At 46.8% G+C, this 66,422-nt stretch overlaps 1 pseudogene; it reads right to left on the minus strand.

Moving 5' to 3' along the window:
• Positions 1–3,056: 3,056 nt before the first annotated feature.
• LOC105087326 (uncharacterized) lies at positions 3,057–42,559 on the minus strand (annotated as a pseudogene).
• Between the last annotated feature and the right edge of the window lie 23,863 nt (positions 42,560–66,422).

A 66,422-nucleotide genomic window follows, 5' to 3' on the forward strand; every position in this document is an offset into this window, starting at 1 on the left:
TCTTTAAAACCCACCAAAGTGTTCATGGTGATTTATCTCTGAGTGATGAGACTTTCAATATATTTACTTCCTCCTTCATATCTTTCTGAATGTTGCCTAGTGAATATGTATTACTTCTAAAGTGAAAAATATATATGTAGCTATTTTCTTTTGTGAAAATTAACAGATTTTATATCATCTCATTTTAAAATGTGTGTGTATGTGTGTTTGCATAGAATAATGTCTGGAAGGATACTCGCTGAGAAGTTGGCAGTGGTGCCTCCGGCTGTAGGCCTCCTGGCAGTTTTCATTATGTTACTTTCTATTTTGGGGTAGTCTAATTATTTGGCATTAATTATCTATGTACAACGTGTGATGGTCAATTTTGTGTGTGTCTGGGTAGGCCACAGTCCCCAGGTTTTCAATCAGACGCTAATACAGGTGCTGCTGTGAAGGTGTTTTAAAGCTATGATTAATGCCTATGATCATTTGTCTTTAAGTGAAGGAGATTATACTAAATATGGGTGGGCCTGATCCAATCAGTTGAAGGGTTTTAAGAGCTGAGCTGAAGTTTCCCTGAAGAAATTCCATCTGTGACCTGCAGCTTCAGCTTGTGTCTGAGAGTTCCTGCCCGCCCTTCCTGGTGGCCTACTGGATGGCTTTCAGACTCGCCCCGCCAGCCCCACAATTACATAAGCCAGTTCCTTGAAACTGGTCAGCATCTCTTCTCTCTCTCTCTCTCTCTCTCTCTTTCTCTCTCTCTCTCTCTCTCTCTCTCTCTCTCTCTCTCTCTCTCTCTCTCTCTATATATATATATATATATATATATATATATATATATATACACACACACACACACACACAAACACATATATATAATTTTTTAACGGGTTCTGTTTCTCCGGTGCATCCCTGACTAATGCGGACTGACACTCTGAAGTAGAGTGCTGCTGTGACAAATACAGTTGACCGTTGAATGATGAAGGGGTTGGGGTGCTGACTCTGCACAGTCAAAAATCTGGGTCTAGTTTATAGTCAGCCCTCCATTTCTGGGGTTCCTCCATATCCATGGTTCCATGTCATGGATTCAGCCACCCTCAGCTTGTGCAGTACTGTTGTGTGCAGTTAGTGGGAAAAAATCTGCATGTAACTGGATCTGGGCAGTTAAAACCCATGTTGTTTAACTGTACCTAAAAATGTGGGTGTGACTTTGGAATTGGATAATGGGTAGAGGCTGGTAGAATTGGGGGGCACATCATAGGAAAAGCCTAGATTGCCTTGAACAGAATGGACTCTTGGTAGAAATATGGATGTTACAGACTCTGCCAGTAAGGGCTCAGGAGAAAGGAAGGAGCATAGTAGAGAAGGCTGGTGTCGTCTCAGAGTAGACACATATCTTAAACAGAAGGGAATGTGCATGTTAAAGGCGCTGCTAGTGAGAGCGCAGGAGGAAATGAAAACCCGTTATTGGAACTTGGAAAGGAGATCCATCTCATACAGTGGCAGGGAGCCTCGCTGAATTGGATCCTATGGTTAGGTAGAAAGCCCAACTTGTTAGCAATGAGCTTGAATATTTAGCTGAAGAGCTTTCCAAATAAAGCGTTGAAGATGCAGCCTGGTATCTTCTTGCCACTTACGTAAAATGTGAGAGGAAAGACATAAAGTAGGGAAAGAAATGTTAAGCAAAAAAGAACCAACGCTTGATGATCGGGGAAATTCTCAGCCTATCCACATTGCAAAACTGCTAACACTGAGAGATTCATGGTTAGGAAATTGTGCTCTGGAGAAAAAGCCAAGTTTACGGCTGGGCAACCCTTTGCCAGTGCTGAAGCATTAAAGATGTGATTTACGGATCCACTTAATCATCTCAGCTGAAGACAGGAATAGATGCAGGATGGGCCAGGAGTGATCTGTGGAGGACCCGCCTGTCTAACGGCGTGAGTCCCTGTGAAAGACATAGGAGACTTACAAAGTTTCTGAACGCGTTATGCCAGCAGAAACACTGCTAACTTGCACTGGAAGGGTGAGTTAAAGGAAAGCTGTTAGGCTCCCAAAATGCTACAGGTAGAAGAACGACTCAGCTGCGGACAAGCGAGAGGAAGAATAATTCTTTGGGCTTCGGGCCCAGAGATCAAGAGGCAGAAGCCAGGGCTCTGGGCTCAGAGGGCAGACTCTCCAACCACGGAGGGTCGCTCCCAGGCCCTGAAACCTGATGGAATTTCCCCTGCTGGCTTTGGGAATGGCTTGGAAGCAGCGACCTTTATTCCTCCCGTTTTTCTCCCTTTGGAACGGGAGTAACTGCTACTACTGCCCTGCGCCTGCACCGCCGCTGTATTTTGGGATCGGAGAACTTGTTTGCTAGTTTCACAAGAGCACAGACAGTGAGGAATTTTGCCCCATGATGAGTGATACTTGGTCTCACCTGTGCCTGACCTAGATGGTGAGATTTTGGACTTTTGAGCAGCTTAGACCTTGGACTTAAGTTGATGCTGTAATGGGTCAAAACTCTGGGGATGTTGAGATGGGGTGACTGTATTCTGCACGCATGGCAGACATGAATCTTTGAGGCCAAAAGGCAAACTGCGGTACACTGAAAAAAAAAAAGATCCCTTCAAAGATACCCGTTTCCTAACTTACTTTATGGGGCAGAGGGGGGCGGGGGAAAGGTCTTTGCAGATGTGATTAAGTTAAAGATCTCGCGATGGGAAGACTACCGTGGATTATGCAGGTGGGCCCTAATGCAATTCTTATAAGAGGGCGGCAGAGGGGGGAGTTTTACACACAGAGAAAAGGCAATGAGATGAAATCAGCTCAGAGGAGAGATTGGAAGACACTTGGGTTTTGAAGACGGAGAAACGGGCCATGAGCCAAAGAACACAGGCAGAAGCGAGAAGCTGAAAAAGGCAAGGGATGTAGCTTTAGAAATTGGGAAAGGCAAGAAAATGGAGTCTCTCGTCGAGTCTCTGGGAGAAGCCCAGTCCTGCAGACAGGGCCAAACAAACTCAAACATCTTGCCTCCAAAACTGTGAGAGGATAAGTCTGTGTGTGTGTGTTTTGTTTTTAAGAGAAGGAAGCCTTTATTTCCTTGTTTCACAAGTAAAGCTGGCTGAGTTGGTTGGTTTTTGGTGATTAGTCAACAAGACCAAGTCCCATGTCCTGGCCTGACTCCTCCAACTCTTCCTTTGATCCAGCCTCGACTGGGGCTGCAGCCACGGGGCAAATGGACCAGCCAAGAAGGCCTTGACCTTTTCAGCAGGTGGGACGGCGTGATCAGCCTCCACAGACAAAGCCAGGCCCGCTTGTACCTACTGATGGTAGAATGAGGTTCGGATGCAGCAGCTGGGTAACCAGTCTGGCAACATGGCGGGCACCCTCCGGGAAGCGAGAATGCACTCTCCTCTGATGTCCAGCACTTTGGGGCTGTCACTGTCAAACACCTGCTGGACCATCAGCCCAAAGGAGAAGGGGGGATGCTCAGCGTGTTCAGCGATGTGGCTTCGCTGGCTCCCACTTTGTCCCCAGTCTTAATCAGCTGCAAAACACTCAGGATTTCAGTGGTGCCCCTGGAGATTTTCACAGTGATGCCTAAAGCCTGGAAGAAGGAGATCTTCTCGGGCCCCAGACCAGTGTTCTGGGTGGGCACAGTGACTTCACACAGGGCTGTGGCACCAGCATGGCTGCCAGTCAGATGTCGTGGATCCCAGTAAGGTCCTCCTTGGTGAACACAAAGCCCACGTTCCCCAAGATGTGTGGCAACAATTTCTCCAGAGCTGGGTTGTTGTCCAGGTCCCCTGATGGCCTTGTGCCTCGCTGGGTCCTTGCCCATCAGCCCCACGGCCTCCCACAAGGGACATGCAGACCTGCTGCATCTGCCTGGTCCACATCGCCTCTCCCACAATGAAGCACTTGGATAATCATCCGGACGTTGGATGATCTTTAGGAAGTCATTGGACTTCCGGGTCGCCTGCCTTCCCTGGGCATCACGGCGATGTGTCAGAGATTGCCACTCAGGGTTTAAAGAGGAGGTCGCTCATGTGAGGTCGCCTGGCGAGAGCTAAATATGTGTGTTTTTAAGTCACCAAGTTTGTGGTGATCTGTTACAGCAGCAATGGGAAACTAATGCACCATGTGATCAGAAGGTAACACAGCAGTATTAACTTGACACACACGCTGTATCTAAATCCCACAGAGGCTGAGTTCTAATATTGTATTTGGAAAGTTTATATCGGTATTCCTGAGAGGGTTGGTCTGTACTTTTCCTTTATGCACTATCTTCATCAGGTTTTGGTGTCAGGTTGTGCCAGTCTCTTAAAAAGAAATGAGAAGTCTTTCTACTTTTTCTAAGTTCTAAAACAGCTTAAAGAGCAGTGGAAACCATAGAACGCCTTGCTGCGGCGTTCCAATGAGAGCTAGCTCTTGCCAACATTCTTAATTTCTTCCACAGTCTTTTTAAATTTTAATAATCACAGCAGTGCCTCAGGCAAGCTGTTTACGCACATCTTTTTAAAACCCCCACACAATATCTCCATGGGGTAGTTTCTAAATGTTTGTGTTGCGTTAAGGGAAACTGAGGATGAAAGGGGGGAAGTGATTTGTTCAGGTTACAGAGCTCAGACCTGAAATGAGGAGAGTCTGGCTCCAAGCACCACACTTTTTAACCTTTGCTTTAGTAATGTCTCCCAGTTTCAAACTTCTTGCCTACTTTTAGTAATCTATATTTTCTTAGAAAAACCTCTCATTGCACTTACGTTACTAAATCTATAGCATAACATAGAAAATCGTCTCTCAGTTCTTTAAATTTCATCTGTATTTGCGGCTGCCTCTCCTTTCTTACTCTAAATTTTGCAGAGCTATGCTTGTTGTCTTTCTCCTTGACTACTTTATAGATCATCTATTTTTGTGCAGTTTATTAGCTCTTTTTTTAAAATTTAAGTACAGTTGATTCACAGTGTTGTGTTACTTTCTGGTGTACAGCATAGTGTTTGTTATACACACATATATTCTTTTTCATTATAGGTTACTAGATACTGAATGTAGTTCTCCCTGCTATGTAGTAGATCTTGTTGTTTATCTATTTTATATATAGTAGTGTGTATCTGCTAATCCTAAATTCTTAATTTATCCCTCCCCCCTTTCCACTTTGGTAACCACGTTTGTTTTCTATGTGAGTCTATTTCTGTTTTGTAAATAAGTTCACTTGTGTCATTTTTTAGATTCCACATATAAGTGATATCGTATGATATTTGTCTTTATCTGACTCCACTTAGTGTGATAATCTCTAGGTCCATACATGTTGCTGCAAGTGGCATGATTTCACTCTTTTTTATGGCCGAGTAGTATTCCACTGTGTACATGTATGAATATATAGCAGATCTTCTTTTCAATAAATCTATTTTATTGCCCTCTCTTTCTCCACCAGCTATCAGACTTAATTTTTCTGTTTTCAAATCAGTAATTAAGGTTTTAAAATGTTTTCTTTTATCCTATTTGCCCTAAGTGTGCTCTGTTGTTTTTCTCTGGTTTCTTCACTCACTAAATGTTTATTGGCTGCTAAATATGTGCCAGACACATTCAGTTGCGTCCTCAACTCATTTTCATCTTTTCTAATTTGGTAATTGATGAATTTAGGTCTATACATTTCCTTCCAAGTGCAGCTTTGGCTACATCCTGAAATTTTCATAATGTAGTGTTTGCAATATTAATATTTACCAAACATTCTGTAATTGCAATTTTTGTTCCAAGAAGTTTTGGGCTATTCTCCCTTTATCTGTTTATAGCAGCACTGAATCATAATCAGAGAATATAGTTTATTCTATCTGTACATTTTAGAATGTCTCATAGATCAAGAGATCAAGTTTTGTAAATATTTCACGGACATGAAAATCCTGTGTATTCCCTAGTTGCCAGATCTGGAAATCAACATTAGTATTAATATTAATTGATATAAGAGCATCTTTATTCTTTCAATTATTCAGCTCCTTTGGATTTCTCTATATTTTGCCAGTTTAACAGACAGTAACTGAAAAGGGTATGCTAAATACGGAGCCTTCTTTTATTCAGCAGGATTTGTTGTATATGTGCTAGTTTATCAGCGATGGTACAGGCTGTCAGTCAGGGTATAAAAGTAGAGCTAAGCAGGAACATGAGACTGGCAGGCCCTGCAGAGTATCTCCTCAGTTTGTTTTCCCAGTAGAATCCCTCTGGCTTGTTAATACCCAAACTATATCGAACACATGTATTTGTCAATATGTTTTTGGCTGATGTTTACATAGGAAAAAATTGTATTTACATCCCAAAACCTCAGTTCAACATTTTAACAAAACAACAACATGCAGAAAAGTCTGAACTTAATTTCCAAGTGCAAATGGCAGTTTATCAGAATCACGTGCAGATGTTTTGAAAAGCAGGCTGGGTGTGCACAGGGCTTGTGGGAACTGCATGTACTGCTGCCACCAAGTCACTGGCCTTTGTTGGTTTTGTTTGTTAAGGTATAATTTATATAATTAAAAATATGTTCTTTTAAAAAGTGTACATTTCGGCAGTTTCGGCTAACATAACCACCACTACAATCAAAATACATGTCAATCACTCCCAAATTCCCGTCTACCCTTTGTAGTCAACTCCCCCCACCACCCCTGCCACCCTGGTCACCTCTGATCTATTTTCTGACCCTACAGTTTTGCCTTTTCACAATGACGTTTACATGGAATCGTGCAGCAGGTAGCCTTCCGAGTCTGGCTTCTTTCACTTAGCATGATGAACTTGCAATGCATTTGTGTTGACGTGTGTCTCATAATTCTTCCCATTGCCAATAACAGTCCACTGTATGGATAGACCAGTCCATTTCTCCATCCGCAACTGACAAACACTGAGTTGTTTCCAGATTTTGATTCTTATGGATAAATGCTATAAATTCACATGCAGGTTTTTGTTAGAACATCAATTTTCGTTTCTTTTGGCTAAGTATCTAAGAGAGGGACTGCTGGGTCATGTGACTATTGTATGTTTCTCTTGATAAGAGACTGGCAAACCGTCTTCCAAAGTGACTGAGCCATTTTACATTTCCACCAGCAATGAATGAGGATTCCTGTTGCTCCGTGTACTCATCAGCACTTGGTATTGTCAGCTTTCATTTTTAATGTTAGCTGTTCTAATAGGTGCATTTCCCTCGTGACGAATGAGGACGAGGAACTTTTCAATGAGCTTTTTTGTCATCCATATGTCTTCTTTGAGGAAATCTGTTTCAATTTTTTGCCCATTTTAAGATTGGATTCTTTATATTTTCTAATATTGAAAGTTCTGTATAGATTCCTGAATCAAGTCTTTTATGAGATGTGTAACGTGAGCATATTTTTTTTCCTTTCTGTGGCTAGTCTTTTCATCCTTTTAACAGTGTTTTTGGAAGAGTGGAAGTTCTCGATTTTGACGCTACCCAAGTTAGCAATCTTTTTTCTTTTATAGATTGTGTTTTTGATGTCATATTTGAGAAATCTTTACCTAATTCAAAGTCACAAGCATTTTCTTCTAGAGGTTTTCTAGGTTTAGATTTTTCATTTACGTGTTAGTTAGATCCATTGTGATTTAGATGTTGTAATTTTGACAGAGAAGGATCTCTTAAGCATTTTACAAGCCAAGATGATAGTTGTTACATATACAGGCATTTTGCTATGTTTCAATTAATGTTTTAGGAAATTATCTTAGAGTTTTGGGTTGTTACAGAATGCATTATCCAGATTTAAAAAAATGATCAGTGTTTGGGGGCAGAAGTTATGTTTTTCTGGAACACATTATTGATGTTAAGTGAGACACGCTTGTTTTCGTTGAAATGGAATTGTACCTCGAGCTCTCTTATTTGACGGCAGCACAAACTCTCCTTCTCATAATTATTATTCAAAAGCAGGGTCAGAATAAATAAGAATGGAAGAGACTGTATTCAGGTCCCTCGAATATGAGTTTATTTGCTTCGTTTTAGTCCCACGGAACATCCTTGCTTACAAAACCATGCTACTCCTCTAAAAAATGACTGAAATTTTAATAAGCTGGAGGAAGCAGGTGCCCAGGGGAGGATGGATCTGTTGCACTGTCAGAAAACCCCTCTGCCAGCACACACGCAGATAAAACATGCACGGCAGAAGGAATGAAAAGAATCAGCCAACTACGGAGAATCATACAGATTGTGTCTGCACCTGACAAAACTGCCAGTGGGCAGAGCATTCCATTCTTCTTTGTATTCATTCCCTTTTTTGTTTGAATTTTTTTTTACTGTGAGTAACTCAGCTTGATGTGTTTCTTGCCGGAGATTTTCAATAAATCATCAAGAACTACATATATAATCAGATAGTTCCTCACAACATTTATTCACTCATTCATTCTTCCATTTACCTAATATCTACTGATGCTTCCTCCACGCTTAACATGTAACAGTGAAGGAGGGAGCTGCAGTGCTTTGGTTCAAGGGCACTTAGCAATTTGATGGGCAGTGGACAGAACTCAAACTTGGAGGCTCTTGAGGAATATCCACCACTATCACTACAGGAATTAGGGTCTGTTGACAGGCACATAGTCATGGCAGAGTTGCTGGGGGCTCCAGGTGCTGCATCCAGCATGGGTCATGCTGTGGCTCTGGCAAGTTTGGGCGATGGGCTCCCGAGGATGCTCGGGAGCAGAAGTACATTTTCCCTTGTGTGTTAGTTTCTTGCTGCTGCTGTAACAAATGGCTATAAACTTTGTTGCCTGAAACAACCCAAATACATTACTTTCCAATGCTGGAGGTCAGACATCTGAAATGGGTGTCACTGGGCTAAAATCAATGTGTTGGCAGGATTTTGTTCCTTCTGGAAACTCTAGGGGAGAGTCTGTTTCCTGGCCTTTTCCAGTTTCTACAAGCCATCTGCGCTCCTTGCCGTATCGTCCCCTTTCTCCATCTTCAAAGCTCCTAGCATAGCGTCTTCAGCTCTCTCTCTGACTCTAACACTCTTGCTGCCCTCTTCCACTTCTAAGAACACTTGTGATTACATTGGGTCCATCCAGATAATCCAGGATAATCTCCTCATCTCAAGATCCTTATGTTAATCACACCTGTAAAGTCCCTTTTGCCATGTAAGGAGACATATTTGCAGGTCCTGGTAATAAGGATATGGACATCTCTGGGGGCCATTACTCTGCCTGATATACCTTGGGTTTCCTGGGCCTGTCATTTGGCTCACGCCCTCTAGGTAGGCCTTGCATCTTTCATGATGCCCTGTGCTCAGAAGCCCTGGGCACTATTCTGGGTATCTGAAGTTAGGCAGCAGGAAGTCTGTGGATATGTCATTAAATTGATAATCACTCCTGGTCCAGGAGATCATGTAGGAGCTTATATCAGACCCTGGAACTTCAAGAAAGCTGTTGATATCAGGACATTGGAGTGAAACTGGCAGGACCAGGGGACTCATGACAGCTACATCTGATCGTTAGCTGGAAATAAAAACCTGAACATAAGATAAACAACAATACGGTCCTCTCTTGTATCCCTCCCCTCCAACTCCAGCCTCCCACCTCCAACTCTATAGGTTAGACTCAAAGCATCTTATAGGTGAGAAGTTCCACTCCCTGCTGCTCTGCCCCAGTTGTGGATGCTCAAAGGAAGATATAACTACCTGGACTGGGACCAGCTTGCACCAGGTGGCTGATGGGTCCTTTTGAACCAGAGTCCAGCTTACACATTTGGAATGGATGGATTTTGACCAAAAATCTCCTTGCGTTTTGAAGAGAAGTCAAAACACTCTCTGGTTCAGAGAGGAACTTGAGGTGCTAGATGGCAAGCTTAAGCACAGCTGGTTAATTTCTGTTCCAACATTTCTTCCAAGTGGACACAGGGCCCACCCACCTGGGTCCCCGAGCACCAAACTTCACAGTAGTCTGGGTGGGCGGTACCCGGCTCTGCATCCATGTTGCTTTCTCTCTACAGCTGACTGCTTGGGCTAAGAATAGAAAACCTGCTGCACTCCTGCCACTGCTTCTTCTCAGACCCCTGGCAACACAGCCCTGGTCCCAGCAAACACAGCCAGTGCCCAGTAGCATTTTGAGCCAGTGGCCGCAGCCCAGGCCAGTTCACTAAGGGTCACGCCTCAGAGATCCTGTTGGTGCAGCCTGCTGGCCTGGCCCTAATAGAGGGCCCTGGGTCCTGAATAATATCTACTTGGGTGGATCTCTTGGGCATCCCAGGAGCCCTCCTTGAGTGGGCTGCTGACAGCTTGTGCGAGGAGACCTGCCTCTTGGTTCCCCCATCAGGTGTGGCAGGCAAGCCTCTGTTGGTGTGATCTGATGGGAAATGACCCAGCAGCAGCCTACAAGTCTCCAGACTTGCAAAGAAACCTGGGTAGTAGAGCACAGAGCAGCCAGGGCTCTGAGATTGGAGCCGCTGTGGTCAGTGGGCAAGGCTGGTGTCACAAGTTAGGCAGCTGGGCCCTGGCCTCCCCCTTGTCCTCAGCTGGAGAAGGCCTCTGCATATGGAGGAGTTTATGGTTTCCTCCTCCTTGGAGCCAATAACGAGTGTCTTCAAACCCAAGGATAGATGGTCCTTACCATGCAGCCAACAGGACAGGGTGGATTCGTGGCTCTGTCATTTATGGTGAGCCGCAGTAGACCCTGCGCGGGCTCCAGCTCTGAACTCTGGAAGGGTGAGCTTGAGGCTGGAAAAAATGAGTGGAGGAGATCTTTTTCTGAATTATTAAAATGAATCTGTATTTTCTAAAACGAATCTAAATGCAGAACTTACAGGTACTGAAGCAGTCCAAGAGGCTGGCACATGGATTTTGAAATACCTTTGGGAAAAAATGGACGTAGGTGGCTCAGGGAAAAAGGTCAGTTTCCTCCTGTGGAATCTACTCCGGGTTCTAGGGGACACTGGCCACAAAGCACTGTCATATTCTGGCTGTAGATTAATATTTCCAAGGGATGCGTGAGCTGAGGGCAATCAGCTGGTTGATGGGGGGACTCTCTTCATAGAGGCATTTTAGAAAATAAAGGAAAACAGAACGATAAAATTAGAATGTGACCATTTTGCAACCCTTTATGAAACAGACGAACTAGTAGATCAGAGAATGACACTCAATGGCTGTTAATATCACAAAAAGAATTATGTGTTCCTGGATGGAAGAACACAACACCGTTTGTAAAGTATTCTTGTTTAAAAAAAAAAATCAAATGTGAACTCGATGAAGCTGTTCATCTAACTACCAGTTTAAAGAAAATACACGGGACAGAGGAACATGCTAAACAACACCACAGGGCTGCGACCAGCAGGGTCCAGGCTGCGGGAGATCCTGCAGGTCAAATGGCTCAGTTTCTTCAATAAGTAAGTCTGAAGAGAGAAAAAGGGAAGCTACATAAGAAAAAGACTTCAGTCACATACCAGCAGGAAAGAGGGTGGGAAGGGGTAAATTGGGAGTTCAAGATGTGCAAATATTAACTACTATATATAAAACAGATAAAAAACAAATTTCTGTATAGCGCAGGGAACTATATTCAATTTCTTGTAATAACCTATAATGAAAAAAATATGAAAACAAATATATATGTATATGTATGATGGAACATGATGCTGGACACCAGAAACTGACACATTGTAACCGACTATACTTCACTTATAAAAAAAAAATCCAAATAAAATTTCTAAATACTTCAGCAGCAGCAACAACAACAACAAAAATCATCCCAGTAAAATAAGAAGTGAGGAGTGATGGTGAAAAAGAAGCATAAAACTGAAGCAAGATTGGCTGTGAGCTGGTAGCTGTTGGAGCTGGGTGATGGGTTCATGGTTTACGGGGATCATTTCACTGTTCTCTCTACTTTTGTAAATGTTTGAAATTTTCGAGAAGGAGGAGGAGGAGGAAAAGGAGGCGGGGAGGAAGAAGAGGAGGAGGAGGAGGAAGGAAAGAAAGGAAGGAGGGGGAGGAAGATGAATCAGATAGTAGGGCAGGGAGTCAAGCAGAGGAGACCGGCAGCAGGGATGGGTCAGGGACAGTGAATTGGCAAGAGGATCATGGGGTCAGGCTCCAGAGGTCAATGTCTGTGACCTCCTGTGCTGGCTGGGCGGTGCCAGAGGACCCACAGGCTGGGAGCTCTCCTCCCACCTTCTCCTGGACTCCACCCCAGTAGCTCTGCGTCTGTGTGAACAGGAGGAGCCTGACACCTGCACTTCTGGTTCAAAGTGAGAATTAGCTACCTTTTTGCCTGGAAATTACCAGCATGCTTCCCCCAGGCAGAGAACGTCTTGTTGCTCCTTTGGCAAGGGGCAGAATTTGCAGTGCTATGTGCTCTGAAGAGCCAACAGGAATCCAGAAAGATTCTCAGTGGGACTGAGGGCAGCTCGGGGCCCCTTGATAAAAACCATTTGAAATGCAGGGAATTGAGAGAAAGAAAATCAAAGCCTGAGACTGAGCCAGCAATTAGCCCAGCTCCTGGAATATATTTAAGTTAAGTCAGTCCACCAGGGAATTTTAGTCACGGCTCACTTTCTTTCGCACAGCCCATGGCTGGAATCCTAGCCCTTCAATCAGAGCTCGCCAGAAACACAGCAACAGCCTTTCTCTAAAATGCTTTATCACAGTTTTGCAAAGTCCTCCTGCGTTCCCCGCCCCCACCCGCACCCTGTGGATTTATTTACATACTGATTTATTCTTCTCTCTACAGCGGCAAGCTTCTTTTTAATTTACAAGACACTGGGGGTCGTGCATCTGGACAGTAGAGTCAGGGAGAAGGCCATCCTTCAGATGTGCTGAGCTGCACAGATCAGCCTTGTCAAAAGTCAAGTCTAGGGAGGGACGGTGAGGAGGCAGCCGCTGACCCCCTTGGTCTTCTTGCTGCCAAAGGAAAGGGCTTGCCCTGGAGGAAAGTCCAGGAGAAGAAGGAAATGGGAAAGAAACAGCAGGGAAGGTAATGAAAAAAGCAGCAGGGGTCTCTGGGTATGACCAGGACCCCCGCCAGGCTGAGGACTGGGGTCTCCCTACTGCAGCCCCAAATGGTCCGGTGTCCTCATCAGCAGGGAATCAGCCTCATCTGTTTCCAGGGCCTGCACAGTGCTGGCCCCTCTGACTCCCTACAGAGTGCATCCCAGACAGAGAGGACTCCGTTAAAAGAGGAAAGAAGAAAGGAAGCCAGAAAAAAGGAGAACACACAAGGGAAGGGCCTGGAAGAAACTGAGATGAGGGAGAGAAATCTGTCCCCTGGCAAAGGCCCTAGCCTGCAAGCAGCAGCCTTCCAGCACTTTTTATAGATGACTTTTTTTTTTTTTTTTTTTTTTTTTTTGGTGCTAGCAAAGCAAACACTGGAAAACCCCCTTCTAATTAGCATTCTTATCACTGCATTTCCCCTCTTCTCTCTCGTCTCAGGAGCACTTTTATTTTTAAGGGAAGGAGTAGCTGAGGCACAGAGATGACATCTTCCCAATGATCATAACGGATTTCTCACTAGCATTGTGCTGGGCAAGCCCACGCTGCCCGCCACCGCTTCTGGCCAGCTGGCTAGTCCGACCAGAGAAGCTGAGGGTCCCCGGAACTTGGCTTTCAACTTCCTTTTCAGGGCGGAGGCTCTGAGACTTCAGTGTTTAAAAGGAGATGTTTGTGTTTGCGTGGGATGGATCGGAGGACAGCCTTGTAGGAGAAAGTCAGCGCAAGGCTGGGGCAGCTTTCTGGGCAGGACGTGTGTGTCCCAATTGTGGCCTGAACTTCCAGCTGAGGTTTGGAGTTGGAACCCGAAAGTGTCCACTTCTTAAAGGGCCAGATCTCACACAGCACCAAGGGGACACTCTGATGGACTCAGCTGTCTTGGCTGGGGGCTCTGAGACTAAAAACTCGACCGCCGCAGGCTGCATTCTTGAAGAAGTTTGAAGAAAATGTAGCAGAACGAATCTCACCCGGGAAAAGTTCAAGCTAATGCATCTTGGCAAACGTAATGAAAAACACAGACAGTTGCTTTAAGAGAGGAGCCCAGAAAGAGGTCAAGTTCTGCTGAGAGAGGCAGGGCAGCAATCAGATGGGGGCTTAAGTTGCAGCGTGGCAGCCAGGGGTCAGACAGAGGGTAGGACGGTCTGCATCTGATTTCAGGAAGGGGAACCTCGCCACCTCCCCATAGAGCTCAGTCCCAGGGCCGCGGGATCCGAGGGCCGGGTGGAGAAGCGTTGAGCAGGGCTGGATTTATGAGGCCATGTTCAAGGGCTCAATGCAGCTTGCATTGCTTGGCTGGGCAGAGAGTCGAGGTTTTAAGCTAGTGACCAGCCCAGCCACATGTACGGCACAGTCCGCGGGGAAAGCAGGGGTTATTTACTCTGATTTGAGGTTTCGGAATTAAGAGTTCTCCTTGGAATGCTTAAAGTAAAAATTTCAGCCAATGATCAAAAATTAGTGACACCGAATTCTATCAGCTTGAGAAATACTCTTCGTGGGGAAGTGTTGGAAAATATCATGTTATGAGATACTTCCAATTAGAGAGGGGAGGTTAGTGCCTAATTCACAAATTACACAACCAAGACCGGCTGTAACACAATAGCCACATTTTATCTTGGATTTACAGTCAGCCAACCGGAGAAAATCTGAGATCAGAGGTATGATTTCCACCTAAGCAGACTGAGTAACCAAAACCCCTCCCCAGGCTCCTGCCAAGACAATCACTGGGGCCACAGGATAGAGGAAACCCCCTTTACATGCTTTGCTTTGACTCTCAGTATTTAAAAATTTGCTATTTACCAATAACGTTTTTTTGAAAATTGGTTATTAAAGGGAAAGACTTACACATACATATCTTGTCTTCCCATTAAGAGCTATACTTAGAATAACCAAATTGCCCCTGTTGAGAGGGAAAGATACCCCCCACCCCAACAGAAGAATGCAAGCTAATAAACGGAGAAGGAATGATAAAATTGGAAAGTTACCATTTTGCAGCTCCTATTGGGATAATTGTTTCAGACAAGGATCATCAGTGGGTGCTGAAACCATCCGAAGTTTGAGAGTGAATTACATATTTACAAGGTACCAGTTATCACCCCAAAGTTTACTTGCTAGTTCCAAGCAGGGGGGGACCTTACTTTGCAATGAAGGGATCAAGCCATAACCACTAAACCCAGTGATCAATTACTAACAGTAGGCCAACCTGGCATTACACTTGACTCCCCAGTGCAGTGGAAAATAGATAGACAGCTTTTGACTCCCCCAGAACTTAACTATCAATAACCTACTGTTGACTGGAAGCTGTACAGATCGCATAGACAACTAACACATATTTTGTATGTTATATGTATATCCACATGTATTTTATTCATTCGTTTTTTTTTTCTTAATTTTTTTGAAATCTCTAGGCTACATGGTTCATTTGTGAGTTTTTTTAAGTGGTCACAAATCTCCAAAAAGTGTTCAAATATGTTTATTGAAAAAACCCTGCGTATAAATGGACCCATGCAATTCAGACCCATGTTGTTCAAGTGTCAGCTCCGTCTGCCTCCTGATGTGATGCAGTGCTAAGTACATCTACATCTGCTAAGCGTCTTCTGCGAGGGTTTCCAGATAAAAAGGTTTCACCTGAATCACATCAGGACTTCAGATTTAACTTCCATCCCAGGAGAAAAACAGGGGAGGCGGGAGTATGTTAGGTGTCCCCTCAGGAAAGTAATCGGGCAAATCCAGAAGATGGGGTATTCCACAGTATCTTCACCAAGTCATTGTCGTAGGAAAAAGGAGTGAGGTGCGAGTTCTGGATCAGAAGAGACTTAAAAGAGCTAATTACCAAATGCAGTTTTGATCCTTTAGTCCTGGAGTGAGCTGATCAGCTGCAAAGGGTATTTTTGGGAATAAGGAAGAACTCTGAATACAGACTAGGTATGTATGATATGATTTTTAGGAATTACTGTTAATGTGGTTAGATCGATAATGATACCATGGTTATGGAGGAAAACGTCCTTTCTAGAGATGCATCTCCATGTAGTATTTAAGGATGAAGTGTCATGATTTTTATACTGTAGTACAAAATCCTTGAGAAAAAAAAAGACAAGCAAAACCAAAAAAATTTTTCGAGATTTATAGATACTGACAGGTATATATAGAATAGATAAACAAGTTTATACTGTAGAGCACAGGGAAATATATTCAAGATCTTTTAGTAGCTCACAGAGAAAAAGAATATGAAAATGAATATACGTATATTCATGTATGACTGAAAAATAGTGCTGTACACCAGAAATTGACACAATATTGTAAACTAACTATAACTCAATTTAAAAAATAACAAACAAACCTTGCCACTGACCATAGGAAACAATGAGAACAAATTCTCCCCTGCAAATACTTGCTAAACCCCTGCCACGTGGCAGGTTTGCTACCTGCTGGGAATACAGCAGTGAGCAGGATGAGCACATGGTGCCCACTCTCAGGAAACTTCGAGTTCAGAGGAAAAGGTCAGGAGAGCCCAATATTCATAAAGACAACTGTTACTTAACATTTGTCATGGGTCAGTGTGACCGTGCTTACATGCAGGACCTTAATCCTCCCACCAGCCCTCGGAAATGGGTACGCTTATGCTTCCACACTCGGAGCTCTGGGAGGGATGGCACGAAGCCCAAGGCACGGAGCTGGTGAGAGGCTGAACCAGGTCCTAACTCTTAGATTCGTGCGCTGGTCCCAGCTCCTTCCCAGGTGTGTGGTGGGAGGCCCCCGCTGCTCTGTGATGTCTTAGGGTGGATTAACACTGCCTCTTTTTCTCTACTTCCGCCTCTTTTCTCTTGAATTTTTTGTAAGATGACCCCATCTTGGCTGTCAACCAAGAGAAGTGCTGTTTCATTTACGTAAAGGATACGAAAAGTAAAATGATAAAAACCCCGTGCTTCTCATACCTAAAACTCCTGGAAACTGCCTACCCTCCTCCTTAGTCTCTGCTGGAACGTACATTCTCGACTTCCTCTGGTTAAGACCGCTTTCTCCTCAAACACATTAAGATAAATATATTTAAGACTAATTATTCAGTTATTTAATGCTGTGCTCGGCCTTCTGTTACTTTAATTGCTAGTATTAAGCAAAATTATTTCCTGCATTGAAAAAATGTGCAGCTTTTGGCTACATTATGCTTCTGAGAGCTAGAACTGGACCTTGACCTCCACTTGGCCGTCACTGGTCATCAAATATTTGTTCAGTATCTGCTATGCGCCATGTACTATGCTGTATTTATAACATGCTTTCCCTGGCACTCCGGGCCCCTCAGGGCAGCTTTACAAACAAGGTTTAGGATCCTGGCTCGTCTGCAAGTTGGGAATGGCCTGACTACTGACCGTATATGCCCTTAGGGCTAGCACTCAGTGTCCACAGGGAAGTCCGGTTTCATGAGCCTGTCACCACTGCATGACGCATTGCCACGGGCAGGCAGCTTTATGGCATCATGGTAAATAGTTTCTGCAGCAGAGGCTCCTCTTCTCAGAGGAGGTGTGATGAGTCCCCGGCAGCCTCATCCCTGTGCAGAACGCTCAGCCATTCTCTGGGCGCTTCTGGCAGTGTGGCAGTGAGAGGCTGTGACATGGGACACTGGAAGACCTCCATCCAAGGACCTTTGGTAGTTACATTGGAGACAGATGTGTAGTGTCCCCATCCCGCTGGCCTGGGCTTCTGTCTAAAGTCACCTTGTTGGTGGCTTTTTTTTTCCTCCTCCACTTTTGCCCAGAGAAGCCCTATTGATGCCAGTGGATTTCCATATCCAAGAGGGACTTGAGGAGCTCCAGAGGTTAATGGACTTGTCCCTTGCTACCCAGGAAGTCCAAGGTGGAGCCAGAACAGCACAGCTCCTGCCGCCCATCAGAGTCGTGGTTGCCGCTGGAGGACTCCAAGTGCCCACGTGCCACTAGAGGAACGACTCAGCTGGGCTGCACAGGCTGTGGCATGTGTGAAATTTCACACCTCGGAGACAGCACTTCTGTGTGTGTCCGGGCTGCTTTCCTGCATGTTAGGTTTTTAATAAGTGTGAGTTATTCTATACCAAGAGCTTTGTCATAGATTATTTAATTTCTTTTCCAGAAAACACATTTCTCCGCTCTGCATTTTGTTAATCACCTACCTAGTCACAGAAACAACTGCTGGGGGGGTGGTTCCCTTTGAAAAGTACATTTTCCCCATTGATTGCTGCAATGTTATATGTTTATTTAAAAAAAAAAAAAGACAGACGGGCATAGATAAAAGAATTTTAACTACCTGTAATTCCATCACTCAGACATAACTACCGTTAACATTGTGTGGAATTGGCTTCCAGTCTTTTCTCTATATTCAACATAATTTTTAAAAACAAAATTGGGATCACACTACTGCCTATAACGGCAGCTTATATTCTGTTTTGTTTCTAGAGAACGTCGTATTGTGAGCGTGCTCTTGAGCTGTCAAATAATTTTCAAAACCAGTATTTTCTAACGGCTGTGTGACATTTCAGCAAGTGAATTAGCCATGATCTATTTAACCAACCTCTGATGACCCAGTGGACATTTTCTGGTATTTTGCTGTCATAAAAGGTGATGTGGCTCCTTCCTGGCTCTGTCTCACCTGACGCACGAATATCTTTGGAGCCACCGTGTGAGAAGCCTGGCTACCCCTGACACCTGAGCCACCATGCTGGAGAGATGACAGAGAGGAAGGGGGAGAGAGGTATCTTAGGAGCCCCGGCTGTTCCAGTCCGCACCCGTGGGATCTTCCCAGCCTGGGCTCCTGACGTGTGAAGGAGAAGAGCCTTCAGATTGTTTCATTGCTAATCACAGTCTGATGACTACAGTTGACCCCTGAACAACGCAGGGGGTTAGGGGAGTGGAATCAAAAGCCTGCCTGTAACTTATAGTAGGTCCTCCGTGTTCAGGGTTCCTCCATACCTGCCACTCAACCAACCATAAGTCAGGCGTTGTGTACTGCTGGAAAAAATTTGCGTATAAGTGACCTGCGCAGTTCAAACTTGTGTTGTTCAAGGGTTAACTGTCCGTGAGACATCCTGAGCAGGAACCACGCAATCAGTCCACGGAACCGTAAGAGTTAACAATAGAGTGACTGTTGTTGTTTTAGGCCACTAAGTTTTGAGGTCACTTGTAGCCTAACAATAGGTAACTGGGACACCAGGTGTAGGAGAAAGAGCTTCCAGGCAAAGGGACGGTCTGAGTGCTTTTCCCTCTCAGCCTTCTTTCTGTTCTGTTTTCAACGATCCCTTATGCAGATGGCTCCCGCAGCTGTAACTACGACTCTCCCCTCTGCCAAGCTGCAGTGTACACCCGGGTCTAGCCGGTGGTTGGAGGAAGATCGGTGCCAGAGAGGCAGAGCAGAGGGTGAGGAGCGCAGACCCCACAGCTGGGTCCAAGGCCACAGAGACCAAGGGCAGAGGGTGCGGTCACAGGTGCGGGCAGCTGCCCGCGGTGGAGCCCGGGGCCTGGGGGGCGAGTGGGGCCGGCGATGCTCCGTGCAGCAGTGAGGGTGGGTGAGGCTCACCGCTTGGGGCGTCGGGCTGGGCTCCCTCCAGGCAATCTTTACATGCGCTTCCCCCTCTTTTCCTAAGTGGTAGCTACAAAGCCCCTGATCCCATCCTCACTCTCTCCTGGAGGAAAGGACTGTGTGGTGGTATCAGCAGAGCAGGGCAAAGAGGGTAAGGAGTGGAAAGGCAGCAGAGTGCCAGGGGGAGAGCTGCCCAGCAGGCTGGCCAGGCAGCCCGGCTTCTCAGACCACCAGTCCCACAGCTCCAGTGTCCTCAACAGTTTGAAGAGATGGCGAGAAACCTTCCTCCTTTGGTTGAGAAGGTCCTAGGGAGTTCCCGTACGGAGCACCCAATACGGACTATGACTGGGTCAGATTATGTGAGGCAACGAGAGCTTGTATGAGACTCGGTGCCGACCACGACGAAGGCTGTCCTGAAAAACGCCAGGCCTGGGCAGCTCGAGGTGGGCAAGGGCTGTAGGGACGGCGGGTGGGGGGGCTGTCCCCCGAGGTGGGGGGAGGACAGGTATTTCAATCATTTACACTCGTCAACAGCGTTTAGCTGAGCTCCTGCTGTGCTGCATCCTACCCCAATCTAGGGAAATAATGGAGAAAAAGCACAGCCCTGGCCTCAAGAAATTCAGTTTATTAGGGGAGAGAGACCAATAAGAAGTGGTTTCAGTACAGCGTGAGGCAGGCAGGGACGTGTCAGGTGGGACACCTAACTCCAACCTGGGGATTGGTGAAAACTTCCCGGAGAGAATCTTGATCATTTCTTGAATACAGGAAACCATCTGTGTTCCCCAAACCCAGGCCAGAAATTTCTCAGCACAGAAATTTGGCACCAAAACGCTCCATGTGCCTTTGAATTTTAGGAATTTAAGATGTCCTTGACATTTCAGGGAGCAGCTCACCCCAGCAGTACAGGCCAGGAGGTCTCATAGCGGCGAGACCACTGCGGGTCCCCGGCCGAGCGGCCCACTCTGGGGGTGCGCCCCTCCGCTGACGTATTGGCAGCTCCAGTTCATGGTGGCTGGGCACCTGATTTTCAAGGAAATTGGGCTCACAAACACGTGGGTCACCCTCCATCCCCAGAAATCTGGGGGCAGCCACTGGGTTGAGACCAGAATGAAATAGCCCATTGTCCACACCCCACTCTCCAGCCCAGCCTCCAGCCCCTTCCTGGCTCCCCGCCTGCCCCGAAGGAAGAACAGGAGGAAAATCTTGACGGCTGGCCTGACAGATCGAAGTCCAGAACACTCACTGGGCCGTGTTTTATTGGCGAGCAGGGATACTGATCTTTAAAGGCGCCCACACGGGTTCCACTTTGTCTTTTTCTTCCTGCTTGGCCCTAGGAAGCTCCTGGACTGTGGGGCCCACTGTGCCTGAGCTTCCTGCCTGGATGCTGTGGGCAGACCCAGGACAACCTGGCCACGCCTCTGCCCTGAATATGTAGGTGAGTAAGTCAGATTCGGCGCACTGACTTTTTGGCACACGTACCTGCATTTGCTCCCCCAGATTGAGAGTCAAGAGGAGGGGAAGTGGGGGCTCTTGCATAGACCTCAGCCCCCCGACGCCGTCATCCTTGCGCCAGCTCCTTCATTTGCGTGTCCGCCACTAACAAGGCTACTTTATTAAATGGCACGTTTTAGTTCTTATCCTGCTGCTCTTCCTTACTTGGGATCCAAAGGAGCAGGCTGACTGGCAGGGTCATGCTTTAGCATTCCTGGGTCCCTGGTTGTAATGCCATTATAATACTTACAATTCCACTGAAACCTTAACCCCAGCCTCGAAGGGTAAAGGGAAGGCAGAGCCTTTGCTCGTGGGCACCTTGGACCAAAGCCCAGAGGCCTTGGGAGCCTCCCAGGCTTACTGGCTCAGCTTCAGGAAACAGCAGGAAGCAGACAGGCTGGGGGGTTCGGAGCCGGGGGTGAGAGTACCGCCTCACCCCCCACCTCCAGGGGCAGCGCCAGGTGCCCAGTCTCTCTGGCAGCGTGATGCTTTGTGGCATGAGTCTGGCAGGGTTTTCCGCTGGGAGGCCTGAGCCAGCTGGTCCCTGGGAGGCGGGGGTGTGTGGAGAGGGGGATGAGGGGCAGGAACCATGCGAGTCTTCCTTGCACTGAGCTCTGAGGGGACTACTACTCCTGGGTGAATCCTGGCCAAAAAGGTCGTGGTAGGCCAAAGGATGGTCCCCCCAGAGGTGCCCACGCCTCACCCCTGGGACCTGTGAATACGTTATGGGGCAAAGGGGACTTTTATGTAGTTACAGTTATTATTTTAATGGTTTCTAATTAATTAAGATGTAATTAAGGTTATAGATCTTAAAATGGGACAGTCTTCTGGGTTAGCCAGGTGGGCTCAATGTGACCCCATAAGCCCTTAAAGTGGAAGACCCTTTCCCAGCTGGAGAGGGAGGGAGTGGCGGAAGACACGGCAGGAAAGATGAGGCCCAAGAAGGCTTGAACCTCTGTCACTGGCTTTGAAGATGAAGGGTCCGTGAGCCAAGGAATGTGAGTGGCTTCTAAAAACCAAGAATGACCCCGGGCCGACGGCCATCAGGCCTACAGCCACTTGCAACTGGCTTCTGCCAACAACCTGCACGAGCCTGGATGTCATCCTCCCCCAGAGCCTCTTAACGAGCCCAGCCCTGCTGAAACCTTGGTTGTAGCCTGGTGAGACCCATGTCAATCTCCAGACCTGCAAACTAGGAGATTGTAAGTGGGTGTTGTTTTAAGCTCCTGTGTTTGTGGTGATTGTCATGGCAGCAATAGAAAGTAAATACAGAAGTGGAAGGCTGAGCGGTATTGCAGAATCAGTCCATGACCTTGGTCTTGCAGTGCACTTGGCCATCTGCACTGTCTTCAAGAGCTGGGACATGGGATTCCTAAAACACAAACTGATTCTCACTCGGGTGCTCTACCAGCGTCTTGGGGCTGTGGTTCTGAGCAGTGAACTCTGCCTCTTGCGCAAACACTGTTGTCATGGACGATACCTGGGCCCTTCTGTGTCAGTCCTGGTCCCATTCGCCTTCTGATAGATGGCTTTCTGAGTGAGGAGACCCCACGGTTGCCCTGAGGCCCTCCAAGCAGAAAGAATGGCAGGGGGTAGGTCAGGCTAGGGCAGCCAGGGACAGCATGCTCTATGCCCCAAAAGGAGAGAGTTTTGTGGATCAAAAGTAGTATCCTGTCTTATGAGTGTGGTTCTAGACCCTGAGGACGGACATCTCAGCTGAGCAATCTTTCAGTCCTTCTGCAGACGAGGTCAGATAGAATTATGTCAACTCGGAGCTGTGGGATCAGCCAAGGGTAGGCCTACACCTTCATGAGAGGCCCCCTGGGGACAGTGCCCGGACACAAGTGATCTAGAAGGTGATCTTCCTCTGTTTGGGTCCAGTTAGCCAGAGCATGTCGGTGCAGCTGGGTTTTTACCTGTATTTGTCTCCGTTGGCCTTTTCTCCTTATCAAAACAGAGTAGATTCATCCAATGAACCATGAGAAGTTACCCAGCTTCCCTGGGTAGTGGCCAGCCTTTCCAGGAATTCAAACATCCCCAACTGGCCCAAGTTGTCTAGGTGGCAGGAGTAGCGATGATTTAGGAGGGAAATCAGGGCTCTGTCCTTTCACCAAGTCTTTCTGGTAAATTAATAAATTAGCGGAGGAAAATCCTGACTAGATTCCAGCCTTTCAACTCAAATCCTAGAAGACTCAAACAGCAACCAAACCAATAGGGAGTGGAGTCAAGGAGATTTCACTCCTACTATTTCTAAGCAAATGGCAAACCCTAATAGAACTGCTGTCAATTAAAGATAAGGAAGCAGAGAAAAACTCAGCATGGAACCTATGCAAAAAAGCACCTACAATAAAAGGCTGCAGGAGACAAAGGATGAATGAAGAGAGTTCGTCTGAAATTTTACTCTAGGAAGCAGAAGAATGACAAAACCTTGGACGGGTGAGAGGCAGGAGCTCAGCCGTTTCATGCTCTGCTGGTGGCGACATAAATTGGCCCAGCCTTTCCCGAGTGCATGAGGATGGAAGGAACGTTTTAAATGAGGGTCCCTTTGACCCAGCAATCCCACTTCTTGTAATTTTCCCCAAGACAATAATTACCAAAGTCTACAATGCTCGAAAGACAAGGATTTCCACCTCGGCTTTGTTTATCATAGTAAAAAAAAAAAAAATGGATGTTTCCCTAAATAAATAGTCATCGTGGGCTTCAATCATTGGTTAAAGAAATTCTAGCACATTCATATCGATGATTTATAAATGATGGTGTAGCTCTTTATCTGATGACATGGAAATTTGCCTATGACATGTGTAACTGATACAGAAAAGAGGAAAACAGAACAGCATGGTCCCACTTGTAAAATATTTTAATAAGTACACATAGATGTCTGGAAGGATGTTTACCTTAACAGTTGATTTTTACTCTATTCTTTGCATATTTCTGTATTACTTCAGCATTTATGATGAGCATGAAACTTTAACAGAATAAAGCTAGTTTCAAAATAAAGGGAGAAAAAAAATGTGATGGAAGTCCACTCAATCTGCTGGATGTGATGAGACCCGTGGATGACAAGCTGGAAAATGTCAGTTACTGTGGGGAATCATAAAAAATGACATCGGCATATGTTAAACATTTTAATTCAATTTAAAACACATACATGAACATCCACCCATTCACTGCTTTTTTTTTTTCCTGTGGGTGTCTTTTTAAAATTTATGTATTGAAGTATAGTTGACTTATAGTGTTTCAGGTGTACAGCAAAGTGATTCAGTTATACATACATACATACATATATACTCTTTTTCAGATTCCTTTTTTAAATTGAGGTATAGTCTGTTTATAATGTGTTAATTTCTGGTGTACAGCATAGTGATTCGGTTATGCATGTATATGTATTCCTTTTCATATTCTTTTTCATTATAGGCTATTCCCAGGTATTGAATATAGTTCCCTGTGCTATACAGTAGGGCCTTGTTGTTTACCTATTTTAGATATAGTAGTTAGTACCTGCAAATCCCCAATTCCCTATTTATCCCTCCCTCCCCCGCCTCAGATTCTTTTCCATTATAAGTTACTACAAGATATCGAATACAGTTCCCCGTGCTGTACAGTAGGACCTTGTTATTTTATATATAATAGTGTGTATCTGTTGATCCCAAACTCATAATTTACCCCTACCCACCACCCCATTTCCCCTTTAGTAACCATTAGTTTGTTTTCTTTGTCTGTCGGTCTATTTCCGTTTTGTAAATAAGTTCACTTGTATCATTTTTTTAGATTCCACATCTAAGTGATATCATATGATATTTGTCTCTCTCTCTGTCTGACTTGCTTCACTTAGAGGTAATCTCTAGGTCCATCCATGTGGCTGCAAATGGCATTATTTCATTTTTTATGGCTGAGTAGCATTCCATTCTGTGTGATTATATATACCACGCCTTCTTTTCCAGTCATCTGTTGATGGGCATTTAGGCTGCTTGCATGCCTTGGCTGTTGTGAACAGTGCTGCTGTGAACATTAGGCTACATGTATCTTTTCAAAGTAGGGCTTTTGTCTTTTCCGGATATGTGCCCAGGAGTGGGATTGCTAGGCCATATGGTAAGTCTATTTTCAGTTTTTTAAGGAAACTGCTTTCTGTTTTCCACAGTGCCTGCACCAATTTGCATTCCCACCAGCAGCGTGGAAGGGTTCCATCATTCACTGTTTCTTGATATAAGGATAAGACATTTTCTTTTTATGTGTTGTAAAACTACAATCTGAATGCAGAAGTCTTACAGCTTTTTCCCTATAATGCTCGCCTGTATTTAACTTGATACTGTTTTTAACGCACTTTCATCAAGTCGGTACTCATTCCTGTTTCTCCTCTGCCATGCTCTAGATTAAGAACAAAAAAAGTCGAAAACTTGCTTTTTCAACCTGCTCTCTAGCAGGGGCTGGCCATGTGGCAAAATTCTGCTCAGTAAGGCACCAGCCGTCTCCTGAGGGTTTCTGGCACCACTGTAGCTTTCAGCCTTCCATTTAGCTGTCCAGTCAGCTACCAACTTTTTGTTCGTTTACTCCTGTTCTGATTTCTTTACTCCTGTCCTTACATCACTGGACCCGCCACACCCACTGGGCATCCCTGGCCTCGCCAGACATCACGGTAGATATGGAGGGAGTCCTTGAGCCCACTGCATTACCGGGGAACCGGCCTTGCGCCTGCAGCGCACTGCCATAGCTTGCGTGCATGACAGCCGCCTCTCCTGAACGCCACCGCCTCCGCCATGTGTTGCTGCCGCCAACATCAACACCACGGCCAATACCCCAGGCCCCAGGGGGTCAAAGCTGTAGAGTGGTTTATAGCAAAATGGGGGGAGGGTATCTCCACCCCTTGATACATCACACTTAGAGGATCCACAGGCTGCTTATACCCTCTGGCTCTCTGAGTATTTGGCAAAAGATTCCTTTCCGTTTGGAGTCACACTCTGCTGCTGTGACCTGAGCCGCGGGAGACTGACTGGGGCAGGTCTGAGTGGCAGGCACCCAGCTTTATGTGGAATTTTCCCTCCTCCCTGAAAACCCCCTCCATTGACAGGACAGCTTGGTGCACCCGACTCCTGTGCTGAGTAAGTGCTCTCCTAGCAGGCTCTTTGACCCCTCGTGCCAAGAGACCCCTCAGAAGGTCTCTAGGCATGTTTAGATTTTATTAGTAAGTACATTTGGACTCAAGCTGGGTCTCCCGTTGCAGAATTTGGTGGTGGGAAGTTGAGGGCGAGGAGGGGAGGGAGGGAGGTAAAAATTCTTAAGTGTTTTTACTTATAAACAAATAAATCTTCTTTTGTGATAAATGGAATACCCTTTATGGCGTGTAAAATACGTAGAGAAAAAAAGACAGTAAAGAAAATAAAACTCACCTATAATCCCACTACTTAGAAATAGTCACAGATAATGTTTTGATGCTCTGTATTCCCCCACAGGTTCACATTATCAAGATCAGGCCATTTGCACAATCTCACAGGCTCCTTTTTTAACGACTTACCATTGCATCACAAGCATTCTCTCTTGCCACTTAAAATTATTTACAAGCACATTTTTAATGGTTATAAGATATCCAGCGCTACGTGCATTTGTTAGGAGTCTTTTGATTGAAAGTCACGGAAACCTACTCGAGTGAGTATAAAATTTTTTTTAAAGAAAGACATTTGTTATGGGGATCAGGGATGTTTCCTGAAAACTAAAGGCAGAGATGCAGCCAGACTGTAGGGCTAGATCATACACCGAGACTGGACCGGAGTGTGGGGGAGCCGGGGAGGCCCCCCCACCGCCTGCCTCTTCCTGTCTCCCTCTCCAGTTTCCGCTACTTCCTTTCTTTCTTTTTTTTTAATTGAAGTATAGTCAGTTTACAATGCTGCGCTAATTTCTAGTGTACAGCACAGAGATTGTTATATATACACATATATTTTTCTTTTCATATTCTTTTTCATTATAGGTTATTATAAGATATTGAGTCTAGTTCCCTGTGCTGAACAGTAGAGCTTTGTTGTTTATCTATTTTATATACAGTAGTCAGTCTCTGCAAATCCTGAACCCCCAATTTATCCCTCCAGTCCCCTCTTCCGCCCCCAGTAACCACAAATTTGTCTATGTCTGTGAGACTGTTTCTGTTTTGTAAATCAGTTCATTTATGTTATTTTTAAAGATTCCACATATGAGTATTTTTTCTTTTTCTTTCTGGCTTATTTCACTTAGAATGACAATTTCTAAGTCCATCCATGTTGCTACAAATGGCATTATTTCACTCTTTTTTATGGCTGAGTAGTAGTCCATTGTGTGTGTGTGTGTATATACATCCAGCCATCTGTCAGTGGACATGTAGGTGCTTCCATGTCTTGGCTACTGTACATAGTGCTGCTATGAACACTGGGGTGCATGTGTCTCTTAGTTTTCTCTGCTTTTGTTTATCAGCTTTTGAGGAAAACTTGGCCCTGTTCACATCTAAATTTACACGTCCAGGAAATCCAGAGAGAAATTGATCTCGCTCAGCTCTAGTGTCAAATATTTGGGGAGAAGCCTTGGTTGGCCCAGTTCTGATCACCTGCTGACCCTGTCAATAGCAGGGAAGGGGACCAGGGTCATTTGGTGGGAACCTGGCTGCTCTAACTGAAATATGAAGTGGAAGGTGAGGGGCAAAGGGTAGGGAGCTCCCAGAATGTTGGGACAGGCAGAGTTGCCAGACAACCTATGTTGATAGTTCATAGTTTACCAAACCATTTCCCTATCGGGTTCGTCAATACATGCAAGTAGGTACTGAGCTGGGGGTGAAGGTTGCTGTGTTATCTCACTCTCCTCCCCCAGAGTACACAGCTCCCAGATCCTGCTTGGCCAAGACGCCAACTTACACTTACAGGCAGGTGTTAATGGAGCGACAGAGAGAACTCCGTTCCCAGCCCCAGGCAGGGAGAATTCGGCCCACTGCTCTCCCCACCTGGGAAAGCTTCAGCCTGTCCACGATATGAGAAACCGCTCTCTCATTCAGTAGAGTTAATGACTGGTGTATCTTAACAAAGGAAAGGAAATACATCTTTTCATCACGAGTAGCCAGTCTGCTGCAGGGGGTCACTGTGCTGGAAATAGGGCTGAGGTTTTCGAAGGAATTCAATGGTTTTATGATCGTTAATAACATTCGCAGTTATGCATGCTTGGATTTCATACTTCGTGGTATGAGCTGATTGCCTGGGGGGGTCAGGAAGGCGTATTTCCTAGGATTACATGAGTGAGTAGGTCCATTGTCGAAGACCTTTACCTTCTCCTGAAGCACTAATTGTTGGTCGCTGACTTGATGAAATGATCAGAAATGAAACTAACAAAGCGTATGGATTTATGCGCTTCTCTCTGAGCTTGTTCCCGAGGTCGCACTGACTGAGCAAGAGCCTTGGGGGGCGCCCCGGGTCGGAGGTCCTGGCGCAAGGCTGGGAGGGACTGGAGCTGAGGCCGAAATCGGCTGGTTCCACCCTAATTCCCACAGATGGAGGAGGGAAAGAATTTCCTGCCTCACACAGGAAGGAATCTTTCCCAGACAGTCCCCACCCCCGCCTCCCCACAGGAATTCCCTTCAGCCTCCAGTGATGAGGACCAGCCCCTGTGTCAGGCCCTTTGCTGCGCAGAGGCTGGCTGGGCCAGCAGGAAAGCATTGCTGCTGGGTGCGCCGCCGTGAGCAAGTCCCACGCCGCCGCGCACAAAGCCTGGGGTGGGGAGTCTCGATGAGACTCAAGGCAAGTGGTTTCCACCCCCAGGAGCTCAGTGTCAGTCAAGGGCAACCAAAGCAATGGTACTGACTCTGCATTAGAAAAGAGAGAAGAGGATGAAGAGACCAGTATGTGCTGAAACAGCTGGAACGGACACTGTGAAGTAGTGAGGACAGAGCAAGAGCCTTAAATGGATGGTGAGATTTTAAAAACGGAGGACCTTCTGAGCTGGGGGAGCACACATGGGCTAAGAACATAAAGCAAGGAGACCCAGGGCACCCCCGGGTGGAGGCAGCCTCGCCGAGCAGAAGGGGCTCCCTGGGTCCGCCCAGAAGAAGGCTGTCTCCACAGAGTGGCTCAAAGCCTCAAGGCCCTGAAAGGTGGGCAGAGAGTTTGTACCAAGAGTAGAAATATTCGTGACCCACTGAAGGTTCTTGAGCAGAAGGGCCAGCTGGCCAAAGGCAGGGCTGTGTTGGGAAGAGGACCCTGTCACTAATACAGTGCACGGCGATGGGGGAGAACCTCAGAGAAATAGGTTAAGAGGCTGTTGCAGTGACCCAGGTACCAGGGGGACAAGAAAGGCCTGTGTCACGTCCTGAGCTGCGCGACCAGGCTTCCCGAAAAGAGAACAGGTTCCTGGTTAGGATGAAGGGCGGGAAACAGCAAGGGGCTGGCGGGGGCTGGCTGGTTATTCAGGAGCCTGAGCCTGGAGGATCAGCCCTTGCGGGGGCGGGGGAGCAAGGGAAACTCCAAATGCACCCTCAGCCCGTGACAGTCTTCTGGGGCGGAGAGTTCTAGCTCAGAAGACCTGTTGTGGCGTCCTGGACGTTGGGGACAGCCTCAGCCTGGCAGTGGGGGAGATCCCTGCACGGCTCAAAACCCAGGGTCCTGCAGGTGGGCCTGACCTGACAGCTCCCAAGAGCGTCCGGGGGGCTCAGCTGAGGGAGTGAACTGGGACTGGCTGACCGTCAGGCCAGGGCAGGGGCCTTGGAATCTGAGTGGAGAGGGCAGGTCCGGGGTCACCTTGAGACCCCCCCTCTTCTGGACTAGGGTGCAGCCACATGGAAGGAAGCCACTCATCAAGCATCGAAGTAGAACCCTGCAGCCCCCCCGGGAAAGGACCTCAGGGATGGCCTTTTGTCATTTATTCCCTCCGTTACAGAGCTGGAGCACCTGCCAAAGGTCACGGATGAGTCCTACCGCCCATCCCCGGGCGGAGGACCGACGGGCAACCACCCAGCACACAGGGGTCTCCCTGCTGTCTTTCCAGCATTTGTCCACCAGCATGGATGCTGGAAGGCGGCTCCTGTGTTGCCAGCTCAGACCCTTCTCTGCCAAGAGCCTCATTAGTCCCAGTGGGGTGAGCAGCTGGCTTCTCTACCTCGGATAAGTCCCGCGTTGCTCTGAGCAGGGTGTTCCCATCTGCCTCAACGGACACCACCTCCTCCGCCCACTTGGCCTCCTGGCAGGACTTCACCCCAGGGGGCAGCCAGCACCAGGCCTCCCGGGGCCCCCAGAGGCATGGGTGGCACTAACAGGGCTCAGCTGTGCTGAGAGGGTGACAACCAGCTCCCTGGCCTGTGAGCCCTTTGGGGTGCTGCCCCCATCCCTTGAGCCAAGCCTGGTTCTTGGCACTGAGCTGAACTGTAAGCATCCAGAGACTCCCCCGGGGCCCAGGTAGCCTACCCTCAGCGCGGCCTTTGGGAGAGAAGAGGCCCGGACGCCCCCCTCAAGGCCCCCGCTCGCGACCGCACTCAGAGCTGCCGGGCCGGAACTCGGCGTGCTCAGTGTGTTCATGACCCACAGGTTCTGGTAGGGAGACCAGGACAGCAGAGCACTGGCTTTTGATCCTGGCTGCACACTGTAATCACCTGGTAAGGCTTTAAAGTTCTGATGCCCAAACTCCCCGCCCCCCCCCCCCAGAGATTCCGATTTCTCTGGTCTAGGATGTGGTCCAAGCCTCAGGATTTTCGAGACCAACGTGCAAGCAGGAGTGAGAACCCCTGAATCAGAGGGATTGAGAGAAATTCATTTGATGTTGGCAGAGTCAAAATATGCCCTCTCATCACCCCAGTCTTTGTAGGCGCGTACAGGTTCACCTGTGGGTCTCGCTTTACCTTCGAATAACTGCACAGCAACTTTCCTTTGGGGAACCATCTTCCCACTTCTGTCTGCTCCCTCCCGACCTACCCTGCGTCCGTGGCCCAGAGGGACTCAGCGAGGCTCAGGGAAGCAATGGGCTGCTGACCTCGGGCGTCCTCTGAAGCTATCAGGATAGAGAAGCTCCCTTTCTCCTGGGCTGGAAGCTGGTAGCCTGTGTGCCTGGAGTTCCCGGGGCCACTGCGAAGAGAGGGTGGGCCTGGACACAGGGAGAGCAGAGACAAGAAAGAAAAGGCACAGCCCTGCCACTGTCTCTCAGTGACAACACCTGAGCGCCCGGGTCCAGCTCCGCTGGGCGATTCCCCTGGGTCGCACCGTGGCTGAACCAGTGAAGCGCAGGTTTTGTTTAATCCAGGTGGACCTGAGTTTGTGAGTTGCATCTATGGGAACCTATCTGAGAATATTTCTCAAAACCTTAAAAATACACACTGACAGATGTAAAGTTGTCTTATTCCCCTTGTATCACTTCTGCCTGAATCGGTGAATGACAAGAGCCAGGCAGTGTTTTGGACCTAACTGGGTTTGGCTCTAGGATGCCTACCTCGCAGGTTTGCTGGGAAAGCACATGAGATAAAACTTATGTAATAAGTGGTCCAACGGGGTGTCTTACCAAAATGTTATGTTTTGTTGTTGCTATATTTGGGGTTGTTTTTCACAAAAGCTGCCAGTGCATCTCAGCCCTGGGTCAGGGGCAGGGGTCACCTCGCCTGCCCTCTTAGTGATGCAGATTGTCAGGTCAGCCCTGGGGAAGAGGTACAACGGGGCCTGTATTTGATACAGCAAAGCCAGATGATGCCCTGAGTAGCAGAACTTCGGGGAGTGGGAGAATCAGTTTGCAGAAAGGACCCCGAGACCCTTCTGGGAGGAATGAACTGACAGCCGTGCTCCTCCCTGAGACCCTGGGATGGTCCCCGACCAAGGCCCAGTGCCAGCCAAGAGTGAAAAGAACCCTGAGACAAGCCCCTGACACTTACAGCACGGGGAAACTCCTAGACAGAGATTTTTGCTAGGGGAGGGGAGTCTTCAAGGCAGCTCCCTGGATTTCCTGATAACACAAGCATACATCTGGCCGTTAACTATCAGGAGGGCTATTCATTAGGACAGACTAGGTGATGCTAGATTGACAAGCAACACCAGAAGCTCCGTGGCTCAGTGCACACATGCTTGCTTCTTACTCATGCAAATCCACCTCCACCGTGGGTCCAGATGATTCTTCAGGGTGGCAGCCATCCTCTGCGGGGAGACCCAGTGACCTAAGCCCCTTCCGAGCCCGGCCCTGGCATCTTGACACAAGGCCCTCTCCAGTATCGCTGCGGCAGGAAAAGAGAGCGTTGGACGTCTCGCACCATCAGTGAAATGCTTCGGTCTGGAAGCGACACATGTCACTTCCACTTATAACCAGTGAGTGACTGGAGCTGGCCAGACGGCTCTCACTGCTGGGAGGCAGAGAAGTATTGCCCTCCTGGTGCCAAGGAAGAGCACAAGTGGGACTCTGCCCTGCAGGGGGCCTGTCCGGCTACCCACGGGACGCGCTCAGCACAGGGGCTGAGCGCTCACTAAATTAGGCAAAGTGGGGAGCACAGCCCAGAGCGAGGAAGGGGGAGAGGAGAGAGGAACAGAGAGAGACGCGTGGAGGAAATTTATAGAAGGAAATGAGATCCGGAGCCCAAGGCAAGGAGGCCCCAGGGCCCAGCCAGAGGTGGCCAGAGCTGCTCACGCTAAATTTTCCAGCGTTTCACGAGCCCATTGTTTAAAAAAGTGGTTATTAAAAATGAAGTGATATAAGATTAAATTGAACACATTATATCGAAGACAAAGGTAATAAACACTCAGAATGCATCCCCTCCTCCTCTTGCAGCATCCTAGCATCCTCTGTACTCTGGGGGTTACTTCCGTCTATCGCGGTCTGTGCGCCCCTGGACTCCTCTCCCCGGCTCTGGCCAGAGAAATGATCTGGTAGCTGGTGGGAGTATTTACTCCATGGAAACCAGTGAATGCTACTCACCAGAGTTTTTGTCCCCTCGGGAGCTGGTGGTTGAACATTTGTCAGCCTGGGATCTGGTCTTTCCCAGTACATGTAAACTGGGGGTTTCAGTGAAGCCAGTAAGTGTGCCCTGACCTCTCCAGCGCAGCGCTGAGGCAGGAAACGTCCATTTGTCACCAGCGACAGGTTAAGAGCAGGGAGTTTAGGGAGTACCGATGGCCGAGCGTTTCCATTTGGAGTTCCTATGGGAATGGGCTGTGAGGTCAGCAACCCTAACTCATAGCATTTTGCAAATACAGACATTCCCTTCCATGTCTGCAAAGCGCGGCCCTCGCTCAGAAGCCCAAACCATTGTTCTGTTCCCAGGAACGCAAGGCTGGTGCTGAATAGTAATAATCACCTGCCAGGAGCCTATTGACCGGGAGGGCTGCCTGCTGCCTGTAACTCCTGGTAACAGGGAGCCCTTCTGAGAGCCATCCCTGCGCTGGCTCCACATTGAGTTGGTGGTGCCTCTTGAAGCGTTTCGTGCTGGGTCTCTAAGACAGTAGCTGCCAGAACTGAAGCCAAGGCTGGCAGCTCGACCAGCGAGAGGCCTGAGCTCATTTGGCCAACTCAGAATCTAGCTGTGTGTGCACCGGCCTTGTTTTTATAGCTGCTGTAAAATTCTCCTCTCACTGGCTACTTCGCTTCCCCCCGAAGCCCTGAGCCCCCCTCCCCCCACCACCCCACCCAGCTCAGCCGTCACTGGCCACTTGCCCTCCAGTGTTCAGGGCCCCTTTGAAAGCGCTGTCAGACATCTGGATGGTTTATGGATCCCCGGGCTTCTGGCTCCACGTACTGCATTACCCTAAAAGCCGGACCATCGGACGCAATCGCAGAGGGGAAAGTTGGAGGGGGCCGCGCGTGAGTTTACCTTCTAATGCATGAATGTATTACACCAAATGGATGGAAATGCTACGCTGGCCATTTTTACTTCTTTATAGGTTTCTGATTTTTAAAAATCAATTAGCATGGTTTTACTTCTATTAACTCACGCAGCCTCAAGGTCTGCAGTCTTGTGGGATCACCGCCACTCTAGTGGCAAATTAAACTTGCTTCAGCCTCCGTCCGCCATACCCTGCAAACGCACTTCCTCTCCAGGGCCTCTGAGGGACCCCAGGAGGTTTCACATCCTGGTGAACAAACTCCGACGCGATCCCTCTGAATCCCCCATCTCCTTGTCGCCTGCCTGTGAGTAACAGTTTTACGCTTTCTTCGATTTTCTGAAGTCCCACTAACATGAGGTTTTCGACGTTATAGACTTTCTTCCTGAAGGTCTGGGCCTCGCTAAGGGGTCTATAGGACAGTACTGAGCAGGAAGCAACCGACAGTGGGATCTGAGACCCCTGGTGTCTTACAGGCCTGGCCAGCGCCTCCAGGGGGATGTCAGGGGGGTGTCTCAGTGGCCGGCCTTTTCCCTGGGCTCCTGCATCTGCCATTCCTCGGGCCTTCTAGACCTTTCTCCCATCCCAGAGCCTTGGAGACTCTCTCTGCCTGATGGCCAGGGTGAAACTGATGATCTTTTCAGAGTAACCGAGCCCCGTCTGGTTTCACTTTTCATCCACTTAGACTGTCCCACTCAGAACCAATGGGGCGTTCTAATCAGTAGCACCAGCCCCCCGCCACCAACCAGCCACCCTGGGATGACCCCCCAGCCTCACAGAGAACAGGGAGATACTTTGAAATTTCCTGTTTTTGAAAATTTACCTAAGAAGTACCTGAACACCTCCCAGCTGTGTAAAAAAAAAAAAAAAAGCCACATGGACAAACCACACTTTCGCTTAACGTTTCCCACGCCTCCCGCAGTCCCCCTTCCCGGGGGAGACGATCACGGTTTGTGCCGGGGTTGCCTGCCAGGCTTCTGTCTATGCATTTACGTACGTATGGAAGGACATAACTTTTATTTGTGTGCGGAATTTATTTGTAAATTCATCACATACGTGTTGTTCTGCAAGTTGCTTTTCCATTGATAGCAGCCCACGTTTTAGATGCCTGCAATGCCAGCATCCTTCAGAAACAGCAATGCTCGGTTAGGAAACCACCTACGTGCCCATCGGCAGAGAGAAAGCCAACGGCGCGAGGCACCGTGAACCTCATGCGGCAGGGAGACACCCCGCCGTCCGCAGCAGGGACTGAGGGATCAGGGGAAGAGCTGCATCAGAACCCACAGCCCCTGCGTCAGTCTCTACACTGAGCCCCAGTGTCCCCCCTCAGACTCAGACCTGACCCCTCCTGCTTGACTCTGGAGTAGAGGACAGACCCACCCCCCCTTACTTCTTCACTGACCCTGAAAACAAGACCACGAGCCCTTCAGATTGGAGAGCTTTGCTGCTATTTGCCTTTGAGTCCCAGATCCAGGACCAAAACTGCCAGCGAGGACAGATGCCCGCGGTCCCGGGTCAGCAGTTCCTAATTTCCTCTGGGAGGATGACTCCCGAGGGGGGCTCGCCCCCACCCTGACCTCAGAGTTCCTCTTCGCACTCAGGCCCCTTGGATGAGAGCACAAAGTTCAAATGGACACTTTGTGTTCCTGAAGCCCGCAGGACTGAGCCATCCTGGGTCCCCCCGCCCAGCCGAGCCCAGCCTGGAATGGGGACATTTTCTCGAGGCCCATGGATGCCCGACCTGGGCGCTGGGCCTAGTGCAGGGTATAAATCCCAGCAGGATGCTGGGCAGCAGACAGGAGCAGAAGCCCAGTGCGTGACTGGGTCAGGCTGGGAGGCCTGGATCTGTCTGGTGGGGAGGACCCAAGACATGGGCCTGATATGGAGAGGACTGTCCAGCTCTCCCCTTGGGCTTGGGGACACTAGGAGAGAGGGTCTGGTGGAGAGCAGCACCAGGGTGACAGGCAGGGGACAAGCCTCCAGAGCAGAAGGAAATTTGGTGGTGAACTCGCCAGGGCAACCTGACCGGTGCCAAGCCGGAGTCATTGTCACGTGGGGCCGTGATGGTTGCTGGCCCAGAGAGTCAAGGCAGAAGATGGGCTGAGGGATGACAGGGTGACCCAGCTGCCTTCACAGCCTCCCCTGGGCTGCCCCTGCCCGCCTGGGCCCTCACTTCATCCGCACTTAGCACAGTGGATTATGACTGTCTGTGTGTGAATAGCCTGCCAGGCTGTGACCGCACCCCTCCTCACTGGGCTCAGCGCCGAGGCCAAGCCTGGTCGGCACTGCTGGTCCTCCTGCAGGACTGCATGCAGTGGGGCCCGAAGGAGTGAGCACGGCCGATGGACCCCCTGGCTGCCAGGTTGGTGGTCTGAATGCCCAGGGCTGGCCTGGCTTTAAAGCAGGGCATTGGCCAACCTGCTGGGTGTCAGTGGCATCAGTGTCTGCAGCTGGGGGACCCGCGGATGGCGAGGCTGCAGGATGTAAACTTGCCTCTTTGCCTTCTTCTTCTGCCTGGCTTCCTTGCTCCTGACCACACAGCTGACCACTCTCTTGACTTATGCCTAACACATGACCTCCAAGGGTGGCTCTGTATTGCCGGGACCTTATATACGTTATCACGGAGGTCCCAAGCATCACTTTCTCAGACCTCTCCTGATCAACCTAAAATCACTTCGCTCACCTCCCAGCCACTTGATGTTACATTAACCCGTTTACTTTTTTCATGTTACTTAGAACCACTGAGACGATTGATGGACGTATTCAGCGTGTGTCTCCCTAACGAGGAGTCAGCCTGTCTTACTCCCTCTTGTAACCCCAGAGCCGAGCACATGCCATGTGGGTGAGAAAGTGGGGGGTGAATGTGCAGGAGTGGGAGAAACCAGCTCATGTCCACCCACCACCCGAGTGCAGGAAGCGGCCCCCACCCTGAGTTCTGGCCGGAGCGGGGCTGGGACTGCCCAGCAAGGCCTGTCTGAAGAGCAAACGTGGCCCATCTGCCAGGGCTGCAAGCACACAGAGCAGCTCAGGCGGTGAGGAAAGCTGAGGGGCCGAGGACGGGCTGTCGCGATGCGTCACAACTTGGTCATTTTCCACACACCCACAGCAAGCACACAAAAACTTTGAAAACTGATGTTCACGGTGGTCCTGTTCTCCCCTTACCCGGCCTTGGCGTTGGTGAGGTTCAGCCTTAGCCCGACGGAAGGCAGAGAACGCCGAGCACGCCCGGCTGCTGAGGTCCTGAATTCAATGGAGGGAGGAGGCTGGGGCTGGAGGGACCTAGGAAATTTCCCACAAACTCCTGGGATTATTTTTTTTGCTTAATCAAAACAGTCACAAAAAAACTAAAGAAGAAATTCACTAAGTCTTTTTCCTTCCTGAAGCCATCACCTTCCTGAGGTCACTCATAAGGTTGCCATGTTGTCAGGTGCCCGGCAGGGAAGGCCTGGAAGCCCCAGGAACACAGCGCCTTCTGCCCCCAGGGGGTCTCGGCTCCTCTTCTCTGCCTGTTGTACCAGGACGCTCTTCCCAGGGCAGTGCCCCACTCCTGGGGCTCCTGGGGCTGCTCTGTAAAAAGCAAGGTTCTGTTTCTATTTCTAACTGAAGGCTGGCATTCAACCCGCAGGAAGGAGATATTAATCACCACAAATGGATGCCGACCACCCCTGTGAGCTTTGTAAATCCCACACCACCTAGGTGTCCCTGCTGTGGGCCTCAGTTTACGGCGGGCCCGCCCTGCCGGAAACGAAAACCTCTCACCAGAGGAGAAGTGGGGCCTGGCAGCCGCTGTGTTTGGACTACAGAGCTGAGTGGGGGAAAGTGTTACTTTAGGGTGTTGCCAGGAGCGAGAACTGTGATTCGAGCAGCAAACTCAATTACGCTCACCCTTTTCACTTTTTGAAAATAAGGAATAACATTTTAGGCCATAATTTACCCTGTTGATCTTGTATTTATTTATTTGGGTCAGGGGAGGTAATTTAAGTTGAATTCATCCAGTAGACTTTGAGTTATGGGAAGAGGAAAAATAAACTTTTTGTTCCCGGGGTGATTTTGTGTGTAAACACACACACACATATACACACACAGATGCGCGCACGCACGCACGCGCACACACACACCCCTGCAACAAGTCAAACAGAGGCACATGGCTGGTCATTCAAGATGAAAACTCACTCTGTAAGCCTTGAGAGGTTATTTAAAATAATAGAAGTAGGAACAATTTTAATAAAAATTTTCAAACATTTTCCCACAAGATAAAAATCAAAGTATACCAAAATGGTTCTATGTGTGGCTAGACATCTGGAAACTTGGCCTTTTTGGTCAACAGATCATTTGCTAGGACCTACTGTATGCCAGGTCCCATGTAGGCACTGCTCCTACTGAGAGGTGAAAAACACGGACCCCAGCTAGCTTGGCATAAATCCTGGGGACGGAACAAGGGACCGCACTGGATATTACATGAGAGGCTGGCGGTGGGAGGCAAGTGAACTTAGGAGAAGCACAAGGGGAGAAAGTCCAGAAGTGGCCTGGACCAACAGACTGAGAAAGAAGAATGGATGCCTGTAAGGTATCATCAACTGAGAAGAAAATTTTAAATATTAAAAAACAAGCATTTTTGAATGAATGAATCAGCAAAGAAGAGCCAGGTGGGCAGAGCGGGGCACCCGTCTGCTGGGACAGTTCCCTTTCGGAGACGAAGGCAGGGCGTCCGCTCACAAACGATGTGACGTCTCAGGCCACGTGGACCTGTGACTCCAGGACAGGTCCCTAATGACTCATAAATGTGTTCTTTCCCGCCATTAAAAGAAATACAGAAAATTGGGGGTGATGGAGGTGGGGGCGGGGGGATGACATACAGAAATCGTGAGCTTTGAAATCTTTTGAATGGAGAAATCTTACGTATAAACAAGAAGTCACAGCTGAGCAAGGACATGCCATGTCATATGCGCACAAGAGAAATATTCCTGGAAAGCAAAACTCTGGGCAGCCGGTTCTGGCAAGATCTGAGTTGTAGGAACTCATTTCTCGCATCCAATAAGTGCTTTAGGCTTGAGCTATGTGGACAGTCTCATCGGATCTGACAACACAGCCTGTCACTGACGGGAACAGCCTGACATTTGAAGGCTTTGTGACTTGATATTATCCAGTCCTTTCTCTTCTGCATTTTCTGCTCATGTGAGTTGGCAAACTGTGAATGCAATCTGAGTTTCCTAGGGCTGCTAAACAAGTTACCACCCAGCCGGGGGGCTCCAAACAGCAGAAATGTATTCTCTCATGGTTCTGGAGGTGAGAAGTCCAAAATCCAGGTGTCAGCAGGACCACAGTGCCTCTGGAATCCCTTCCTGGCTGCCCAGCAATCCTTGGCTTGTCGTTGCACCACTCCAGTCTCTGCCCCTCTCTCCACAACACAGCCTCTTCTGTCTCTCCCCTCTGGGTGTCTATTGTAAGAGCACCTGTCATTGGATTTAGGGCCCACCCAAATAATCCAGGGTGATCTCCTGATCTCAAGATCCTTAATACATCTGCAAAGACCCTTTTTCCAGAGAAGGTCACGTTTGCAAGTTCTGGGGATCAGGAATGTGGACATATCTGGGGACCACCGTTCAGGCCACGCCATACACCACCCCAGAGCTGTCCACGGTGCTCGTAGATCTTTCAAAGAGACTGACTTCGAGGAGATTCTGCAAGCAGCGGAGGACATCCACTGCAGCAGAGATCCTCCGGAGACGGAAGCGGGGTGGTGATTCCAAATCTGAGTGGCAAGACAGGGGCCACACTTTAAAGAGCATTCTGCTCCGCTCACAGTCCTCCCTCCGCTATGACTCTTAACCCTTCACGCGTGTGTCGGCTAAAAATCAGAAGTATTTCAGCTAAGCTGAAATCCCTGTTCTCTCGAATTCGCAGCGGTTTCACCTCCGCCCGCACAGCCCTCCCTCCTCCTGGACGCCCGTCCCAGGGAGGAGAGCACGCCGCGGCCTGTGTGTTTCTTGGATGTCAGCGGCTCCCTCTTCCTCAAGAAGAGGTGTGGAGCTGGGGCGAGCGGAGGCACTTCATGCCGCATTAGGCGCTGCACACTAAAGAGAAGCCGATAGGAGAGGAATTAATTGCAGTTTAACAACAATAATAAACAGCAAAGCGAGGGATTGACGCGAAGTAGCCAGGGGAGCAAGTGGGTTTCCCGGAAGAGTGGTGTCTATTCACCGTGGAGAATTTATACGTAGAGTAAATGCTGGGAATTGGAACACAGAAGAGGCAATCAAAGGCCTGAGGCTGCTTTCCATTGAATTGTCTCATTAGCTGGCTGGAGGTATAAATAAATTCCTCCAGTGTCTTTGTTGTCAGACAAGACGGAAAGCAGAATGCGCCTTGACGGGGCGCGGGGGGGTGGGGGGTGACCCGAGGGCAGGGCCGGGAAGGGGCTGCAGGGGGAAGGCGGGCGGCGGGAAAGGGTCTGTTTCCTTTCAGGGCAGCGGGCAGCTGGGGGCTGCGCTGAGGGCCAGGGAGGGCCTGGGGTGCCCGGAGCCCAGAGGCTTTGTTCTGAGGCCAGATGTGGGCCTTCATCATGGCAAACCCCACCTTACATCACACAGCTTACACCCGCAAAGCCGTCCTCAGGGCACCCTCGGCCCCCGGCTTCAGCCCCCGTGCCCTCCAGGGATGGCCACACTGCGCTTGTTTGCAAGGAGTTTTCTGTCAAACTTGTTACCATGGCTAGAAGTACCAACACATGTGGATAATTGATTTTTTTGAGAAGCAAGAGGATTCTGGGGAAATGGCCATTGTGACAGCACCGCTGATTTTCTGGCAACAGCCTTATTGAGATGAACCTCACATCCTCAGAGGTTTTTGGTATATCCACAGAGTTGTAAGCCATCACCACAGTCGATTTAGAACGTTTTCATCGCCCCAAAATGAAACCCGGCACCCAGTGGCTGTCACACTCCACTCCCCCCTACTCTCCCTAGCCTGAGGCAGCCACTAATCAACTTGGTGTCTGTAGATGTCCCTATCCTGAACGTTCTATATAAATGGGATTACACCACATCTGTCCTTCTGTGTCTGGCTTACACTACTTAGCATAACGTCCTCAGAGTTCATCCACGTTGTAACATGGGTCTGAACTGTCTTCCTTTTCAAAGCAAAATAATGTTCTATCGTGTGTATTTACTATGTTTATCTTTCTGCCCTTCTGCTGATGGGCGCTTGTGTGGCTTCCACCCTTTGGATGTGGTGAATAATGCTGCTAGACATTCGTGTACAAGGTTTTGTGCAGACACACATGTCTTCATTTCTCCTGGGGGTGTACCTGGGACCAGAACTGCTGGGTCGCATGGTACCTCTCTGCTTAACAGTTCGAGAAACTGCCAGATTGTTTTCCAAAGTGGCAGCAGCGTGATTTCTGAACTCCTCAGTTTCCTCCATGAGAACAGACAAAACAGTGAGATCAGCAAAACAAAAAGCTCACAAACGTCGAGAACAACGGTTCTAAAAGTGGCGTCTCCAAACCAGAAGTATCTGAACCACCTGAGAGTTTTTTGGAAATTCAGGTCTCCCCACCTCTGTGTCTGTGTTTGAACAAGCCCTGCAGGCAACTCTGGCGATGCTGATTCTAAAGATTGAGAGACGCAGATCTACAGCAAAACTAGGTGTCGTAACAGACGCCGGAGTACGAGCAGGTGGGCACAAGCGACTCACAGCTGCGGGACCAAGTGACGTGGGCGGCCACACGGGAGGAAGGTGGGAAGGGAAACGGCCCCATTAGCCCTGAGGACCAGAGCCGACACGCTGCCTTGGGGATCCTGGTGGCCCCGTCTGAGAACATCAGCCGAAAGCTGGAGGACGTTCAGAGGCTCCAAGCTGCACGCGAGCACAGGGAGCTCCCAGGAGGTGGGAGCTGCTGGAACAGCCCAGGCTTTCTGAATATTTTTAAACTAACAAACCAAACTTTTTTCTAGAATACCTGCTGGGAGTAGAATTTAAATTGAGCATCACAGGGACAAAAAAAGAGACAGGATTCAGATAAAAGTGAGAGAGAAGAGCCCTGCAGACACAGCTCAGAAAATACTTGGAGATGAGTAGTGAGGTGGGTGGGTAGACAGAGAAATCGATTTTCACAAGATGTAATCATCTTATGAAAACAGTAGACGGAGAACTTCCAAGATAGTGAATCTAGGAAAGTTACCCCAGCCTACTTTTCTCTCCTAAAAGTACAAAAGAATTTCTCTTATTAAAATAAGCAGTTGCAAACGATCATGAGAAAATCCTGTACAAAATCACTCTTAAGAGAAAAGAAAATAAGGGACATAGTTCTGTCTCGGCAGATAATGCAGGCACACTAGAGGACGTGCCCACAGGACAGATAAACCTTGTAGCCTAATATTTTTAATGAACTAAAATAAATTAAGAAAAATGCTGTTATAAAAGACTAGCCCAATACAATTAGATTCTAATACACTTAGAAAAACTTAGAAATGAGGTCATTGAGAAAAAAGAAGTGACAGAACTCAGAAAAGAATAAATTAAAAAAGCAACTTCATAAGTGAAGATTAAAACGGAAGGGACGTGTTCCAACTACCTGCTGCTGCGCAATGCGTCACCCCACGCCTAGGGGAATAAAGCCATCACTGCACCAGGCTCGCGGGTTCCGGCCTTCGCTGGGAGGGCGTGAACGGCTGTGGGCTGAGACGGCCAGGCGTTGAAGGTCTGCTTCCAAGACGGCTTCTTCAGTACTGTGTCTGGCACTTGGGCTTGGCTGGCTGGAGGGCGGGCCCGGCCAGGACCGGCGGCTGGAGTGCCGGCGTGCGGGCCGACCTGCAGGGTGTTCTCGGAGGACATACGCTTTATCCACAGCGGCTCACGTTTCCAAGAATGAGTGTCCCAAAGACCAAGGCAGACTTTCTGGCCACATAGCATCACTTCCACTGAGGCTGTCAGTCAAAGCTGGCACAGACCCACCCATGTTGAAAGGGAGGGGCCAGACACTCGACCTCTTATTGGGAGGAGTGTTGAAGAATTTTTGTCCACTTTTCTCAGCTTTCTTCCAAGCGTCATTTGCATTCGGTAAAATCCGTCCATTATCACCGTGCAGTTGGATGACTGGGTTATTATGTACAGTCTTGTAACCACCAGCACAGTCAAGAGATAGAACAGTTTCCTCACGTTAAAATGTCTTCTCATGCCTCTTTGTGGTCATGCTTTTAAGCCACCACAGAATCTAAATATGAATGAACACCAGCTGCAAAGATCAAGGATTTTTTTTTAACATTTTTTATTGATTTATAATCATTTTACAATGTTGTGTCAAATTCCAGTGTTCAGCACAATTTTTCAGTCATTCATGGACATATACACACTCATTGTCACATTTTTTTCTCTGTGAGTTATCATAACATTTTGTGTATATTTCCCTGTGCTATACAGTGTAATCTTGTTTATCTATTCTACAATTTTGAAATCCCAGTCTATCCCTTCCCACCCGATCAAGGATTTTTAAATGAGAAAGACGTGAAGAAAGTGAAAAACGATTCAGGAGAAAATGGCGCGTGCCGTTCGTCAGTGAAGACCTGAGGTCTGCGGCACAGAAGTCCTGAAGGTGAAAACCAAAGCAACAGAATGAAACAAGACAGAAAATGTTTAAGAAAAATTTTTCTGAAATAAAACAGACTTGAAACTTCATAGTGAAATGTCCATCTCATCTCATATCTGGGAAAAATCAACCTATAACAGCCAATATCCTAACAAAACTAGTGGACTTCAAGGGGAAAAATGTTACTGTGAAAAAGGTCAAGTCACTTGGGGAAAGAAACTCAGTTTGCCATCTGACGTTGAACCCAACACTTGATCCAACACTAGAGGACGATGAGGCCACATGTCAAAACTACTCAAGGAAAGACACGACAAGGCAAGAAATTTATAGCAGGGAAACTAACCTTCAAGTATAAACGCACAGGCACTGTTATGAACATGAAAAACTCAGGGGATGTTGTCCCATGGGTCCTGCCTGAGGAATCTTCTAGAGAATGAGTTTCACAAAACCAAAATGACTGGGGAGGTACCAGCATAAAGACTGGCGGTGAGCATCAAAGATACGTATTTCCTAAAAAAGAAAAATGGGAGTGAACATGTGTATGTATATGCATGACTGGGACACTGTGCTGTACACCAGAAATTGACACATTGTAACTGACTGAACTTCAATTAAAAAATAAATAGTGATAATAAATATATATATATATATATATATATATATATATATTTCCTGTAGAATTAAGACTAAATGATGGTTCTTAAGAAGAGAGGGAAGTATGACTGGCTTTATGTCCTGCTGATGTAAAGAGAGTAGAAAATCAAAATCAGAAATGGGAGGAGAACAGAGAAAATATATTAAAAATGTCAATAAGCTTGCAAATCGCCTTGAAGGTTTTGACTGAGAGTAAAAGGATGTCACTTCAAATTAGATGCTGAGGAGATGGTGTGGAGGAGAAAGAGGAAGTTACCAGAACATTTTAACATAGCTCATGAGGGAGGGGAACCAGTCGACAATGCCTGATGATGAAGAGTTTAGGGGTATACAGTTCAGGATTAGTGTTAACGTAACTATCAGAACAAAAATGCAAAAATTGCCTACATTCAAAAGCTGTACCCCCCAGTACAAAAGAGACCAAATAAAATAAGCCATAAAGACAAATATTATATCTCTAAAAGAGTCGCATTCAAAATATAAAACAACGTAACAAAACTTTTGAGGTCAGCACATGCGCAGCGTCCGACACCTCACTGCGATTTTGGTTTGCATTTCCCTGCTGACAAGGGGTGTCGAGCACCTTTTCCTGGGCCTGTTGGCCTTTTGTGTGTCTTCCTTGGAGAAGTGTCTATTCAGTTCCTCTGCCCGTTTTTCAGTCGGATTGTTTGGCTTTTGCTCATGAGTTGGGTGAGTTCTTCCTGTGTTTTGGATGCTAACCCCTTAACAGGCATGCAATATGCAAGCATCTTCTCCCGTTCCGCAGGCTGCCTTTTACTTTTGCTGATGCTTCCCTTTGCCACGCAGGGGCTCTTTAGTTTGATATAGTCTCATTCTCTTTGTATTTATGTTTGAAATTTTTCATCATAGAAAGTAAATCTGCATATGTGTGTCTGCGAAAAATAGAGTGCATTGAAGGCTCTCCATAATGGCCTTCAGATATGTCTTTTTGGATGAAAGAAAGTGTCCCCACGATTATGCATGACATAGAACCCTGCCACCCATGTGAATGCCAGCCGTTGACGGGAGACACCCCTGCTCTTTCGCCGTCTGACTCTCTCTCCCCACTGAACACAACGCATCGAGGACATCTTTCCACTTCTGGACATAGAGATCTGTCTCACAGTTTTAACCGCCACATAGCCTTCCATTGTCTGCATGTATCGTAATTGTTTTAATTACTCCCGTATAGATTGATATTTGAGTTGTTTCCAAACGCTCATTAATATAAACATGAGTTGTGATGAACATTCTTCCTCATACATCCTTTCACATTGTGTGGTTATTTCCTTAGGATACGTTCCAAGCCGTGGGGCTGCTGGGTGAAACAGTCATTAAAGATTTTTAGAGGAGATCTTTGAAAGGATGAGGCCCACTGTACCAGATCTGGCCTCCTGCCACGGAGTCCTGTGGTTGCTCTCGGCCCCGGGGACTTGGTCCTATGGCCATAGGAAGCTGAGCGCCCTCACTCTCGGTGGAAAATATGCCCCCACTCCAGATTTGGACTCGGGAGACCCACAGTGGAGTCCAGAAGCACGAGTTTTTAAATAACCTTCTGGCTGATTCTGATGCAGGTGGTCCAGGGTCACACGGGTAAATGAACATTCATCAACTCTCCTCCTCAGCATCTCCTGAGATGCTCTGAAAAATACTCATGCGTATAACCCTGGGAAATGTCTTCTCTGGTGGAGGGGACAGGGCTGGTGTGAGTACACTGACTGTGTGGATGTGCACATGAGGCCGCGTCATCACACAGACCGAGTTTCTCCCTCCTGCAGCCTCACCTTTGTTCCCTTGTCCTGTGTTTTCTTGCCTCCTTCCTTTTCCTCTCCTCCCCATCATGACCCCACCCCATCTCAGGCAACCTGTGTTGAGCGCCAGGTGGTTCAACTCCCTTGTTAGTATAGCCAGAGGCCGTCAGTGAACGGCACCCCTCATCGAGACATCGAGCTCTTCACGAAGGGAGGCCCAGTGGCACACCTCCGTGGCTGCCACGACAGGTTGTAGCAACAATGCCATCAACAAAGGTTCTGATTTTTTTTTTAATTCAAGCAAACCACATATACCAAACTCACTTTCAACAGGTAGAAAAATATAAAAAGAAAAGGAAACTGCTGTTACCCAACTAGAGATTGTCTATAAACAGCATCTACAAATGTATCGTTTTATTTAAAAATAAAATCATGCTCTCCATACTGTTTTAAACCTTTCACACTGAAAATATAGTATAAGTGTATTCATATTTACATAAATCCATGTTTTCTAATGAGTACCTGGTGTGCCTTTGTATGACTCTACCTTGATTTATTTAAGTGGTTTCCTGCGGATGACACTTTGTTTCAAGTTCTTTGTGACCACAGACCTCGCTGCAATGACGATGCTGGTACAGGTGTTCTGGCCTGGGGGCTCTCCAGGGATTCCAGAGCCTGCCTCCGTGGTTCTCTCTGACGCTGCATCGCCTTGACAGGATGTTGCCCTACCCTGGGGCTCCCCTGAAATGTTGCCAGGGGCGCAGGAGTACAAAAATAAGGACACCAAGAGACAGGCAACTGTGCCAGGTGGCTCTGAGAGCCCTTTGGGACAGAGAGCCCGGGCCGGCATCATGGCTCGGGGAAACCAGATGCCTTTCTTCTTGGTGCGCTCCTGCCAGGACTCGGCTCTACTGGGCTGTTTACTTTATTATGTTGCCTTGTTTTACATCCACCTGCTGCTTTCAGAGATTTAGTTCTCCCAGTTCCATTGACAGCCATTGTAAGAGTGGCTTTCCCAGCCATCACCTGGGAGCAACCTCCATCTAAGGCCAACAAGAACAATCACAGTATCCTCTGTTTCCATGGCGATTTGCAGGGCCAGCTTCCATGGGGAGCCCAAAGATTAGACGTCTGTCCGTCAAACCCTCTCAGGCACTGGGACAGAACCTGGCCGAGGTACCGGCAGAGGCTGGTGGTGGGTGCACCCGAAGCTGGAGATCAGAAGCCACAGGGAGCTAGAGAGAGAATGCGAAACTAGACTCTGGTATTCTTTGTTTTCTTACGAACGAACTTAATTTCTGTATCAAGCACCATTCTACTGCTCTTATGATTTTTCCCCTCAATCATTTCACAAGATTCTCCCTCCCCTTCTCCCTGGCGTGGGAATTCAGTACTTGGACTCACACAGCGTCGAGGGGGAGAGTTCCTACCCATTCTCGGCCTTTGTTGTGTGTCCACGGACATCTGCTGAGCCGAACAGCACCCTCCGGACCCCGTGCAGATGTCTGCCGAGACGCGTGCACACCCCATCTGCCGGGCCGGCCACCGTCTGTGCGGGTCACCCGGCGTCCTTCCCTTCCCACTTTACTGGATTTTCTACGTTTTCTGCTTAAGCATGTGCTGCTTTTGAAAGCAGAGGGAAAAGCTATTAAAATATTGTCATGTGTCTTTAGTATTGCTGGATGTTGCTTTTCTGTCTTAAAAGTGTGGTTCTAGTGAGGGAAACGGGTAGGGTTTAGAATGAGCTCTGGACAAAGGGCATCACTTGAAAGCAAAACTCCGGCAATTCAACCTGCGGCAGGTGCAAAGCAAACCCACCTTCAGACGTGTTTATTAAGATGTGTTGCTGGGGGTTCTTGGGAGATGCTCTGGCTCCACGGAGGGGCCCTGGAGTTCCGTGCAGGAAGGTGTGACCAGAATGTGGGAGCAAATAAAGCTGCCCTGCCCTGTGGCTTGTGGGCCGACCGGCTGAAGCAGGGCTGTGTTACAGGGCAAGGACCCACATGCAGGCTGGATCAGAGGAGCAGAGAGCCTTCCAGGAGAACCCTGACTACAAACACGCAAATATACAAATGTACACCCTCCTCCCACTCCCTCCAAACAGATTCCTGGTTTGCAGATAATGGTCACTGGAGCCAAACCCACTTTTTTTCTGTCTCTGATATTGTCCAGAGATGGGGATGATCTGGCCAGCCCCCATGAACGCTCTGGTCTTGTTGGCTAGCCCTAGTGTGGACATGGGTCTTTAGACTAGTGGGGTTGATAAATGCACCGTCCATTAGGATAAGCCCATCTGGTACAAACCTTTCTAGAAAGTAATATGGCAAGTTGTATCCAGGGTCTTTAAACAGTCTATACACTTTAATCCAGCAACTCCTCTTCCAATAATTGTCAGAAATTCAAACACAGATGTACGCACAGTGGTGTACATTATGGTGTTACCCAAAGTGGTTAAAAAAAAAAGAAAACAACCTCAACGTTTGGCAATAAGGGAAGAAGGTTACATAGTGGTGTGCCCGTTCGCTGGACTATCATGAAGCCATTAAAGATAATTTTCAAATAATCGTACCAGCCATGGGGAATGTTCGTAGTGCAGTTAAGTCTGAGAATTAGAATTCAGAGCCGTGCGTGCAGCATTATTTTAATTTTACAGAATTATTACATGCAGTATTCCTAAGTAAGATATTCAAAAGAAATACATCCCCGCTTCAGGTATTCAGAGTGATTTTTGTTTTCTTCTTTGTATACCCACCAGAGAGACAGCTTCTTTGTTGTTTGTTTGTAAAAATAATTGGATCTATTCGTTATTTTACCAAGCTCACCAATTTATCTTATGGCAGTAACTTGGAATTCAGAGATCCATTAGAAAAAGCACGCACCCAGCTAGCTGCAGAGTTGTGGCAAATTACTTCTCTGCTCTGCACCTGATGTTCTCCATCTGTCTAATGGGATGATAACATTTACCCCCCATGACTATTTTGATTATTTAAGAAGGTGAATATAAAGTAATGAGCACATCGTAAGTGTTCAATCAATGAAAGTTTCTTCTGTAGAGCATAGGGGACTATGTTCAATATCTTCTAATAACGTTTCATGAAAAAGACTATGAAAACGAATATATGAATGTATATGCACGACTGGGACATTGTGCTGTAAAATTGATGCATTGTAACTAACTGTACCTCAATTTTTTAAAAAAAAGCTGCAATGAAAAATCTACCTAAAATATATATTTGTATATATAAAATTCTTCCCAGCGTGTCCTCCCGACTCTTATTCTACCAATAGGAAGTAATAAAAAGAATGTATTCAGATCTATATACTGTTATTATTATTCATTATTAATTGAATGTCCTGATAGTTGTGGTTTTTAAAAGCACGTGTTTCAGAAAGGAGGAGAATCTGTGCCTGATGAGATGGTAGGGAATGAGGGGAGATCTCAGACAGAACGCAGACGTTCTTAACTCCTGTTTTCATCTGTCTCCCTATCAAGAAAGAAATGCCATCAAACCAGATTGGAGGAAACTGAAGGCCAAGATAGGAGCGCAGATAGTGGAAAACTACTTTAACCAAATATACACACTGGACTCTGCCTCCCTCTTGGCTGCAACATGAAGAGAAAAGTTACATTCCATAGGAGGCCACTGTTCAAATATTGCGTAAGTGTCTTCAAGCTGGTGGAATTTCTCTTGAACCCCTGAAAACCACATTGAGAGCTCTGAGGGTCAGGAGAGTGGGGATGGGAGAGGACTGCGGGTGAGGAGGTCTTTGGAGAGAGCGGTTTGCATGCTGTGGGTACTTCCCCCTCATCGAGAAAGAGACAGACAGAGAGAGAGAGGCTTCAGAGGAGAACAGCTGAAGAGCAGAGGCTGAGGACAGGACACAGGAAACTGGGGCCTGATTGCTGCCTGAAAAATCTAAAGAATGAGAAGACTCGAAACACTTGCCAGGCCCAGGGAGTCGAGAGCTGGTTTACAGAAGCACCAAAGAAGAGCTTGCCTGCTCTGGGGACTTCGCAGCTCCATCCCACCCTAGAGGCATCAGAATTGCAGGTTTGCAAGCTGAGCTAGGAGGAGAGGGTAGAGAAAGAAGGCACCAGCACACAGTCCGAGCAGCTTCCTGCCTGCAGCGGGCCCAGGCTGCCGGGGAAGGTTCAGCTTTAAACAAAGCTCACAGTCCTGCTCCTCATATACGACCAGATTTCTGTGTCTAAATGGAGCCTGTATTTGGTGGTTTACAGTGACTGTATCACAAGTGATCAGAAAAGCCATGGGACTGGTGAATGTTCATCCACAAACGGCAGAAGAACAGCCCTCACTGCGTTAACGTTAAAGGAAAAATGGAGACGAAATAAAGTTGCTTTCCACCTATACCCCAGAAGTTCGCTTAGACTAAATACACTACCTAGCTCGCCTAAGTGAGTTTAAGTCAGCCAGTCCAGACAAATGACCTCCCAGATGGCCACTGGAGTCACCTGTAAAATCTTTAAGATGCCCTGGAAAATTGAAAGAGAAAGAAAGAAAAGAAAGAAAAGAAAAGAAAAAAAAAAGAAAAGAAAAGAAAAGAAAAGAAAGAAAGAAAGAAAGAAAGAAAGAAAGAAAGAAAGAAAGAAAGAAAGAAAGAAAGAGAGAAAGAAAGAGAGAAAGAAAGAGAGAGAAAGAAAGAGAGAAAGAAAGAGAGAAAGGAAGGAAGGAATAAAGAAAGAAAGAAAGAGAAGGAAGGAAGGAAGGAAAGGAAGAAAAGGAAGAAAGAAAGAAAGGAAGAAAGAAAGAAAGAATCCTGATTCTAAAATGAGGGGTGAGAGATGAAATTTACAACTTGGCTAATGAATGCAGCCAGTGCCAACAAAAACCTAGATGGGATTATTAAGCAGGTGGTTTTCTGAGTACTTTGAAAAGGAAGTGTGGCTTGCCAGGAACGAGTGTGGAACCACTAAGAACAAGTCTAACCTCATCTCTTTTTTTGTACGAATTATTAGATTAGTGGATCAGGAGGATGTCAGAGACCCGGTGTCTCATTTCTGCGAGGCCTTTTACTAAATCCCTCTTGATTGTCTTGGGCAGAGATGGAGACACATCAGGGGACTGAAGGTGGATTTATAGTCGGTCGAATAGTCGCTCTCCGGGAGAGTTGATGAATGAATCCCCGTCACCCTGGAGGGGAGGTCTCTGGCAGCATTCCACTGGGCTTTGTTCTGGTTCTGTCCAGGTTAATATTTTTATTAATAACTTGGAAGATGACATAGAAGCCAATTTTATCAGAAGTGTGGGAGGCAATAAAGCAGAAGAGATAGTGAACACATGTGAAAGACTGTAAATTTTTTAAAATTTGCAGTCATAGCTGCAGACACGTTTTGGCAATGAAGGTTGAAATAGTGGTACCCACGACAGGCCGCTGAGGGTCAAGCACAGGCTTTTCACCCTCTCCGGCAGAGGCTAACTGACATAGCCCACTGAAGCTGTGGGCTCTCTTGGTTACCTAGTTCTCTATGCCAGCATCCCCAGGGTCAGCCTCTACCTTATTCTCCTCATTAATTTAATGATACCCCAGCTCCTCCTGGCAAACGGGTCCCAACATCGCCAGGCAAAACCCACGGCTGCACATGAGTTCCATCAAGACCTTCCCGGCGTAGGCCCCTGCCCTGGCCCCACCACGTTTTAACTCCCTGGGCATCCTGCCAGCTCATGGCCCATTATCCATCCCCCCGGAGCTCTGTGAACAGGGCCAGGAATTCCTCTCCCTCCTTCCACCAAGTACCTACATGTTCCAACATCCTAATCCCATATATCCATGTGCACAAATATATGTGTACTTCCCACCGGCATGAAGTCTCACAGGGGTGAATGTCTACTCTGCTTTGTTTAAAAATTCAATTACGCTAGTACAGAATGGGGGAGACTTGTCTCGACAAGAATCCACATTGAGCCTTTGGACCAATTTGCCTAAGACCAATTTGCCTAAAGTCAATTTGCTTCAAGTTCCAACTGTTGAAAAATTTATATCTTAGGAGAACATTTGTGGCTCTTAAGAATAAAATCACTCTGTCTCTAGAAAGCACTTTCAGTGTTGGGTGATTCCTCCTACTGCACCTATTTTTAAATATTGTATGAATTTGCAAGCAAATTTTAAGGGATTTCTTTACATTTCTATAAGTTATTTACAAAACGTTTTTCTGTCCTTGAGGACTCCTTTCATGTTGATGTTGATACATCTTTTCTGTCCTCGGTATTCCTAAACTTTTCTTTTGCATTATCCACTTCTTTTTTGTTTTTAGTGGAGGTGCTGGGGATTGGACCCAGGACCTTGTGCATGCTAAGCATGAGCTCTACCACTGGGCTATCCCTACCCTGCTGTAAGTTATTTTTAAACCTACAGTATAACACTTGACAGATTGTAAGTAATATTCTATGCCTAAGTAAATATCCTAGAGAAACCAGCATATTTTTACATAAAAAAGATTTGTGTAACACACATGAGCAAAAAAGTTCGTTCCTGTTTTATTCTTAATAACCAAACACTGGAAATAACACAAATGTCCATCGACAGGAGAATAAACAAATTCAGTGACATACATACAATGAATTACTACTCAGCAGTAAAAGGGAATTAATTACTGATAACGCCACAACGTGGATTAATCTGAAAAATATGTGGGGCAAAAGAAGCCAGGAACGCATAGGTGTGACTCCATGTATAAGAAGCTTAAGAAAAGGCAAAAGTTAAAATAAGGCAAAAGGATTGGTGCAGTTCTTATCCGGGAGCAGGGGCCACTGGGAAGGACGTAACACATGAGTGTTCCTTCCTGGGGCAAGGAAACGTTCTGTGTCTTGATTTGGGAAGTGGCCACGCACACACGATGTCACCAAGGTCTACCCTGAAGATTTGTGCCTTTACTCTGTGTAAATTAACACCTCACTAAATTACTGTTAAAATGTCTTTGTATTTCATATGTAAGTTTCCACTCACATGCACACCAAGTTTGGGTATTTTTACCTCTGGTTGGAAGTTTAGTTTTTGCATAATTTGGGGGGGGTACAGTTTTAATTTCGAAGGAAAATTAGCGCAGCTGCACGTTGGTCCCTCTGTAGTGAGCTCACTTCATTTGAATAGAAGCCATGTGCTATGTCTCTCAGCACGTTCGACGCCGTTACAGTTTAGCTCTCACAACGTCTAACTGGGGAGGTCATGCTGGATAGGGGTCTGACGCAGACATCAGCACACAGTGTCCTGCGTTCAGGTAGTTGTGGATATTTGCATCTGCAATTGAGCCACAAGCAGTTTCCCACAGACTGTCCTCCGTCTCCACACCCTTGCCCAGAACAGCCAGCTTTCACCCATGCACATCCATGCTGACCTGACGGCTGGTTGGCAGGCACCAGCTGGTGTCCTGCCTCCATACTCGTGTCCATTTGCAGCAAGGCCAGCCCACCGGGCAGGCTTCGAGTAACTGTAGCTGCCTTGAGGGTTCCGGAGTGGAGCTCCTGGCACCACATCTCGGCTTGGCTTAATTTGCTACCTGGCTTGGTGTGGTCAGGGAGCAGACTCTGCAGGCACCCCCTGAGTACCCATTCCAGGTCACCTGACTTCTCCTAGGATGAGAGAGCCTTGTATAAGCAGCACCCCAAACGCCAGTCCTCTCTCCTTAACCATAATGTCAAATGCAGCCCACACGTAAGCAAAATCAGAATCTCCCTCTGTAGATATTCACAGGGAGCTTGGTGAACACATGTGCAGAGCTGCTATGGGCAATGCTTAAGCCCCCCACTGAAGCCTGGGCTACCGGTTCTGGCTGTCTAACTTTTCTTCCTTCGTAGGGGAAGGGACAGTGTTAATAGACTATGCCTGTTGTTCTCGAGCACGGTAGGCTGGGCCCCAGTGCTCTTTGTTGTAAGGTGTCTGTCTGGGAGCCTGAGGAGAATGAGCATTTCCCACTAATCCTTGGTTCGAGACCCTTCTGTTAAGGAATCCTGTTTGCTTGCTCTTTTGTTCTGTAAACAGATTAGGGAGAATCTGCTCCTTTGTGTCCCAAATAAGGTAAACAGATTGCCTCCTGAGCCATAGTATCTGGCCTGGAGGGAAGAATCTCCCTTTTCTGGAAGAGCAGAAAGCTGTGTGGGTCGTGCCTTTGTTATTTCAGTGGTGGTGGTGGTGGTGGTGGTGGTGGTGATGGTGGTAGTCTAGTGTTAGTAGTGGTAGTGTATATTTTTTACAGAGGTACAGCCAGTGTACAATGTTGTGTCAATCTGGTGTGCAGCATAATGCTTCAGTCATATAGGAAGATACATATATTTGTCTTCATATTCTTTTTCAACATAAGTTACTACAAGATATTGAATATAGTTCCCTGTACAGTATGAACCTGCTGTTTACCTATTTTATATACCTTAGTTCGTATCTGCAAATCTCGAACTCCCAGTTTATTCCTTCCCACCCCCTTCCTCCCCTGGTAACCATAAGTTTGTTTTCTATGTCTGTGAGTCTGTTTCTGTTTTGTAAATAAGTTTGTCTTTTTTTTTTTTTCAGATAAAATACCATATTATTATTTTTTGATGGTGCCTTTAGTAGAGATTCAGGGGTTTCGACCAGTCTCTCAGATTCAGCTTGGCTCTGAGGAAGAAAGTCCCCGAGCCTGGCAGACCCTGAAGCAGATGTCACTGGCATTTTAGCTAGCAAATGCGCCAGGCCCCGGACGAGTGCGCCAGCACAGCGGGAAGGTCAGAGGCGCGTCTCCGCGGGCAGACTGGCCAGGGCTTGCGTCCTGACCAGCCGTTTCACCTCTTGAGGCCTCGTCTGTAAACTAGAACTACTAAGACCACCAGGTCATTCTGAGTTACTTGAGATGATACATGTAAAGCATTAAGACGTCGTAAGTCCTACTTATTGTTGCTCTGACGATAAGAATGCACAGGAGGTGCTGCGCCCCGTCAGGCGGGCGGGGCAGTGGTTGGAGACTTACAAGGAGATATAAAGGGGGCCAGTCTAGGACAGAATGTCAGGACATGGGAGGTCTAGAAATCTTGAAATATGAGGGACAGTTGAGGAAATGGAGGGTGTCTTGCTTGGAAAAGAAAAAATCGTCTATGTGAAGGACTGCATTGTCACCCAGCAGCACTAAACAGCCCCTGATAGGGACGTCCTGCACTGGCTGCTTTCAACTCTACATGAAATTCTCATCCCGCAAAGGGCTCTGCCCTGAAGGCAGCAGAGGTTGGAGGGCAAAGGCTGTACTCGTGGTCCGCAGGGAGTGACATCCAGAGCCCCCAGTTGGAAGATGCAGAGCAGACACAAGCCTGGCCCTCTGGCTGGGCCAGAAGGATCCAGGACCAGGAACAGCCCAGGGAGGGGAGCAGGTAGTGCTTTATCCCATCTGGACCTTACAGGCCTTTTGGACAGACCCTAACGCTACTCCTAGCATCTCGTCCACTTTCAGGAGGGGCCACCTCAGGTCACAGAAGCTCTCCTGGGTGGAGTGGAGTTTGTTTCCCTGTGGTCTGGCCAGGAAGCACCAAGCTGGGTGGCCGAGAGGCTGGCCGCCTTGGCTGGAAGGCTGAGTGACTGGCCAACTGGTGCGCCTCCAGGGAGCAGGCTGACCCACCTCAGCAGGCCGGCTCTCTGGCCACTGCCGCTGCCTGCGGAGCAGCCCCTCCGGCCAGCCGAGTGCCTCATTGCGAGGCTTGTACGTGGCGTGATTTATGACGGTGCTCGTCCGCGCTGGCCCCCAGGTATACACGCTTTCCCTTCCAGGCTGGGAAGTGAATAATGAATTAATCACCCTGCTTCGAGTTCAATACGGAGCTGAGTGTTTACAGATCTTTATTGTACTGTGCAAGCCAAGTCGAACCGCTCCATTGACACTCCTAATTCTTTTGAGTCTGTACAATTCCGCCTCTTCCTGGGGAGCTGCAGCCTCGTGGCTTCTCGGTCTTGGAGACAGCGTCACACCATCCTCTCCCCCTAAGATTGGGTGCCAAAGACATCGGGGTGTGCAGAGAAGCCAAGCCACTTCCTCAGAGACGTCGCTCTGGCTTGTCTCATGTCCCAAACGGTGCTGCTCAGGGCATCTCTCAGCATCAAAAGAGAGAGCTGATGGCCGTTCGTGTGTGTGGCTCAGAGGAGGCGCACAGGAAATGCTTGTTGAGTGAATGACCCTGGCTCCCCAGACACGATGTTTATCACAGCTAATGACTTGCAGTCACGGCTGTGCTGGTTTCTCTTTTCCGTTGTTCAAATTCTGTGGGACTTTCGGGGAAGAGTTTTCACTGGGTCTCAGATCTGATGAGATCTGAGTGACAAGCTGGGGCAGATTCTTTCTCGAGTTCACTGGGCAGCAATAAGACGTCATGTCTGCATTTGAAGATTTGGAGCTTTCCCAGCTCTGGCCGTTTTCTCCCACCTCCTAGAAACCAAACCTATAGGCAGGTCCTTTTACCCAATGCTTGAATATGAGAAGCAGTGGATCTCAGGGCTCTGGACGGAGAAGGCCGATCTGGGCATCGTCCTGCTGGGCTCCCAGAAGGGGCCGCATGTGGCCTGGGGGCATAGCCACCTCTGACCGCAGCCGAGACGCTGCCTCGTCCACCCCTGACCCAGCCTCCCCTCACTGCGCACGCCGGTCCCGCAGCCCCTCCACCCCCAAGCCTCTTTCGTGGAACCTTTGTTCACACTGTTCTGTTGTCTGAGCCCTCGCCTCCTGCCCTGCTCCTTGCTGGGGTGCCTGCTGCTGCCACGGCTCAAGCCCTGCCTCTACAGCTGTCTCCCCACGCAGCCTCCAGGCCTCCCCACACCAGCGTGGCCTCTCTTCCTTCTGGCCTTGGCCACACACTGCTCGTTCCTCATTTAGCCCTTCTCTGACTTTCACCCGTTCCCTTGACTCCTGGCCAAGCGGCCCCCGCACGCTCACTCTCGTCACTGGTAAAGTGTGTGGACAAGCAGGAGCTGAGGGCAGGAACCTCCTTAAAGACCAGCCACATCTGCCTTCTTTCATCTGCTAACCAGCGACGTTCGCAGAGCCCCTGCCCTGCCCCGGCAACACGGGACACGGCTGCACCTCTCCTTGTTTCTCCCTCCACACTCCAGCCACGTCCACTTACTGCAGTGCCCACAAGCCCACCTTGCTCCCCTCCTGCCCCAGGACCTTGGCACGCGTTCTTCTCCTTTCCTGGAACACCCATACCCTCCTTCTCTCCGAGTTTAGTCTGATCTTTCAGAGCCCAACTCAAACACCAGTTCTCCAGGAAGACTATCCTGGAGCCACCACCACCACGGATCCTTCCCTGCCCCTCGGGCTGGATGTTTCTCTGAAACTCAAATCACACTTCCAATTACAATGATTCACTATGTATTCAGTTGTTTCCTATTCACCACCCCTTCTCTGAGGGCTGGGCTATGTCCACCTTGCTCACTGCTTTGTTTTGATTTCCTAGCACAGGACCTTACATACAGGAAGTGCTCAATAAGGACCTTTTAAATAAATAAATACAGTGTGTCATGAAAGACATTTTAAAAAATCTTCTTATATTTCAATCTAGTAAACCTATCAGTAGGAGAAATGCAGTCAGTGGGCATGAGAGCCAGCCACTGGTGGTTTCCACGCTCTTCCTGTTTCAATTTCCAGAAAACACCAGAGCAGGAGGTAGGGGAGGGAGGATCCTGGTGACGGTGCTTTTTTATCTTGTAAGATGTTGCTCCCATCAAACTCTGCAGGCAGAACTGGGAACAGGAGGAGTCCTGGGAACAATGCCTATTGGGAACTGGACTTTTTCACACACTTGATCATAGAAGGTCCAGGAGCTGCATCTTATGCGATCCAGACGGACACGGAGGTGTCCTGTGCATGTCCACCTGCCATCAACTGACATCAAATGGGGTGTAGAGTAGGGCTTATGTAGACTTTATGAAAACATAAGATTTAGTAGACTATTATTTACTATAAGAATCAGAAAAAAAATTAGAAAATCATGTGTTAGCCTTAACAGGGTACAAAAAGACACAATCTCTATAAAACTGGAGCATCATCAGAGCCTAACTGACCTGGGAGAAGGGAAATCCTCAACTCCAGTCAGCTCTAGCCTCCACGTGTATGTTTATATATAAGTGAAATGAATGATGGAAATGGTACAAGGGATGGGAGGAAGAAATTAGGATTATTTCATTATTATAAGGTAGTCATACTACCCGTGAAACGGTAAAATGTTATTAAAAATAAACTCATAAATGTGTATTGCAAACTCTAGGGCTACAACTAAAAAAAAAGTTTTAAAAAAAGGAAGTATAATAACTCACATGAAACGCTCAGTTAAAGCCACAAAAGGCAGAAAAAGAATGGAAAACAAAACTAGGAACAACGAACAAGGACAACAAATAGAAAATAGTAGCAAATGTGGTAGATATTAATCCACCTGTATCAACGATCACTTTCAAGGCCAGTGGTCTAAACGCATCAATCAAAAGACAGATTGTCAGACTGCATCCAAAAACAAGACCCAACTACATAGCGTCTATAGGAAACCCACTATAAATACAAAGACACAAATGGATTTAAACGGATGCAGGAAACTATACCATGCTAACAGTAATCAAAAGAAAGCAGGAGTGGCCATGTTCCGACAGAGCAGACATCAGAGAAAGGAAAGCTATCAGAGATGAAGAAGGACATCCCGTAACGATAAAAGGACCAATTCTCCAAGAAGACAACACCAAATTCTGGCAAGGACGTGGAACAACAGAGACGCTCATTCATTGCTGGTGGAAATGCAAAATGGTGCTGCCACTTTGGAAGACAGTTGGGCAGTTTCTTACAAAACTAAAATACCCTTACCATAGGATCTATCAGTCACACTCTTTGGTATTTGCTCAAATGAATTGAAAACTTATGCCACACAAAAACCTGCACATAGATGTTTATAACAGTGTTATTCATGATTGCCAAAGCTTGGAAGCAACCAAAATGTCCTTCTGTAAGTGAATGAATAGACTGAGATATATCCAGACAGTGGAATATTACTCAGCACTAAAAAAGGAGCTAGCAAGTCACAAAAGGACATGGAGGAGACTCGAATGCATGTTACTTAGTGAAAGAAGCCAATCAAAAACCTACATACTGTGTAATTCCAACTATGTAACATTCCAGAAAAGACAAAACTATGAAGACAGTAAAAAGATCAGTGGTTGCCAGGGTTTGTGGGGTGTAGTGGGGGGAACAGGTGGAGCACAGAGGATTTTTAGGGCAGTGAAATCATTCTACCTGATAGTGTAATGGTGGGTGTGTTGCCCTATACACTTGTCTAAACCCACTGAGTATACAATGCAAAGAATGAACCCAATGTCAACTGTGGGCTTTAGTGAATAATAACATATCAATATTGGCTCATCAGTTGTAACAAACATATCACACGAGTGCAAGATGCTAATGATTGGAGAAACTGGATTTCTGTACTTTCTGCTCAAATTTTCAGTAAACCTAAAACTGCTTTAAAATTTTTTAAGTCTATTAAAACAATGACAACAACGATATGGAAGTAATGACATTAAATCATTGGCAAGTCATTGTGGATCCTGAATTCAGTTGACCTGCATGTATTCAGGGACATTCACTAGGCTGAAGGCAAAAGTAGCCCCTAAAGTGCTTCATTGGTGAGTTTTTTGCTGTTTTCTTTAAGCTGCAGCCATGTCTGAACTCTGGTTTTGCCATTTCCCTACTACTTGCCCCATTTGCCAATCGCAGCTCTCCTCTGGCCCAGCACTTACTAACAGGGGCTGCATCCTTATGCTGTTAGCATCCTGTGCTGAGAAAAACCACTAAACACGTTTTTTACCATTCCCTTGACAAAAGTAGAGCCGCATAAAGTGACAGAGCAATTATTTTCATCACCAGGGAACTTGAGTAGCTGACAAGCTAATCAGTCACACAGTACAACGCCCAAAGGCTCAGAAATGGGCACTACCAGAAACCTCCAGAAGTAGGAGTAAAGGAGATCGGGAAAGAGGAGAGTGGGTGAAAGTCAGCTGAAGAGCAGCCAGACCGCCCCTCCCCCCAGGGCTCTCATCCACTCGGCTCGGCTAGGGAATAGCCCCTGCCTCGCACTGCAGAACATTGTAGACCCTGGAGAGAGCAGAACAGGTTCTCTGGACTAAGAAACACCGGACTCGATCGAAGGCGGGGATTACATACTGGAAGCTGAAGTGGCCAGCTCTCTTCTCGCACTTGGATTTTAGAATCCGAGAAGCCACCCATGGCTTCTGGCAGGCGGCTGGGGAGCTTCTACGAGGAATCTAACCAGTCTAAGAGGGAAAAAACTAAGAAATTGGTAACAAAATTCTCTGCAAAATGGCCCAGAGAACTGCTTTACAGTGAAGCCTTGGTTGACACTCCTCTCCCACCAGCCTGATTATCCAGTCGTCTCTTTGTGCCCTACTCCTCGAGCATACAGCATATGAAGACAGCCTGGTTAATTACCGAGGAAATGCGCATCAAAACCGTCAAAAGGGAACACTACATACCACTAGAATGACTACAATTAAAAAGACTGCTAATACGGAGTGTTGGTAAAGATGCAGAGCAATTAGAACTCTCATGCATTGCTGATGGGAATGTAGAAATGGTACAACCACTTTGGGAAAATAGTTTGACAGTTTTTTATAAAGTTAAGAACACCCTCACCATATAACCCAGCAATTCCACAACCTGGCATTTACCCAAGAGAATTGAAAACATTTGTCCGTACCATCAGCTGTATGAACAAATGTTCACAGAGCTTTAGGCTTCATAGCTTCAAACTGGAAACAAACCAAATGTCCATCACTAAGTGAACAGATAAACAAATTGTGGTGTGTTGGTGCAGTGGGATACTATTCAGCAATAAAAAGGAAAGTAAATTGCATATTCACACAGCATTAATGAATCTCAGAAACATTACACGTGACGTCCTTTGTATGGAATTCTGGAGCAAGCGGAACTAATCTATAGTGGCATAAAGCAGGTTAGTGGTTGCCTAAGGCTGGAGCTGGGGGAAGAGCGACTATAAAGGGGCACCAGGGTGTTGGAAATATTTTGTATCTTGATTGTGCTGATGGTTACGTGGGTATATATATGTAAACACATGTTAAAGTTGGTACATTTATTGTATGTAAATTATACCAGTGGAATGAGAATATAAATCGTGTCTTATAAAGTCTTCTTTTTAAAAAATTCAACAGATGGCCAAGGATCATTGAACATGTGAGGAAAGCATTTAATATGGGAGAAAGAGGCCAAGAGAAACAAACAAAAGGTAAGCTGAAAAAAAGAGAAACTATGTGTGGGCCAAAAGAATTTCCTAGCGAAAACTTACCATTAATATCCTCAGAGATTTTTTTTTTTCAAAAAATAACATAACATCTACAGAACAAGAAAGACTGCTATAGTAAAAGAATGTTCAGAAAACAAAAAAAAAGAGCTCTTATAAGTTGAAAGTACAATAGCAAAAGTTTTTTTAAATGAATAGAACTGTTGGAAGATTTTTTTATTGAAGTATAGCTGATCTACAATGTTGTGTTAGTTTCTGGTGTGCGGCAAAGTGATTCAGTTTTGTGTCTATATATACACATACATATAGATGAAAAAGAATATATATGTATTTTCAGATTTTTTAGATTCTTTTCCATTATAGGTTATGACAAGATATTGAATATAGTTCTTTGTGCTCTGCAAAAGGAACTTGTTGTTCATCTATTTTATATATAGTAGCATGTACATGTTAATCCCAAACTCCTAATTTATCCCCCCCTGCCCTTTCCCCCTTGGGAACCATAAGTTTGTTTTCTATGTCTGTGAGTCTGTTTCTGTTTTGTAAATAATTTCATTTGTATCATTTTTTTATATTCCACATATAAGTGATACCATATATCTGTCTTTGTCCGACTTCATTTAGTCTACTAATCTCTAGGTCTATTCATGTTGCTGAAAATGGCAATCTTTCATTCTTTTTTACGGCTGAGTAATTGTATACATATATATAATATTTAAGTATATATACATATATATATGTATATATACACACACACACACCACATTTTCTTTATCTAGTCATCTGTCAATAGATACTCAGGTTGCTTCATGTCCTGGCTATTATAAGCAGTACTGTTATGAACAATGGGGTGCACATATCTTTTTGAATTTGAGTTTCCTCCAGATATATGCCCAGGAGTAGGATTGCTGGATTCTATGGTAACTCTCTTTTTAGTTTTCAAAGGAATCTTCATACTGTTCTCCATAGTGGCTGCACCAAACTATATTCCCACCAGCAGTGTAGGAGGGTTCCCTGTTCTCCACATCCTCTCCAGCATTTGTTGTTTGTGGACTTTTGAATGATGGCCACTCTGACTGGTGTGAGTTGACTCCTCGTTGTATTTCACATTTGCATTTCTCTGGTGATTAGTGATGCTGAGCACCTTTCATGTACCTGTTGGCCATCTGGATGTCTTCTTTGGAGAAATGTCCATCTAGGTTTTCTGCACATTTTTGATTGAGTTGTTCGGGGTCTTGTTGTTGTTGTTATTGTGTTGTATGAGCTGTTTGTAATCCTGGAAATTAAACCCTTGTCAGCCACATAGTTTGCAAATATTTTCTCGCAGTCCATAGGTTGTCTTTATGTTTTGTTTATGGCTCCCTTGCTGTGCAAAAGCTTATAAGTTTGATTAGGTCCATTTGTTTATTTTTGCTTTTACTTCTTTTGCCGGGGTAGACTGCCCAAAGGAAACATGGCTACAATTTATGTCAGGGAATGTTTTGCCTGTGTTCTCTTCTAGGAGTTTTATGGTGTCATATCTTATATTTAAGCCTTTAGAAGATTTTTTTTTTTAATTTTCTGGAAAGTGGGAGGGGGAAAAACCTAAAGAGATGGAAAATAGAAAAGAAAATCAAAACCCAAATTAGGAGTCTGTGATGTGAATTATTCAAAGAAAACAGAGAGGAGGAAATCATCAAAGAAATGACTCAAGAAAAAATTTTCAGAACTGGAGGACAGGTGTTTCCAGATCAAAAAAGCCCACTGAGAACCTAGTGGGCAAAAATAAACCCACACTGAGTCACGTCATGATAAAATCTCAGAAACTAAAAGCAAAGAGGAGATGTTCCCAGACAGGGAGAAAACATTTTCATTCAAACAATCAAGAGTCAGAATTACTTTAGGCTTCTTGATGGCAACACTAGAAGCTAAAGGATGAGGAATAATCCCTCCAAAATTCTGGGGGAAAATTGTACCTGACCTAGAATTCTACATCAAGTCAAATTGTCAACTGATGGTGTGGGTATAATAAAGACATTTTCTGAAGTGCAAGATCTCAAAAAAAGTACTTCCCATATTTGTTTATTTGTTTGCTTAGGAAACTACTAGAGGTTGTGATTTATCAAAACAAAGGATTACATAAGGAAAGAGATGAGAATCAGGGTCAAGGGGAGCCAAGAAGTAATGAGGGAATTCCCCGAGATGACGGTGAAGGAAACCAAGATGGCAGCTATGTCGTAGCCGGCCCAAGCTGGAGCAGATGGGAAGGCTCCAGGGACAGGGACTTCCAGAAAGTGAGACTGCATGCACATCGGATGCGTCTGGAGGTGTCAGGAGCAGGTTTAGAGAACCAGCAGAGGATTTGGGGTGGAATCAGCGATAATAATACAACAAAGAAACTAAGCCAGTGGAAAAATCAAGACAGTTGGCTCCAGAGCACATAAAACCTCATACTGGAAGGGAAGAGTGGTCGTAATCATAGGACACTCGAAGTTCAACAATGAGCAGTGGTTACACCATCATAAAAAGGTAAACACTGAAAATTGAGATAACCAAATTTGTAAGAGACTTGAGAGAATAGGGAAACGGGAAATATGTGTGCTTGTGAAAAATGTAGAAGGAGCAGCAGAAGCATGTTATTTAGGAATTCGGTGGTAAATACAATCAGTTAGAGGTGACAGTAGTTGCCTCTGGGAAGCAGGGTATTAGGGGGAGGGGTGATGAGTTTGCAATGTCTGTAACGAGGCTTGCAGAACTCTTTACGCACGCACACAGCACCTCGCTCCTTGGAGACATGGCTGCTCCCGCGCCTAGGACAGGGTGGGTACAAGATGAGCCTAGAACATCTCGTTAGGCCAGAAAGTAAGGAGGTGCTTAAAGAACCCCGGGGGGGCATCACAAGGACAAAGGAGCCGCCTTGAGGGGGCTCCCACTGCACACATGTGGGACAGTCTGCCCAAAACACTTACGTGCAACAATGTGTTATAAACCATGGGAAAAATAAGAGTTTGTGAGCCTATACTGAAAATTGATAAATAATAAATAAATACATAGGGGTGGGAGGGGCTCTTGAATGCCAAGGTCTCTTGAAGAATGTCAAGGGTCATTTGGTGAATGTGGAGGGAATTCTCAAGTTAGAAAAATCTTCATTTTGTATTGTTATAAAGATTGAACTGGGCAAGGATCATCAGTGGATAATAATTCTAGGGGATGTTTTGATGAGAAGTAGGATATTTATATGGTCTTAAAGTATCTATCAACAGGTTGCTTGTTAGTTGCAAGGGGTGGGAAGGAACTAATTCTATAACGGGAGAAATAGGGCAACACCTTGGCAGAGTAATTAAAATTAACAACAGCTAGGAGGGACAGGGGACCACCGTGCACTTCCCGATGTGATACCCTGGAAAGGACACATCTCCAGTGCACTCTTCTGGTCATGAAGTCATGACCACAACTTAATCAAAGTGAGCATTTGTATAAATGAGGACCATTTCAGTTACAAAGATAGGTGGGAGGGACTACATTCTTCACAAATGTCAACGTCATAAAAGTCAGAGAAAGGCTGTGGAAATGTTATACATTAAAAGACACTGAAGAGATATGACAGCTGAAAGCAATACTGGACCCTAGACTGAGCTGTGCTCTGGAGGGGAAATGCCAGAAAGGACGCTGTTAGATCAACTGACAAAATTAGAACCCAGCCAGCAGATGAGGTACAATTACTGTTACAGCCATGTGAGTTGTAAGCGTCTCAAGTTGGTAACTGTACTGTAGTTACGTAACAGACCATCTCTGTTCTCAGGAAATACCAAAACATTTAGGGGCAAAGGACCATGACGTAAACAGCTTACCATAAAATGGTTCAGGAAAAAATTGTGGAGAGAGAGACAGAGAGGACATGATAAAGGAAGTGAGTTTAAAATGTTAACAGTCAGTAAATCTGGGTATATGGATGCTTCTTGCTCTGTTTTTATACATTTGAAATTGTTGCCAGGTAAAAAGTTAAAAATAAACAGAACACATTTTTATGCCCCAAATTTTTAATTAAAAAACTATACAATAAATACCATGTATCCACCTTAAGACATAAAATGCTACTAATGCAGCTGAAAAAGTTACATTGAGCAACCCGAATATTGACGTATGACTTGGGAAAGACGAATGAATCACAAGTTCCATAGATAAGTAGATAAGACGTAGGTTACACATATATATCTAGATATATTTCCATGTCCCTTTTTGTAGTATCTTCCAGCTAGAGCCTGCTAATATGTGTTCACAATGCTTTAAGTGCAGCAGATATTACACAGTCTCAGTGATTTAAAAAACATAAAAGTATGGTTATAAAAAGTATGCTGTACGGAAATATACAAAACCGAATTTCATTTTCTGCTTCATAAATTTGTGTAGTTTCCAAAGTTACTCTAATGAGCATACATTACATTTATTTTATCAAAATTAAAAAAAACAGCCTATATAATTTTGCACATATCATATAATTGCAATCAGTAAAAATACAGACAACGAAAAAATAAAAGAGAATGTACCAAAAATGATTACTTCTGGGTGGTGAGAACACGATTTTTTATCTTCTTTCAACCCTTCCCTATTTTCATAATTACTGCCATCATAACAAAACACTGATTCTCCTTTTTCGTCAACGAGAGAGTTACAGATTATTTTTTTCAATGAGTCCCACCCTCACTCTTTGCACCAAGAACAATTCCAGGGATTCTGAAGAGTTAATTTTTCAAATTGTACAAAACTTGGAGAATGTGAAATCAAACCTCTCGAAGGCAGTAATTTTCTAAACTTATGAACACTGGGAGAAATCGCAAAGAAAGGGATTTGCTGTACTGAAATTCTCTAACACCTAATGTCAGAGTGTAGCTCAAGTCCCAAGGATGTAACTTCATGCAGAAAGAAACGCTGACATAAGGCTCCCGAACCCCTCAGCCCGTCTGCCATGATCTCCCTCCGCCCCCCTCCTTGGAGGCTCTGATGGGCCCCTGTTTACTCACTTCCACCCCCACCTCTCCTGTGGGACAACCTGAAGGTTCTAGTGCCATGGGCGCCCTTCTGGACTGTGACGTAAAGCGATTACGATTCTTAGCACTCTCCCTCCATCTCTTTGGGTCCTGACTCTCCTAGAGGTGAAAGCTGGAGGACGCCTTCCTCCCTCCTGTAGCCCACTTCCTGGCAGAAGGCGGGAGGCTGTGTCTCCAGCTTGGCCCAGGACTCCTGCAGGAGGGCCAGAGTGGCCGCCCTCCTCCCTGCAGGATGGCGTCTGTGTCTACGACTGCTGTTCCTTCTCCGGCAGCGAGGCCGACCATCTGCTGGTGCCTACCACCAGCTGCCGGCTCATCTTAGCTTTCTCGTCTCCCCCGAGAGTTCCCTGTTTCAGGCACACAGGGCTCGCTCCTGCCCTTGCTCGGCCTGGGTCC

Source organism: Camelus dromedarius, chromosome 29 (assembly GCF_036321535.1).
Source record: "Camelus dromedarius isolate mCamDro1 chromosome 29, mCamDro1.pat, whole genome shotgun sequence".
In the NCBI taxonomy this organism is placed as follows: domain Eukaryota; kingdom Metazoa; phylum Chordata; class Mammalia; order Artiodactyla; family Camelidae; genus Camelus; species Camelus dromedarius.